Source organism: Capricornis sumatraensis, chromosome 10 (assembly GCF_032405125.1).
Source record: "Capricornis sumatraensis isolate serow.1 chromosome 10, serow.2, whole genome shotgun sequence".
NCBI classification, from domain to species: Eukaryota; Metazoa; Chordata; class Mammalia; order Artiodactyla; family Bovidae; genus Capricornis; species Capricornis sumatraensis.
The window spans coordinates 28,503,567-28,575,655 of record NC_091078.1 but is presented as its reverse complement, the minus strand read 5'-3'; the positions used below and the strand labels follow the sequence as shown (position 1 = coordinate 28,575,655).

General features: G+C 41.4%; 1 protein-coding gene across 1 annotated transcript; it reads right to left on the bottom strand.

The window, feature by feature from the left end:
* Positions 1-24,666: 24,666 nt before the first annotated feature.
* RHOBTB1 (Rho related BTB domain containing 1) lies at positions 24,667-65,548 on the bottom strand. The gene is made up of 9 exons (XM_068982048.1): positions 65,357-65,548; positions 64,713-64,816; positions 47,460-47,645; positions 41,293-42,272; positions 38,994-39,112; positions 32,954-33,104; positions 30,086-30,174; positions 27,306-27,411; positions 24,667-26,797 (listed from the first exon to the last, which is right to left on the bottom strand). The coding sequence occupies exons 1-9, from the start codon at positions 65,546-65,548 to the stop codon at positions 26,628-26,630; spliced, it is 2,097 nt and encodes a 698-aa protein (XP_068838149.1). The 3' UTR covers positions 24,667-26,627.
* Positions 65,549-72,089: the final 6,541 nt, after the last annotated feature.

Here is a 72,089-nt window from a genome sequence, read left to right as displayed (position 1 = left end):
ATATTGCCACCATAAACACAGAGGTGGTGGAAGATACACAAGCAACAGTGATTTTTATCTTGGAGGGGACTCATTACTCAGTACTCTCTGAGATTACCCTCCACATTAAGGGCTCTCTGGAGAATCTTACTCTTTATGACTAAGAATCTCATTTCCTACTCTGTGCATCCCTTTATTGCAGGTATTACTACACTCTGATCATTTACTTTTCTGCCTGCCTCTTTACAAGATTGTGAGTTCCTCGGTAATTCATCTTTATATTCTTACCATTTGGCAGAGTATTTGGCATTGAGTAGGTGCTCAACAAATATTTAGTAAATAAATGAAAGGTTTAACTCATTTTTTATTAAACTATATGGGAAAATTATCAAAAATTAAAATTAGCAAAAAAACAAACCAAAAGAAGTATTACTAGTCAACATTAGAGAAGAGAATAGATACATTTTGATCAGGCCCACATGACCAGACTTCATGATGTAGACAAGTATGTTTTCAAAGAAAGCTTACTGACATAAGATAGTACATACTTAAGTTAAAAAGCAGTGTATAAAACTCTGTGGTATCACCATTTTATAAAGGATATTCTATATCTTGGTGCATATGTAGGTAAGGATATAAAATATAAATATGTGTATATATTAGACATAGAGGACTAAGGAAGGAAACAGACTCACATATCTGATCATCTCTGCTTCGTGAACTAGTTTTTATTTTCTTTGATAAAAGTGTCTGCATTTATATTACAAATTTTCTGCATGTATTCTTATGTTCTGGGAGAAATTGATGGGCTGGATTAAAAAAATAAAACACAAACTAAGAAGCCTTCATGGAGAGTTGTGAAGGCTGTTCTCACAGGGAATAAAAAGAGGGACATGATCATTCATCACTCCAAGAATAAGTTCAAAATTTATCCTCAGGCCTCCAGGGTCTTAAACAAACCCTCTGCTGCTTCCTTTCTAAAACTGACTCCTTGGGATAACCCCACCTGCCCCGGGGTGACCTGGGTCAGCCTGGCTGATCAGTGCCATGTGAGACGTAGCAGCTGCTTGCTGTTTTCTTTTTGCAATCCAAGGTGCCACAAGGGCAAGAACTCCACACAGGGCTGTCCCCAAGTGATGGCCTTCCCTTTGTCCCACCTTTGCTGCTTCCCTTTGTCCCACTGAAGCTGACTCCTTCTCCAGGTGCACCTGCAGCCTCAGGGGCCAGAGAAGGAAACAAAGCGTAGCCATCTTCCTGTGCAGAGCAGCTCGACTGGCCAGAGATTGAAATCTTCAACAAATAAGTTATTTAGAAAGAAAAAAAAATTATTGCAAGGATTCTTAAATGAGGACTATGGACACATTCTGGGACTGACCTGAAGAAGGGGTAGGGCTAGAGAACTGGCCCTGATAGAGGAAGATGAGGAATGGACTAGGAGCTTCTGAAAGGAGAAGTAACCAAGGTGAGCCAGAGACAAGGCTAAATTTATCCTCGGCATCTGGGTCAGGCTGACCTGTTGAGGAGAGGGAAGTTGAGATCTGGGCTGAGTGTGAACCATGAGAACTGGAAGTGACTTGGCCAGTTCAGCTCTGGCTTTCACAGGGAAACAAATCTGCCCTGCCCTGACCCCCACCCCACACCCTGCCACCCCGCCACCCCCCGGGGTTTTGGTTAAAGTGCAACTTCTGATCCAGTCAGTCTGGGTGGGGCCCGAGGGTCTGCAGGTCTAACAAGCTCCCAGGTAGTACCTATGCTGCTGGTCCGTGGACCCCACTTTGAGAAGTGAGGGCTTGGAAGGCAGAGGGGACAAACAAGGACCTCTGAGGGGCCCGGAGGGGGTGCACTTGACCTCACGGACTGAGCTCAGTCACTGACTGAGACTTCTGAGGGACAGGGGACATTGTTTGATTAAGCGAGAGGCTGTCTTGCCATGGTCAGTAGTATTTGGGAAGCTGTGTAGTAGAAAGGAGCTTAGTCTTTTGAATCTCATTGACATTGATGTGAATCTCAGGGAGCTTGGTGTTTACCTTGTGAGGAATGGGGAGGCTCTGAGGGTTTATTTCTCTACTGGTCCACTCCTTCCTTGACTTCCTGGCTAAGTGCCTCCTTTGTGCTTGAGGCATGGCCAGGTCTTCAGTGGAAATGGATGGCTGGCATCACCCTGTCCAGGCTGAGGGATGTTTCCTGCCCAGAATCACTGGCCCAGAAAGGGAGAAAGGCTTGAAAGGCCAGACTTCTAGCTGTGGTCAGAGGCTGGACCCTCCCAGCCTCTTCTCATAATGAAGTTGGCTTCCAGGTAACAGTATCCATGCTTTATACCCTCCATACTCAAAGTCCAGCCCATGGCCCAGCGGGATCTGCATTACCTTGTTATAAACACAGAATGACTCCATCTCAGACCTTCTAAATCAGAGTCTGCATTTTAGCTAACTTCCTGGGTGATGTGTGTGCCCACCAAAGCTTGAGAAGCATGGTCAGCCTTACTTGATTCTTCCCCAGCACCTTTCTGTCCAGGGAAAGAAACTGAATGCGTTAAACACATGCTTGCATAGCCTTACTGCAGAGCCATACTGTGGACTAAGCAGCATTCTGAACACATTTCAAATAATTAGCTCTTCTGAGAACCCACCAGTCACACCATTGTACTCTTCTCTCACTTGGATAACCATATCAGGGCGACCCTGTAGTGTCCCATAGGGTGGCAGTTGCCCCATCCTGTTTGGCCCCCACACTGAGGTAGCCAGCAAAGGGATGACTGGAGCCTCTCTGGGCCTCAGCATACAGCAGTGTGAGAGAGGGGAGATTGTGTGTGTGTGTGTGTGTGTGTGTGTGTGTGTGTGTGTGTGCGCGTGTGTGTGTGCATGTGCGTGTGAGTGCTCTACCAGAACTAGTCTTTTCTGAGCATCATAGTAAACTTTCTGGATTCTGCCAGTGACTGCAGTCCAGACATGGGGTTGGTAGACTGGTTTCCACCCTCTCTCCAACCACTTGACAACCTCTAGCGGGAGGGAAAGATGCTGTTTGAAATCTCAGATCATACTGATGGGGTGGTTCTGTGGAAGGGGAGAACGTGAGATGCTGCTTCCAGCTGCTCACTCTCAAAAGTGGGGACTTTTGGCTGCATAGAGCAGTGGTTTAAAATTGGACTCTGAAGAAAGACTGAGTTTAGATCTGCATCCTGTCACTTACCAGTGGTGTGGGCCTTGGATATATTACTTAACATATTTGTGCCTCAGCTTCCCATCTGTAAAATGGGGATATAAAGTACCTACCTTATAGACATGTGGTGAGAATTAAATGGATTAATACACATCATGTACTTAGAAGCACTCGATTAACGTTACCTATTGTTGGGGTGGTTCTGTTTAAAGTCAGACTTTGAGCTGAGGCCAGGACCGAGCTGAGGCCAGGACCAATCTGGAGGATTCCAGGGATGCTCCAAAATTTGAGAAGGGGATTGACAGTTCTTCCAGGGTGGGGAGGATTAGGGGCTGTATTCCTTTTTCATTGCTACTGTAACAGATTACCACAATTTAGTGGTAATACCACTAAACTGGTAAATGCCACTAGTGTTTTACAATTAAAAAAAAACAAAATTTAGCATGTTAGAATTCTGGAGGTCAGAAGGCTGAAATGAATTTCATCAGGCTAAAATCAAAGTATTCTTACAGCAAAGTGCCCTCAGGAGGCTCTAGGAGAGAATTCATCTCTTTGCCTTTTCCCTTTTTCTTTGGCTCGTGACCCCTTCCTCAAGCCTCAGAGCCAGCAGCCTTGCATTTGCCATTCTCCCTCACATCATTCCTTTGCTCTGGTTTTAACCTCTCCATTGTCTCTCACTTCCCTGCCTTCTGCTTTCATCTATCAGGACCCTGGTGATTACACTGGGCTCACCTAGATAATCCAGGATCACACCCTCTTCATCTCACAATCCTTAACTTAATCACATCTGTAAAATCTCTTTTACCATGTAAGAGAGTGTCCATAGGTCCTGGGGATTGGCGCAAGGATATTTTTCGAGACAGAAGTATTATTTTGCCCACAACAAGGACCAAAAATATTCAGCTGCAGTTTGCTAAGTATATGAAGAAAACCTGTGTCAGTACTGAGGTGAGGTTGGTAAGAACCTCTTGATAATCAGAAGGCCCTCTCATTATTGGGCATTTATGTATGCCAAGCCCTGTTATAGGTGTTTCTGTGGTTTTTTAGCATTTAATTTGCATACTCACCCAATTTATAGATGAGGAAACAGGTTGAGAGAGAGGGGTCCCTGCTCTGATGGCTGGGCTGATGTCTTAGTGCAAAGCCCATCCTCTTCCCACTGTGCCATGATTTTATTCAGAGTAAATAAAGCCCAGTGAGGCATGCTCTTTCAGCAGGTTTAATGTCCTCCCTGGAATCCATTTTTACAAATGCTACTTAAATATTTCTACTGCTGGGAGATGGCCAGGGTGGAGTTTGGCAGTAGCCTTTGGAGTCTCTTTACCCAGGGTGGGGGAGGACTGGGGGAGCCCCTTAAGGAAGAGGCCCCCATTGGTGATGGGCCCCTCTTGGGCATCATCTCAAAACCCCAGAATTTCTAAGTCAGTTTGGCCCAGAAACCTAATGCCCTGCCCTGCCTGGCCTAGCTGGATGCTTCGTCCAGGGTAGGATCCTTTCACATAAATAAATGAGAAGATATTATGCATAGGGTGCAAACCACTCCACAAAATCAATTCTGCACCTCTGGCAGCAAAGCTTTTGGCACTAGGACTACTGGAAGAGTTCATAAATAATGCAGGTTGTACTAAATGGCAGGAGGGAGAAACATGGTTTGGTGAAAGTACTGTTTTGTTGGAGACAAAACATTCAAGAGTCCATACAAAGCTGGGCAAAGCCCCTCCCTGATGGGATAATGGGCGAGGGGAAGAGCCCCAGGAGTGACTGGGATGAAGGCACTCTTGTACTGACAGAGAGTGTGCTGCTTCCATAGGAACTGGGGAGCATCCCTGAATGATTTCTACTGGAAGAAGCTCTGGGAGATCCCAGGGACCAAATGGGCTCAAAGGGGAAATGATAGAGAAGCAAACTTCAGCTTCTTGAGAGAAAGAGCTTTCCAGCAACTAGAGCTGCCCAAAGAGGGAATGGGCCAATGCAGACAGCAGTGAGCTCCCTGTGTTCAGAATTATTTAAGGAGAGGCCACACATAGATCTGTTAGGAAACCTGGAGAAGGAGTTTCTACTGTAAACCCTTGCTTGTGGGTTTAAAGAAGGTGTCATTAGCCTCTAAGACCATATTTGAAAGGTCTCCTCCACTTATAGAAGTCTCTAGGTTATTACTGGGAGTTCCCAAATATTTCACATATGTTCAAATCAGTCCTTTGATGATTTTTTGAATTGTCTTGCTTTTTAAAACAATTAACCTTCAATTAAAATAAATAAATAAAATAAAAACAGTTATTTGTTTTGCTGGGTGGGTCTTAGTTGCAGTATTTGGGATCTTTAGTTGGAGCCTGTAAACTCTTAGTTATGTGGGATCTAGTTCCCTGTCCAGGGATGCAACCCAGAACTTCTGCATTGGGAGCATGGAGTCTTAGCCACGGGACAACCAGGGACGTCCCTGTTCTGCTTGTTGCTATCACCTGCCTGTGAGTTCCTTGAGGAAGGCCCCTTACACCCATCACAGCTCCACTCTACCTATGCAGTTGATTGCCAGATGCTTTATGTACCAAATGCACTATAGTCCCAAAGGAGAAGAAGGTAAATGTTTAGTCATAGGTTCTCCAGAAGAAAAAAAAAAGAAAAGAATATTTCTGAGGGACTTCCCTGATAGCTCAGTTGGTAAAGAATCCGCCTGCAATGCAGGAGATCCTGGTTTGATTCCTGGATTGGGAAGATCTGCTGGAGAAGGGATAGGCTACCCACTCCAGTATTCTTGAGCTTCCCTTGTGGCTCTACCTGAAATGCGGGAGACCTGGGTAAATGTTTAGTCACACGTTCTCCAGAAGAAAAAAATAGAATGTTTCTGATTTATAGTATTTTCCTTTCTGTGATATAAATACTTTCATGGATTGGAAGCTACCAGCTTGTTACCAACTGGCTAGCGGAATTCCTGAGAAGTTAACAGGTGCAGGTCAACACACTGTGAAACACACTTTCACCACACTGTGAAAGGAAGTTTCCATTTGTTTGTCTTTGTCATTCAGAACCCCTGCTTCTTGTGGCCAGAATGCACTGTGAGAGAAGTCACTAGGCTTCTGCAAGAGGCACCCTTTCCATAGGGGATCAGATCAAAGTTCTGGGGCAGGCTGGAAGATGGTGTGACTTCCTTACTTCCTCCTCATTTCCATGTCACAATATTTTCCTGGCTCTCAGCACAATTGGAACACAAACTCACCATTTCAGGAGAGACCTTCCCACGTGTGCTAATAGTTCACCTCGTCGATCATCATCCTTCAATCTCAGTTTAAATTTAGCTGCTTCTGCAAAATAGCCAATCATCAGAATTTAATGGAGAGTCTTAAAAAATGTAGAATCCTGTGCTGCTCCTTACTCCAGAGATTCAGATTTAGTAGATAGGTTATGGAGCCTGGAAATCTGTGATTTTCTAAAGTTCCCTGGATGATTCTCATAAGATAAGTACATAAGTCACCAGGCACCATTGCCTTGGGAAGGAGGTTAGTTAGAGCAGAACATTTACTAGCCCTTTCAGAAGAGTAAGAGCCATAAATATGCTTCTGAATCATGATTTAAGTTGAAGTATAGATGATTTACAATGCTGTGTTAGTTTCTGCTGTACAGCAGAGATTCAATTATACATGTGTATATTATTTTTCATATTCTTTTCCATTATGGTTTATTACAGATATTAAATATAGGTCCTTGTGCTATACAGTAGGACCTTGTTATTTACCTGTTTTATATGCAACAGTGTGTATCTGCTAGTCCTAAACTCCTAGTTTGTCCCTTCCTCCCCCACCTCTTTCTCCTTTGGTAACCGTAAGTTTGTTTTCTATGTCTGTGAATCTGTAAGTCAGTTCATTTGTATCATTTTCCTAGACTTCAAATATAAGTGATCCCATGATATTTGTCCTTCTCTGTCTGACTTACTTCACTTAGTATGATAATTCTTAGTTTCATCCATGTTGCTTCAAATGGTATTATTTCATTCTTTTTTTTGTCCGAGTAATATTTCGTTGTATATATGTACCAGATGATTTTTATCTATTCATCTGCTGATGGACACTTAGATTGCTTCCATGTCCTGGCTATAGTAAACAGTGCTGCTGCGAACATAGGAATGATTATACCTTTTCAAATTATAATTTTCTCCAGATATATGCCCAAGAGCAGGATTGCTGGATCATATGGCAACTCTATTTTTCGTTTTCTGAGGCAGCTTCTTGCTGTTTTTCATAGTGACTGCATCAGTATACATTCCCACCAACAGTGTAGGAGGGTTCCCTTTTCTCCACACCCTCTTTAGCATTTGTTATTTGTAGACTTTTTAATGACAGCCATTCTAACTGGTATGAGATGGTACCTCATCATAGTTTCGATTTGCATTTCTCTAATAATTAGAGCTATTGAGCATCTTTTAATGTGCCTATTGGCCATCCATATGAACCATGTGTTTCCAGTGACCGTCACCCAGTGCCACTTGGCTGTGGTTTGACTATTCCTCAGGTTCTGCTAACCCTGCCCTCCTACCTCATCCTCTCTCCCCAGGTCTTCCTCTGCACCTGCAGGCCTGCTGCAAAGCTTGTATATTGGGATTCTCCAGAGAGCAGAGGAACTTTCTTCCCAGCCTGGCCAAAGAGAGAATGATCTCAGAAACGGGCAAAGAAAAGAAAGCAAAGTAGTGGGAAGAGACTGGGGTAAAGGGGAGCCTGAAACATTTCAGAGTCCGAACCCAAAGTGACAACCCCAGGCTACAGAGCCTGCTATGAGCAAGGAGGATTAGAATAGCAGGGCTGTTTAAAGGCAGAAGGCTTAGGCTTAGGGCTTCAGGTGGTGATAACTCATGAATAGAACCTGGGTAAAACTCTTTAATCATTTGTCTCTTCAGAAAAACCTCAGCCCTTCTGCCTCTGATCTGGACCTTCTCTAAACTCCAGCATGTTCTGTCCTCTACACACGAGAGTTGATGACCTAGGATTGCCTCTTAGGTTCACAGTGATGCCTCCTTAAAGACAGTGATTGGTTTATATGACCTCACAGGTCTCCTTCCATCCTCCTAATTGCCAAATATTCTGCCAAGAAACTTGAGGGTAGAGAAGAGGCTTTTTTATGTCATCCTTATTTCTCCTAACAAAGGGGTTACTGGAGAAATACCGTGTCAGCTGGCCTCCTGCCTCTCCAGAGCACAAAGAGGCAACCACAGAGCACATGTCTGCCAGACTTGGGGCTCATCTGTTGCCTATACCACCTATACCTGCAGATAACAGCTCTGGTGAACTTTGGATGACTTCAGGATCCCATTACAGGTTAAACTTTAGCCAGCTAGTGAGGTGGAAAGGAGATGCACATTGCATTCAAAGGACCCTGAAACCTAACACCAGGTTCTGTGCGCATAGTGATAAGAGGGCTTTGCAGGTGTGAGAGACAATTTGCAGAGGTGGCCTCCAGTGGAAAACAGGAGGGTTATGAGCAGTAGGAGGGAGTCAGGGTGGACAGCATATGGAAATACCGAGTGGACCGAAGGACCTGGAGCGCTCAGGACCTTACACTAACTCGCTGTGGCCTGGGCTATCACACTCACATTCTCTGGCTCTCAGATCTCCATGGATAGAATTTTGATTTTATATAGTTGAATCTATCGTTGTTTCTTTTATTTCCTAAAGATTTGAATCAGACTCAAAAATGTCATCTCACTCTCAGGAAATCCACCCACAGTTTTGTATTAGTTCTCTCTAGTTACATTTGCTTTATTTTTATACTGAGATGTCTAAAGTTAAAAATGATGTAGAGGTTTGGACAGTTTTTATTTTTTCTTTGCAAGTGCCTATCCAGGTGTCTCAACACCATGTATTAAAAATTCCAGTCCTGTGAAGTACAGCTTTAATCATAGGATAAATATACTCTGCATGTGCTTATTTCTAGACTTTCTATTCTATTCTATTCTTATGTCTGTTCTTGTGCTGGCATTAGCTGTGATCATCATAAAGTCCCCTTAGACATTTTCATATAAATGGGGCTATCCATCTCCTATTTTTTTCTCCTTGTTTTTAGAGCTTTCATTGAGTTTTAGTTGTTTGGGCTGCTATAAGAAAAATACCATAGACTGGGTGACTTATAAACAACAAAAATTTGTTTTTCACAGTTCTATAGGCTGGAAAGTCTAAAATTAAGGCATCAGCAGATTCTGTGTCTGGTGAGAGTCCACTCCCTGGTTCATAGGTGGGTGTTTCTCTGTGTCCTCACAGAAGGAGGGAGGGAACTCACTGAATTTCCTTTTACAAGGGCACTAATATCACTCATGAGGGTTCCACCCTTATGACCTTATATTCCAAATGCCCTGCTTCTTAGTACCCTCACACTAGGGGCTGGGTTTTAACATATGAATTTAGGGGTGGGACATAAACATTCAATCTATAGCACATGGCTATTATTATCTGTCTCTAAGAACTTTAAAATAAATTTACCTAGCTCTAGTAAATAAGTTGGCATACCTGGTGGTTCAGATGGTAAAGAATTTGTGTGCAATGTGGCAAGACCTGACTTTGATCCTTGGGTTGGGAAGATCCCTTGGAGAAGGAAATGGCTACCCACTCCAGGATTCTTGGGGTATCCTTGGTGGCTCAGATGGTAAAGAATCTGCCTGTAATACAGAAGACCTGGGTTTGATTCCCGGGTTGGGAAGATCCCTTGGAGAAGGGAATGACTACCCACTCCAGTATTCTTGCCGGGAGAAATCCATGAACAGAGGAGCCTGGCAGGCTACAGTCCATGGGGTCGCAAAGAGTCAGACATGAACAAGTGAAGGGTGCAGATGATGTACTGAAGTGAGTTAAAATTCCTGCTCTGGTACTAAATGTGGAAACTTGGTGAATTATCCCAGCTCTCTGGTCTGTTTTCCCATTTGTAAAGCAAATAGAAAAGAGTACTACAGAGTGCGATAAATGGTTGTGAGGACAACTGTTGCTCTTACCCAGTCGGGGGTGGGGGTGGGAAAGATAGCTGTGTGCTTGGGGATTATTTAGTCGTGTCTTCCTGTCTGCAGGTTCTAACCAGTGTAGAAATAAGCAGCCAGAAGGCAATAATTGTTAGCTATATGGCATCAAGTATGCAATAATCCTGAATTTCAGGGTTTCTTGGTGAAGTTGGAATGGAGACTAATCCAGGGCTTCCTGCTGCTTCTCAAGCCCAAGGCTTTGTCCCTGTTTGTTAGGAGCGCTGGCTTCAGGGAGGTTGGGAGCTGCTGAAACATCCATTGTTGGCAGAGAAGGAAGGCTCTTGAGGGAATGGTGGTCCCCACGCTGTCCCTTGAAATTCTGGCCCAGATGTTCTGTCGGGCCAGCGAATGGAGTCTTGGCCCTTCCTGCACTTCCTCTAGGCCAGGGAGAGAGAGACAGAGCCGTCCTGTTGGCCATTGCTCTGTAAGGGAGGAGCCACAGGGGTACAGAGAGGCTCTGGGACTTTTGCTCCAGGATGTCCCCAGGGTGGAGAGGGCTGTGAAAACTGCTGAAACAAAAATGGTTCTGCCTCGGGTGATGAAGAGCTTGGGCTCAAAGTATTTGCAAGTCTGGTTGTTGGGTGGCTCCAGGAAAGCTGTTGGATGAATACCCTTCCCAATGCCTTTTTCTGTGTCCATCCACCTTGAATGATGTGAGTATCAGTTCCTGTTGAAGTTTGTAAAAGCCGAGGGCAGAACAGCTGGAGCCTATAGTGCCAGATGCCCAAGAATACATAATGAGTTAGTGACTTTGGTAGAAGAAAACAGGATGTCTGTTTCTGGAAAGGTTACCCTAGGAGATGGGGGAATTTTTCTTCCCCAACACTCCTGGTCTCCATGATGGTTATTATTATTATTATTTTAAATTTTGCTCTGCTTTGTGTTATACAGGATCCTAGTTTCCCTACCAGGGACCGAACCCGTGCCCTGTGGAAGCACAGAATCTTAACCACTGGACCACCCATGATGTGTGCGATTACAGAACTTCCAGGGTGAATTCTTTTCAACCATAAGCTGAGATGTTTGCTTCTAGTTATTGAACAAGCTCATTGGGCCTCCTTGGAGATGATTATACAATAGATAGAAGCTCAAAGAGGTTTATGTGGTGGGACTTCAGAGGAGCAAGAGGGCTGCTTCTTGATGCTTTATGGTCCTTTGGGGCAGGTCCTTGAATTGAGGAGTGAGTCAGATAATCGGGGAAAGAGCATCTGATGGCTGAGGGAATAGCGTGTACAAAGGCCACAGGACAAGAACACAGCCTAGTAAAGTCTCTTCGAGAAGACCTATTTGAAAACTAATAAGAACCTTCTGTCCATCACAGGCAACTCTGCTCAATACACTGTAATGACCTATATGGGAAAAGAATGCAAAGAGTAGATACATGGATATGTCAAACTAACAAAACACTGTAAGTAAACTATACTCCAATAAAAATTAATTTAAAAAAGAAGGCATGTTATGCTGAAACCCAATAGGCAAGGGGAGGAGAGGCAGGAAGGGAGTCAGGACACCTCAGATGGACGGTGCTTCTCAACCCCCATGCACATTAGAATTCCCAGGATGCCTTTAAATCAAGACATTCTGGCACCATTGTTTTGGTAGTTTGAATTGACTTTTACTTACTTACTTTTTAGATTTTTTGCTGTGGACTGTTTTTGAAGTCTTTATTGAATTTGTTACAATATTGCTTCTGTTTCTTATGTTTTGGTTCTTTGGCTGCAAGCCATGTGGGACCCTAGCTTCCTGACCAGAGATGGAACTGTGCTGCCTGCATTGGAAGGCGAGGTCTTAACCAATGGACTACCAGGGAAGTCCCTGAATCGACTTTTAGACTCTTTGGTTCCTCCACCGATAAGAATATCATTGTTGCTGTTATTGTTTATAAAGGAATATTTGTTTTTTGAACTTTTACTGAACCAAAGATCATAGCTCAAGAAGTTCAGGCCCTCTCAAAGAGGTTGTGTGAGGATAATGAGAAGACATGCCCTTCAAAGAGGTTGTTTCTTTCCTGGGAGATCCAATAGGAAAATAGCTGGGCCTCCTTTTGGTCAATAATTTTAGGACAGTTGAAGCTGCTGAAATACAGTAGCTGCTCCTCTTGGGGAGGTAACCATCTTTTTTTCTTTTCCTTACATTTTATTGAAGTATAGTTGATTTACAAGGTTGTGTTCATTTCTCTTGTACAGCAAAATGACTCAGACATACACACACACACACACACACACGTGCACACACACGTGCACACACACACCTTGTTGTTTAGCCACAAAATCATGTCTAACTCTTTTGTGACCCCATGGGTTATAGCCTTCCAGGCTCCTCTGTCCTTGGGATTTCCCAGGCAAGAATATAGAAGTGGGTTGTCATTTATATATGAATGTGTGTATATATATATATATATGTATTCTTTTTCATATTCTTTTCCATTATGGTTTGTCACAGAATATTGAATATAGTTCCCTGCCCTATACTGTAGGACCTTATTATTTATACAACTTATATATCTAGTTTGCAACTGCTAATCCCAGGCAGTCCTTCCCTCCCCTACCAACCCTTCTCTTTGGCAACCTCAAATCTGTTCTCTATATTTGTGGTCTGTTTTTGTTTCATAGATGTGTTGATTTGTATTATATTTTAGATTTCACATACAAGTGATAGCATATGGTATTTGTCTTTCTGATTTACTTTGCTTAGTATGATAATCTCTAGTTGCATCCATGTTGCTGCAAATGGCATTATTTCATTTTTTATTATGGCTGAGTAATATTCCATTATATATGTATAATGGAATTTTGCACCAATATATATATAATGAATATGTCACATTTTCTTTCTCTATTCATCTGTCGACAGACATTTAGGTTGTTTCCATGTCTTGGCTGTTGTGAATAGTGCTGCTATGAACATAGCGGTACAAGTATCTGTTTAAATAGTTTTGTCTGAATATATGCCCAAGAGTGGGATTACTGAATCATATGGCAACTCTATGTTGGGGGAGGTAACCATTTCAATGACCAAAAGTTTGGGTGAGGCACGTGGAATTCGTGTGGGTTATGTGAATGTGAGTTAGTGTAGGAACTGGGCAAGGAAGTTCAGAGAATGATCCAGACAGTAGTTTTTCAAGCAAAAGAAGATGTGAAATAATAAAGCAAGCAGTGGCAGAGCTTTTCTTCCTTGCTCTTAGCCCTGACTCTACCCAAGGCTGTCCTTTTCTCCCTCTGGATATAGAGTATCCTTCATGTCTCTCAATCTCCTTTTTCTCTCTCCTCCAATCAAAAGCTAGCTCTGGAAAACCAGTGAACTCTCAGTTATCATGGCAGAAGACAGAACAGTACTTCACATTCCTCATGTTCTTACAGGTTTCCTTGAACACTTCTTCCATTGAGTGGTAACATCTGTGTCCTCTCCTCTTGAACTTGCATGGATCTTTTTGGCTGCCTCAAACAACAGAGCATAGTAGAAGTGATACCATGTGAGTCCTGACTCTAGATGAAAAATACACCGTGTAGGGGGGCTTCCCTGGTGGTCCAGTGGTTGAGACCCCCAGTATAAGGGATGTGGGTTCCATGCCTGCTCAGAGAGCTAAGATCCTGCACGCCGTGAGAAATGGACAAAAAATAAGAATAATAATAATAAAAAACCCAAACCAAAAAACCAATATATATATATACCATGTCCCTCTGCTTTTTTCCTTGGGGACACTCAGTCTTAGAATCCAGCTGCTATTCTATAAGAAAGCTTAAATAGGTCTGTGCAGAGAGACCAGATGGAGAGACGCTATAGAGGTGCAGTCAACAGCTGGCTGAGGTGTCCTCTAAGAACCAGGATTAACCACCAAATACGTGAGAGTAGACACTTTTAGGTGATTTCAACCCCAAGCCATTTAGTAGCCCCTAACCTCCAATTCTTGGTTACAGCCCAAACATTGGGAAATACAGATAAGCATACTGTCTGGTAGCTTCTCTGAATTTCTGATTCATTTAATTTGGCTCTCTACTCCAATAATACCTCCCTGGAGAGGACTTCCCTCACTACCTTTGTCTGAAATGGTATTTTTTGATTATTTTCTATCCTCTTCCTTTTTCCTTCATAGCAATTATCTGATAAAAATATATATGGTTGCTTTTCTATGCCTCCCATATTGGAATGTAAACTCCATAATGATAGGGACATTGGTTCTTGGAAAACAGAGTGCACATATTAGATATCTGTGCAATAATTATTTGTGAAATGAATAAAACTTGACAATTATACCACTAGTTCATTCTTTCAGAATCATGCCAGACATGATATGTTAAGGTATCCCAGCACTTTTTGCCCTAGAGCCTATATTATGCTATGGAGTAACTCACAACATAATCATGCCTTAATAAGTAAAATTCTGGCATGTTCATTCTTACTGTTGTTATTATTTGGGTGTGTCCAACCAGATACTAGGTGCTCCCCTGGGTCATAGATTAATACTCTCATACTATTTTTGGCACATGGTAGAACAAAAAGTCTTTGATTGTGATAAGCTTTAGATCGATGTTTTGGCAAGGTAGCTGTTGTTCAGTCACTCAGTCATGTCCCACTCTTTGTGATACCATGGACTGCAGCACGCCAGGCATCCCTGTCTTTCACCATCTCCTGGAGCTTGCTCAAACCCATGTCCTTTGAGTCAGTCATGCCATCCAACCACCTCATGCTCTGTCATCCCCTTCTTCTCCTGCCTTCAATCTTTCCCAGTATCAGGGTCTTTTCCAGTGAGTCAACTCTTTGCATCAGGTGGCCAAAGTATTGGAGATTCAGCCTCAGTATCAGTCCTTCCAATGAATATTCAGGACTGATTTCCTTTAGGATTGACTTATTTGATCTCCCTTCAGGCCCAGGGACTCTCAAGAATCTTCTCCAACACCACAGTTCAAAAGCATCAGTTCTTCAGTGCCCAGCCTTCTTTATGGTCCGACTCTCACATCCATACATGACTGCTGCAAAAAGCATATTTTTGACTAAATGGACTTTGTTGGCAAAGTAATGCCTCTGCCTATTAATAAGCTGTCTAGATTGGTCATAGCTTTTCTTCCAAGGAGCAAGCATCTTTTAATTTCATGGCTGCAGTCACCATCTGCAATGATTTTGGAGCCCAAGAAAATAAAGTTTCTCACTGTTTCCCCATCTATTTGCCTTGAAGTGATGAGACTGGATATCATGATCTTAGTTTTTTGAATGCTGAGTTTTAAGCCAACTTTTTCACTCTCCTCTTTCTCTTTCATCAAGAAGCTCTTTAGTTCTTCTTCACTTTCTGCCATAATGGTGATATCATCTGCATATCTGAGGTTATTGATATTTCTCCTGGCAATCTTGATTCCAGCTTGTGCTTCATCCAGCCCAGCGTTTCACATGAGGGAGCCTGGCAGGCTACTGTCCATAGGGTTGCAAAGAGTTGGGTAAGACTGAGTGACTAAGCACAGCACAGTACTCTGTGTATAAGTTAAATAAGCAGGGTGACAACATACACCTTTGATGTAATCCTTTCCCAATTTTGACCTAGTCTGTTGTTCGATGTCCAATTCTAACTGTTGCTTCTTGACCTGTGTACAGTTTTGTCAGGAGGCAGCTAAGGTGGTCTGGTAGTTTTATCTCTTTAAGAATTTCCCACAGTTTGTTGTGATCCATGCAATCAAAGGCTTTAGCATACTCAATGAGGCAAAAGTCGATGTTTTTCTGGAATTCTCTTGCTTTTTCTATGATCCAACAGATGTTGGAAATTTGATCTCTGGTTCCTCTGCTTTTTCTAAATCCAGCTTGTACATATGGAAGTTCTTGGCATACATACTGTTGAAGCTTAACTTGGAGAATTTTGTGCATGATCTTGCTAGCATGTAAAATGAGTGCAATTGTGTGGTAGTTTGAAAATTCTTTGGCATTTTCCTTCTTTGGGATTATAATGAAAACTGACCTTTTCCAGTCCTGTGGCCACTGTTGAGTTTTCTAAATATGCTGGCATGCTGAATGCAGCACTTTCACAGCATTATCTTTTAGGATTTGAAATAGCTCAGCTGGAATTCCATCGCCTCCACTAGCTTTGTTCATAGTGATGCTTCCTTAGGCCTACTTGACTTTGCACTCTAGGATGTCTGTCTCTAGGTGAGTGATCACGCTCTCATGAGTGTTATCTGGTCATTGAAATCTTTTTTGTATAGTTTTGTATATTTTTGTCACCTCTTCTTAATATCTTCTGCTTCTGTTAGGTCCATACCATTTCTGTTCTTTATTGTGCCCATCTTTGCATGAAATGTTCCCTTGGTAGCTCTAATTTTCTTGAAGAGATCTTTAGTCTTTCCCATTCTATTGTTTCCCTCAATTTCTTTGCATTGTTCACTTAGGAATGCTTTATTAACTCTCCTTGCTATTCTTTGGAACTCTGCATTCAGATGAGCATATCTTTCCTTTTCTCCTTTGCCTTTGAGTTCTCTTCTTTTCTCAGCTATTTGTAAGGCCTCCTCAGACAATCATTTTGCCTTTTTGCATTTCTCTTTCTTGAGGGTGGTCTTGATTCCCACCTCCTATACAATGTTAATAACCTCCATTCATAGTTCTTCAGGCACTCTGTCTATTAGATATAATCCTTTTAATCTATTTGTCACTTCCACTGTATAATCATAAGGGATTTGATTTAGGTCATACCTGAATGGTCTAGCGGTTTTCCCTACTTTCTTCAATTTAAGTCTGAATTTTGCAATAAGGAGTTCATGATCTGCTCCCAGTGTTATTTTCACTGACTGTAGAGGTTCTCCATCTTTGACTGTGAAGAATATAATCAATCTCATTTAGGTATTGACAGTCTGGTGATATCATGTGTAGAGTCGTCTCTTGTGTTGTTGTGTTGCTATGACCAGTGCTTTCTCTTGGCAAAACATGTTAGCCTCGGCCCTGCTTCATTTTGTACTCCAAGCCCAAACTTGCCTGTTGCTCCAGGGTTCTCTTGACTTCCTACTTTTGCATTCCAGTTCCCTCCGATGAAAAGGATATCTTTTGGGGGTGTTAGTTCCAGAAGTTTTTGTAGATCTTCATAAAACTGTTCAACTTCAGCTTCTTTGGCATTAGTGGCTGGGGCATAGACTTGGATTACTGTGATGTTGAATGGTTTGCCTTGGAAGCAAACTGAGATCATTCTGTCATTTTTGAGACTACACCCAAGTAGCATTCTGTACTTTTTTTTGTTGTACAAGAGTCAGCTCTTTTGTTGAATATGAGGGCTACTCCATTTCTTCTAAGGGATTCTTGCTCACAGTGGTAGGTATAATGGTCATCTGAATTAAATTGACCCATTTCCATTCATTTTAGCTCATTGATTCCTAAAATATCAATGTTCACTTTTGCTATCTCCTGTTTAACCACTTCCAATTTACATTCATTCATGGACCTAGCATTCCAGATTCCTGTGCAATATTGTTCTTTACAGCATTGGTCTTTACTTTCACCACCAGACACATCCATAACTGGGTGTTGTTTCTGCTTTGGTTCAGCCATTTCATTCCATCTGGAGCTATGTCTCTGCTCTTCTCCTGTAGCATATTGGGCACCTACTGACCTGAGAGTTCATCCTTCAGTGTCCTATCTTTTTACCTTTTCGTACTGTTCATGGGGTTCTCAAGACAAGAACACTGAAGTGCTTTGCCATTTCCTTCTCCAGTGGTCCACGTTTTGTCAGAACTCTCCACCATGACCAATCCATCTTGGTTGGCCCTACATAGCATGGCTCATAATTTCACTGAGTCAGAAAAGGCAGTCAAGGTGGGGGAGTAGAAGGACATGTGCTCATCTTTTCTTGCCAGTGTCCAGGAGTCTCCGGCGGAGGTGTGTGTGGACAGTGGACTTCCAATGGGTCAGGGACACTGACTCCAATAGTCCTAGGAGGCGTGGTATGCTGGCAAGGTAGAAGGAGGACTAAGTCAACATATAATCACAAGGCTTTCCAAGATAAGGTGTGGATGGTTTGCACCATATCAGTTGAGGACATTAAGAACAGAAATGGTATGGACCTAACAGAAGCACAAGATATTAAGAAGAGGTGGCAAGAATACACAGAAGAACTATACAAAAAAGATCTCAGTGACCCAGATAACCATGATGGTGTGATCACTCACCTAGAGCCAGACATCCTGGAATGCGAAATCAAGTGGGCCTTAGGAAGCATCATTACAAAGCTAGTGGAGGCGATAAAATTCCAGTTGAGCTATTTCAAATCCTAAAAGATGATGCTGTGAAAGTGCTGCACTCAATATGCCAGCAAATTTGGAAAACTCAGCAGTGGCCAGTTTTCATTCCAATCCCAAAGAAAGCCAATGCCAAAGAATATTCAAACTACTGCACAATTGCACTCATCTCACATGCTAGCAAAATAATGCTCAAAATTCTCCAAGCCAGGTTTCAACAGTATGTGAACTGTGAACTTCCAGATGTTCAAGCTGGATGTAGAAAAGGCAGAGGAACCAGAGATGAAATTGCCAACATCCACTGGATCATCAAAAAAGCACGAGAGTTCCAGAAAAACATCTACTTCTGTTTTATTGACTATGCCAAAGCCTTTGACTGTGTGGATCACAAAGAACTATAGAAAATTCTTCAAGACATGGGAATACCAGAACACCATTTTTCTAGCTTCTCCTGAGAAATCTGCATGCAGGTCAAGAAGCAACAGTTAGAACTGGACATGGAACAACAGACTGGTACCAAATTGGGAAAGGAGTATGTCAAGCTTGTATATTGTCACCCTGATTATTTAACTTATATACATCATGCGGAATGCCAGGCTGGATGAAGTACAAGTTGAAATCAAGATTGCTGGGAGAAATATCAATAACCTCAGATATGCAAATGACACCATCCTTCTGGCAGAAAGCAAAGAAGAACTAAAGAGCCTCTTGATGAAAGTGAAAAAGGAGAGTGAAAAAGTTGGCTTAAAACTCATTATTTGGACTGATGGCATCTGGTCCCATCACTTCATGGCAAATACAGGGAAATAATGGAAACAGTGAGAGACTTTATTTTCAGGGGCTCCAAAATCACTGCAGATGATGACCGCAGCCATGATATTAAAAGACGCTTGCTCTTGGAAGAAGTCATGACCAACTTAGACAGCACATTAAAAAGCAGAGACATTACTTTGCCAACAAAGGTCCATCTAGTCAAAACTACAGTTTTTCCAGTAGTCATGTATGGATGTGAGAGTTGGACTATAAAGAAAGCAGAGTTCCGACGAATTGATGCTTTTGAACTGTAGTTTTGGAGAAGACTCTTGAGAGTCCCTTGGACTGCAAGGAGATCCAACCGGTCCATCCTAAAGGAAATCAGTCCTAAATGATTCATTGCAAGGACTAATGTTGAAGCTGAAACTCCAACACTTTGGCCACCTGATGCGAAGAACTGACTCATTTAAAAGACCCTGATGCTGGGAAAGATTGAAGGCAGGAGGAAAAGGGGATGACAGAGGATGAGATGGTTGGATGGCATCACCGACTCAATGCAAATGAGTTTGAGTAAACTCTGGGAGCTGGTGATGGACAGAGAGGCCTGGCATGCTGCAGTCCATGGGGTACAAGGAGTCAGACATGACTGAGTGACTGAACTGAACTCAACTGAGCTGACCTGTGGAGGAATAGGAAAGCCAACTCTGAGTTGTTTTTTATACTGCAGGGTGTACCAGGCTGAGAGTGGGATGTCTGAATCCGGGCCTTTGCTTGACTTCTTAGATTTCTGCTTCCTACTCTCTCCAGTGTTGGTCTAACCTAAAGGCATTTCCTAAATAAGTCACTCACCTGTAAATCTCCATCTCAGTGTCAGCTTTTGGGGAACCCATTACCTTCCCCCAAAGAGAAGAATGTTGTGAGAATTGAATGAAGCAAATGCATGTAAAGCACTTATTGTTTGGTTACAATATATACTAAGATATGTCAAATAGTATTATGGCTCTCACATCAGTGTTTTGGTCTCTGATAGATTGCTGCCGAGCTTAGAACATCAATTCATTGGTTTGAGCACAGTGAGGAAACACTGAAATAAGACTGAAAGAGTATGTGAGAGTGTATCTTAGCATCCCAAGGTCCCACCACCTGGGCTTCCTGTGCAAATGTAGGCTAAATGGGACAAGGGTAATCAGCAGTACAGAATTTGCTGAGGAGAGAGTCCACCTTATTATGTTGTAAAAGATTAGTAAGGCTAAGGGCTGGAGATTTCAAATGCTTGACCATTTACTATGACTATCTACTTTAAAAGAATTCTTTCCAAGGTATAAATTGAATGATACCTTAGTAGTGGTGGTCATGAGGTTCCAGCGTCCCAGTGCGGGTGAGAGTAGTGGTCTGAATACTCTTCAGCTTATGAATTAGGCAGTGTTGCTCAGTGATTCACCACCCAGAGTGAAAAACTAAGTTTTATATTCATGTTCATATGATTCTATAGAATTCAAGAGTCACAAAGAATCTGAAAGTCTCAGAGACCCTTTGAACAATCTGTAGCATTTGTACTGGTAAGTTACTTTTTCTTTAGATTCCATATGTGAAATAAAATTAGAAGGCAACCATCTATGCAAATCCACAAGCTCTCTAGGAATTTATTTACTTACTTTTTTTTTTTTTTTTGGAGCAGAGAAAAGTTTATTGCCAGGCCAAGCAAGTAGAATGGGTGGCTTGTGCTTGAAACCCCCAAACTCTCCAGACATACAGAGGTTTTAGAGGAAAGCCTTTTTTAATTTCTAGGTATATATTTTTTAATTCCAGGGGCTTTTGAGAAGTTATCTTGTCCTTTTGCCTTTCAAGAGGGTCAGATGACACAAAATGCCATGGCCAGATGGGATTGACTAACTCATTCTGACATCTGACAACTTTCACCATCAGGAAAACCTCAGGTGGCTTCTCAGGTGGTTTGGGAGGTAAGCTCACTTTTTCTTTCAAAAGACAGCCAGTCTCTGGGCTGCAACAGAGCCTTCCTGATTCTTTATGATTCTTGAATTCTGCAGAATCATATCAACTTAGTGCTGGAGCAGGGAAGGACTCTTTATCTTTGACTCCAATGTCCTACACATGTCCCTCACCTCAGAAGACCTTGATTCTGTATATCTGGAGCCAAATTGGGAATCTGGTTTTGGGTATTGACCTCAGGGCACATGCAAAGAGGTCCACGGTAGTGGCTGGGCATGGAATTTGCTGTGGTGCCATTGTCAGTGGAATGGGAGAGTGAAATGTGACGGATGCTGGACAAACCTGAGCAGCCATGAGGCTGCTGCACACATCTCCACATGGCGAGGCTTCCAAAACAGCATGGAGTCTGCGAAGCAGACAGAATGGAATTTATGAGGCAACATCATTCGTGTAACAACCACACCCATGAAACAGCACTCTGTATAAGGACATCTGCACTTTCAAAGACGTATATCAAACATATTATGGGAGTGGATATTACGGAAGAAATGAAAGAAATTATGGAAAATAAAGAAGAGACTGCTGAAGATGATAATGCCAAGGGCTGAAGAACACTGAGGCGTCTGGTTAAGTAGACTCCTCCTTAACTCCTTCTTAACCTTTCCAAGCTTCAGGAAAAATTTAAAAAATGATTGAGAGCAATAAATAGGAAAAAGCTTGATGTGAATCAGAGGCTCAGTCAAGTTTCACCTTAGGGTGAAAAGTGAAAGTTAGTCCAATTCTTTGCCATCCCATGGGCTGTAGCCTGCCTCGCTCCTCTGTCCATGGAGTTTTCTAGGCAAGAGTACTGGCTACTGCTGCTGCTAAGTCGCTTCAGTTGTATCCAACTCTGTGCGACCCCATAGATGGCAGCCCACCAGGCTCTACTGTCCCTGGGATTCTCCAGGCAAGAACACTGGAGTGGGTTGCCGTTTCTTCTCCAGGTGATCTTCCTGACCTAGGGATTGAACCCAGGTCTCTTGCATTGCAGGCAGATTCTTTACCAACTGAGCCATTAGGGAAGCCACCTTAGGGTGGTCTAGCCCTTATTCCATGGAGAGAAGGGTAGAATGGTGGGGACAGTGTCTTGGAAAGAGCTACACTCTTCCCTATCCCCCTACCACCTGCTTTTTCTCTTGCCATGACTCTTATTTTCTAATCCTTTCATCACCGTTATGGAGCACTAAGCAGCAAAATTGGCATTTGGTTTAAGAGAAATGCAGGAAAAGACATCTTTGTTCCATTTTGTAACTTGCAAAGTTGTCCTTTCTCTTGGATTTCTTGCCTGGGTATTTGATATGCTGAGTACTAAGTGAAAACTACGTGCCAGGCACTGTGCCAAGTGCTTTACCTAAATCATCTCATTTAATCTGCACCAAGAACTCAATGAAATCCATTTCCACTGTTTTAGACAACTACAGCTTAGAGATGTTGTGCATCTCTTCACACAACAGTTGATCTTAACATTCCATAGGTATTATCCCTCCAACTGGGACTATTATGAATCATTGAATCAAAAGGATGTTTATTTTTATCAGATTGGGAGGGAACAAAAAAAAATGCCCAAACTTTGGTTTGCATCCATGCAGAGGGATATGAATCAGGTTCTTTCTCATTGATTGCCTGTAAGTAACATCTAAGCATTCTTGTCTTTGGGTCTGAGAAATGTATTCAGACTCAAAGAATTTACCTCCGCTTTCCATGGAGCCACATTTATGAATCACCCATTTCATCTACATTCTACTGGAAATACATGTCACTAAGATGTTCTGTTCCTGGAGCAACAGGAGTGAGTTGCTGGCAAGTCGCTTCTTGTCTCCTAATGTTGTTTCTAACACTTTCATGTCTGTGCATGTGCAACTTATGATTGATTTGTTTCTACCCAAGAGTTATCTGCTCCCAAATTATTTCCATATTTTGTAAACTATAGTCTGTAGAAGTCTAACTGATGAGGCACCTGCACATGAACCCAGTGAAAAATCTTGCATCTAAACGGCTTAAGTAAAAATATCCAACTTAAAGGCCCTAGCAGCACAGGGTGAGATTTAATGCAGCTAAAAGTTTAGAGAAACATGACAGGTCAGCAGGGTTGACAAACCAATGCATTTCCATTGTGCATACATCATCTACCTCCTAACTGGAAATTCAGTAGAGCAAAGTGTATATCTGAAAATAAATTAAATCATGAGATATTGAATAATTTCATAAATTAGCACTTTGGAAGAAAGAGGTACATTCGAAGCTCATAATGCTTAATTCAGCTTCCAGGGATCTGATCAGTTCCTTCCTCCTCTCAATTTTTAAAAATTATCTTTAGCCTTTTTTTCCTTTATGTTACTTCTTGATTACTTATACACAAACAACACAGATACATTCTCCCTGGCTAACTTTTTAACTCTACATCTTTCATGTAATAGTTACATTCTTCTAGAAAAGAGGAATTATTGCTACTTGCCCCCTAACATCCAATTAAAGACACACCATATGTATTTCTCTAAGAAAAAGCCTGATAAATCAGCTTGCAGAAAAGGATTCATTTCAGAAATACTGCACTTTTCCAAATTACTTTCAGAAATACTACACTTTCCCAAATACTGTACATTTCCAAATTCAGAATTCACTTTGTTCTTTTCCCTCTGACTAGTAGAATTTATTCTGCTTAGCCAATGTCACAGTGATGAAAAACTGAGCTTTGACAACTGATATGCCATACAATGGAAGCAAATGGGAAAAAAATCTTAGGAGCATAGAATTCTTGCTTGTGAATGTCTACAATGAAAATACTTGAGTTAGTGCTAAACCAGTAAAATCTGTGGTTCCTAGAATGCTGATACAGGTTTGCTGAAATCCTTAATGGTTTGCCAGAAACTTAGACCAAGACTTTCAAGAGGAAAGACCTCACTGGCATGTATTAGATAAAAGGTGCCTGGTCTGGACCACCCACCTTTAAGGGTGTGCAAATGTATTGGAAACTGTCTTCTTCATGCAGTTATGTCTTATAGTTGTTAACTCCTTTCCATAGAGTCATGGGGCATTTGCTACTCAGAAAATCCCCCTTGAGACCTCATTGGAGACCCTTCTTCCTTCTGAGCTTGGGCAAATATACTACATAGAAGTTTGGAGATTAATTATAAATTTTTCTAAAGGCTTTCTCAGATCTGCTTTCGAAGAAGACTGTTCTTCATGAGCCCTTCAATGCAAACTTTGACTTAATTGCTGGTAGAATTGCCTCAAATCAGATTAAAACAAGTCCATTAGGCTGGAGACATTTTTGTTTTTTTTTTTTCCAAAACTGTACCATGTCTAATGACATAACCATATTAGCCAAAATCAAAGAGCCAGACCCCTCATTTACATCATGGTATTACAATCTGCTGGCAATACTAAAGACAAAGATGACAGTCATTCAGGCTGCTTTGTTCTTGAAGCACACATATCCCATGACCCAGCACCCTTAAAGCTTTGATAGTTCTTTTAAAAAGCAATGAAAATTACACACACAATAATGACAGTAGTCCTTAAAGAAAAACAACAACAACAAAAAAAACTGGGGGCATTTTATAGCTAAACAATTTTATTGGCTTTTTGTGAAATAAAAAACAAAACAAAAAACAAACCACCATGGTTAAAGGCCATAATCAGCGTCAACCAAATGAACCAGCCACTTGGTTACAGTAGCTGATAACACTAGTGGATATTATTGCTTATACCCCAGGTTCATTTATATGTCCATTACATTTTGGCAAGATTACAGTCACATGGGAGCTTTGGTTGTATAAGTTCAACTCTGACTATTCATCGAAAACGCAACTTCTACCATTCTATGATGGGATATATGCTGATTCTTCCTCTCATTCTGTCTCCTTTCTCCTTCCATTCATGACTTACAACCTATTGACCCAAAATTAAGGTAGATGCATTTACAATCATCCCAACCTTTCCTACTCTACTGCCCAGTCCTTTGTCATGAGAGAGTGATAACATTTCTGGGCCCCTCCCAATTTTGCTAACTGGTATGTATCCACTGCCAGCAATAAGTGCTTATCTGTAATCTGGATAGATTTTCAAATATATTTGGTTGTTAACATTGGAGTTTGGACTCAGCTGTCTCTTTTCTAACTTCTGAAAGCTAGGGAAAAAAAAAAAATCAACAGCTTTTAGTATCAGTAAATTGACCTCCGAATTGAATAAGCCCGAGCCTCCACCACACAACATCCCAAAACAGGTATGGAACTGTGGCCTTAAAATGCTCTGAGTGCTGTAACATTTTAATTTACAGAGAAGCAGTGATTGATGGCCTCTCAAAAGCCCCCCTGCTCAATACTTTCTATTTTAACACTGAAAACTCAGAATGAAAAAGGGTCAGAACTAACTCACAATAGCACCATTTCCTAGACTTTTGGAGTAAAATTCCCGTCTGCGTTGGAGAATGCAGTGACCTTAGACGACCCAGCCTCCGGCTTTGTGCCTTCACAGGCCCTCCCACTGAATTTCAGCAGGGGTGGGTGGTCTGCCTTGGTCTACTTCTGCAGCAACGTGAATTTTCCCTGGGAAGAGTTAAAAACATGGGTCTTACAAAGTGAAGTTGGCCGCAGGTGAGAGACCTGAGGAAGCCTGTTTCTGGTGGGGAAATGTCTGCAGATGAGGGGGACAGAGTCCGGGGACCCTTACCCTTGCCCATCTCAATTCAAGTCAGTGGCAAAACTGCATGCAGAAACATGGCAAGTCCAGGAACACTGAGAGACGGGCATCTTCACACAGCAATCCACACACCAGCGCTCTTGGCATCTTTCATGTTCAGGTCCACCAGAGAGTTTGCCCTGGATAATGCTGGGATTTAATAAGCCCTTCTAATGATTATAAAGATTATCCTCTTAAATCTAGACATTTTAAACAACAGAAGATTTGATATCACTATATTTTACATGGCACATATAACCATATAATTACTAGCACTCACACAGCAAATATTGTAAATACACATTCTTGGAGTTGACTTGGTAATTATACCAATGTTATTCAGCAGAACAAAGATGAAACACTCCCTAACTTGTACTTTGGGGAATTCATTCCAACCCTTTACTTCACGACAAAAGGATATCCCTCTAATTAAGTAATAATGCTTGTGGGCAAAGAGAATCGCAGGGCGACTTCATGGTTAATGTGTGTCCTGTAAAATAAAGTAATACACAGTATTTTCATTTACAAGAGACCGTATAAAAATATTTTCCAATTTGGAATTCGAAACATGAAAGCTGGATTTTTTTTTCCTTTGTATAAAAAGAAATGAGATAACAGACTAAAGTTTATTAAGCCTTCTAACAAAAAATATACATATAAGTTTAAGGAATGCAGTGAGCGTCAGCTTCCCTTTTTGTCCAGGCTCATTGATGGTGAGCTTGTGCTTTGATCCCAACAAAGATAAATGCACAAAAGTGGAGGAAGATCAGTGCCTGAAACCTGAACTACATGTTATCTCTAAAAATAAGACTCATTTTACAGTAGTGCTTTTAAGAGTGGTGTGTCAGATTTCTGATTTTTTTTCCTCTTCTGCCTCAGGCGACCGCTGGAGATGAATTCCAGAAGCACCACTTTCTTCTCGAGTGATGTTTATTTAGTGCAATGTCTTCCTTCTCTCTTTCCCTTTTCACACGCTGGTAGTGGTCTTCTTCCTTCAGGTACCACACGGGAGGCCAGCGGTGCCTCTCAAAGTATTCCTGGTTGTCTGGGGAAGAAAAGGTGCAGATGATGACACCTGCTAGGTTCTGTGCTTAGGCTTGCCTGAGATGATTATCATGTGCCTCCTCTCAACTAACCAGTGAGCAGGGACGCTGAGCAGGGACAGTGGCAGATTATGACAAGAAAGTTTTGAGAGGTGGAATCACTTGTTTAAAATTACACAGCTGGACACAGAGAGCCTGAATCCAGGTCCCTTTGCCTTCCCGGACAAGGGTGAACCAACAATCTCTGCTTGCTCCGCAGCAGGGCACCCTGAACAACCCCTTTCCCACCCATCTCCACACAAATCCCCCCAGCCGTGAAGTTCTCCAGAGAGAATATCCAACATACAATTCCTTGGGTCACGCACGTCACACGAATCTGTGACTGCCATACGGCCACAAGGAATTCTCCGTGAGCCGGGGGCTGTCCATGCTCCTTCTCAAGGGCAATGAAGGGAAACTCTTCAGTCACAGGCGATGAGAACTGGACAGATGGGGACCACACAGCCTCACCTGCAGATTTCGATTTGATTTCCTTGCGGAACTTGGAACACACACTGTTGTAGTTGGTACAGATGTGGTGCAAACACCAGGCGGCCAACTGGTGGGCATTGTGAAACTGCAGGGAAGTGACCAAAAGGGGGTCAGACCTCTACTTTCTCAAGTGGGACTACAAGAAATAAGAAGTCATGGTAGGGGTCAAAGAAATAAAAGGCCCGGACGACTAATTCAGAAACCTGTTGTTTTGACTAGTGTTTTGACTTTGGCCACAGTTTCCACACCAGCCACATGCAAGTGTTTGACATCCTCCTCTCACCTCTGGGATATGTGCACTAAAAATAATCACTGTATCAGGAGTTTAAAGTCTGCCTTGCCTCTCTCCCCCTCCCCTCACACCTGCCCTCTAATGATAAGTGGTCATGGCCTCTGGAAGGCACCAGCCTGTAGCAGAAAGCTGCGATGTCATCTCTGTTTAAGGAAGCCTCGGCAACAGAATCCTCCGTGTCACATGTCAGAGCTCAGCTGGCTGGGGCCAGTGATCTGAAAGAGGAGACTACGGCATGTGTGACTGTCCTATACCTGTCCTTTTGGTTACATAAGAAGAGCACGCAATGTGGGCAGGGAAGGAGGGAGCCAGACGCTCCATGCACTCTCTCCTTTCTGAGAAGATGCACAGGACCATGGCAGCTGAGGTAGCTGTGTCTGCAAAAGACCTGATGCACAAAAATCCATAGTTAACTCCCCATCTTGTCCCCAAATCTGGAAGGTCTCTCACGTCCCTCAGTATTTCTGTCCAGGCCTCTTTCGGACATCTGTTCTATTGCCTGTTACTGTTGATGCTCCTTCGAGCAGCTGAACCCCTGAAACCACAGCATGCTTCCTCTGAGGCCCCTGTCAACACCCTGAACAGAGGCCAAGAGAAAAGCCAACGTCCCTGGAAACTAATTCAAGAAACTCTCTGCAGATCACAAGCCCAGCAGTACAGACAATTTTAGCCAGTGCTTCCAACTTCTCTTGATAGTTGATTTCTCCCTGAAAGTCAGATTAGAGCAGTGCTGTATTGGAGTTGGCTTGTACCTGCTTGAAAGCGTCACTGAGTACAGCTCCTTGCTACTCTGAGCTCAGTGAATTTGAGTTGTTACAGGTTGGGCAGGTGGGGTATTTACACCATGGAGACCAGAAAAGCAACAGATCACGGTCTCTGCTATCCCCAAGTTGACAGTTAAATACTTCCCAGTGCATCCCTGGGTTAGAGTCTACTGAATGAGCTAAGATACTGGAGGCTCCATCCTAAATGCCTCCTCCAAGGCTTTTCAGAGCTTAGCAGGAATGATTTTATTTCCTTCCTGGGTTATGTGTGGGTCAGGGGAGGGGACAGGGTGGGAACAGAAAGTAAAAAGATAGACACAACTGCTATATTACCTCCATCGGGCTGGCCTATAGGAGATTCTGGGTCATTTGATTGTTTTCCAGGAGGAATACCTACTGGAGGGGTACAAGTTGTAAGTTCTCCCCTAGTTCTGTTTCAAAACACCCCCAAATTCCAAATGTGGAGTCAGTGTTGATGGGGGCTTGTTGACTTCACTGTAGTTGACGTCTGCTCTCAGTTTTAACTTGTAACCTCTATGAGGTTGTTTTTCACACTGGATTTTAATAATGTGTGCTTGTGTCTGTTCCTCTCAGTGGCCTATGATGGCCCCAAGGGCAGAGAATCTACATGTCCTCTTATCTAAGGTGGTGCCTGGTAGAAGGAGAGGAAATAACAAATCCTTGTTGGATGTTGAGTCAGAAAGAGCAGGTTGCTGTGAAGTCCTGATCCACATTTTCCCCTCTTGAAGGTCTCTCAGGGCCACAGTCAGAGTGGCCTGAGGAACATGTGATGTAGGCCTGCCTCCTTCTCTTCCTCGGTTGACAAATGCCGATGTGAAGTGCCTGATGTAAGATTTAGTAAACCACTGCCCTAACCAAGACAGGGAACAAAGAAAGCCAAACCCAACAGGTCAGAGAAAAGTCTGAAGAATTTATTCTTAGTTCCTTCAGAGTGTAAACTCGTGGCCTGTAAGTCCAGGTCAGGGATTAGATAACTCCGCCTATGTGCCTTGTATTACGAGAGGATTTGCCCTCTTTGATGCTCTTTCTGAAACATTCTCTCCTAGTTCTTTCTCAAAATAATCAGTAAGGTTGACAGAGGGTGAATTGCCATCCCCATTTCCAACAGATGAGGCAACAGAGGCAGCATTTAACTCTGTGCCTTAAATTATGCACAGAGACAAAGCCAAGACTGATCTCTGACCCGCTCTAGAGGAAGAGGGCAGTGTGTATTGGGATATGGAATCACAACATCAACAGTAACAAGTGCTGATGTAAAAAAAAAAAAAAAGGAAAACCAGGAGAGCTGCAGTGAGATCGGAGGCAACCCGGGACTTCACGGAATTCTAGAAACTGTCCGATCTCAGCCAATGCGTGTCTGAGAATTCAAAAAGGAGACAGAGCCTTCCCCTCCCATGCCCTGAGCTGTTCTCCCACAAGTGAAGCTGCTGCCTCTGGAGGGGCAGGGCACAAAGGGGCTGGTGTGGGGGCAGGGCCCTTGTTGTTTTTTCAAATGAAGCCCAGCAGGGTGAACCGTGCATGAAACTTAAAACTCTCAGATCTTTTCTGCTGCACACAGCAGGGGGCTTCTGTGACTCAGTGGTGACATCTTTATTTGTTCAGATGCAACAGTGGAATGTTTTATCAGCGTTAAATGAACTGGTTGAATACACTGAAAAGGTGAAAGGCAAAGTGCTACAAACCTGGGCCAATTCCAAGTAAGAGAGAACTTCCCCATCAATGCCCACACCACTCATGGCGGCCTTGGTCAGCTCCTGAACGGCGTGCTGTTCTGGGGAGAAGAGGGAGCAGGAGAATGTTAGTGCCTGGAGGCTGCCGTCTGGGGTCACCTCAGAGGGGAGGAGGTAGGCGGACACAGCTCCATGTGCACTGAATCAAGGGCCCTCTCTGATGTGCAGCCTTTCAGTATGGCAAGTCATGGCTCGGGTCAGCGCACTGCAGACTCTGGGGACACCCGTTAGCCTTTCTGAAATAGCCAGAGTCCTCCAGACCACCTCTGTCCAGTATGGTAACTACTGGCCTCCAGGGACTATTTAAACAATTACAATTAAACAAAATAAACAATTCAGGTCCTCAGCCCCACACTAGCCACGTTTAAGTGCTCAGTGGTCACGTGCACTGGCCAACGCCGACACAGGAAGTCTCTATCATTGCAAGTTCTGTTTGAGAGTGCTGCTCTGGGCAGGCTAGGACCTGCCTAGAATCCTCTAGACTCTTGTATCTTCCTGTTTGATGGTGTCCTCACTCATATCACTCCAATTCTCAACACTCTCTGACCGTGGAGAGGCTAACAGTAATGAGTCCAGATGCGGAACTGAAATTGCTAATGTGTATGTGTGTCTCAGCAGCAGCAGACGAGGGACATATTGTTCAACCTCTTAGATTCTAAAGACTGGGGCGATCTTCAGCCACAAGTCACACAGATCTAGATGGGGCTGCCGTCTCTGCTCGGGAGCTGTGTTCTAGGATTCTATGCTGAATTCAGACTCTGGTTCTGCAACTGAGCTGCCTTTTGTCTCTATTAGGCTGCTGCCTGCCTCTGGCCTTGACATGAGTGGGTACAGTCTTAGCCTGGCATTTCCAGCTCCTTGATGCTTTTTTTCATCTCTAGCATCACATTTAATTTTTTAGTATACTGTCCAAGCTATGCGTACCTTCTGCTCTGGTTTTATGTGCTTATTTGTTAGTCTATATGTCTCTTACCTAGTCAACATGGTCTCAAGTTTGGGATGATTTCTTTGACACAACCTTCCTCAGCTGGATTGACAGACAAAGAACTATTTGTAACTAAATCTTCCAGAGGAGTCACTGGGTTTTAAATTTTAGGTAACTCCAAAGTGTTAAATGATAGTTTGGCTTGCAGGGCATTTTCACCCCAGAAACTGATTTTTAAACACTCTGTTCCAAACACTCTATACTTACACTAAACAGCAAATACTATAGAAATGATTAAAGGAATCATCTTAGAAAGATGTATATTAAGTAATCATAACCATTAATAATAACATTTACTAAGAAAAATAAACATACATAGAAGTCTGTAGTTAACACAAGAATGGGTCAGTTTCTTTCCTGGAGAGCAGTCCCATGTTTTCATCACCACCCTTAATATTTAAGCAAAAATGGCCCTCCTTCAAGACTGATCACAAATCCTATTCAACAGATTTGGCTCCAAATTACTTTTGACTATGTAAAACAGTTCAGTTTATCCTCAAAGGACAAATTCTTATAAAAACTGGATAGTCAAATGGCTTGAGATTCTTATGCAAAAAAGAATTGCCTTCTGTAGCCTCCTAGAGTTAGTATTGAAAAAGCAGCAATACTCATATTTGAATCTATGACTTCAGGTTTATTGGTTAAAAACAGTTTAAAGAATGAATAGCAGGAACTCCCCTAGCTGTCCAGTGGTTAGTACTCCATGCTTCCAGTGCAGGGGTTGCGTGTTAGATCCCTGGTCAGGGAACTAAGATTCCACTTGCCGTGCAGTGTGGCAAAAAAAAAAAAAAAAAAAAGAATAGCAATACTATTTCTTGTTATCCAGCTGGTGAAGAAGGAAGGTGAGGAGAAAACTTTGATCTCCAGTTGGCTGAGCATGGTAGAAACTTGGAGTGCAGAGAAATAAATCTTTTTTTTTCTAAGGATACTGTCAGGAAGTCAAGGGCAGGGGTGGCTGGTTGGTTTGTTCATTCCTTCATTTTCATTTAATGCTTCAACAGACTTTAACTGAGAACCTCCTATGCTCAGGCATTTCTCTGTGTACAGAGGATATGCCAGTGAACAAAACAGGCACTATCCTGCTTTCCTGGTTAACAAGAGTCAACTAAATGTAGCACCCTTACTGCTAATCAACAACTCTGGTAAATGAAACAGAAGGTTTAAATTCAAGAAAAGGGTATTTGAAAGCATATATCTTATTTAGATCTGCTTTGGCTTACCAACTGAGCAAATCTAGAAATGATACATAAGGTTCTGTGAAGTTAAATCAAGTCTCCCTTTTTTCTCTTTTTCCCAAAATGATCTTGACAATGTCAGAACATTTTCTAAAATAGCTTTAAGAAAACCACTTACATAATGCTTACTAGGTGCCAGACACTGTTCTCAGGACTCGCTCTCTTTATATATATATATAATCTCTTAACTCATTTAATCTTCATAACAACTCTATGGTAGAATATCATTATCCTCATTTTAAAGAGAGAGAGAAAGCTGAGATACAGAGTAATTAAATCAAGTATGAAGTCATCCAGCCAGTAAATAGTGGAGCCAAGACCTGAACCCAAGTGATCTGGATCTGTAGCCTATGTTCTTAACTACTGCCTTTTATATGTATCAGCAGGACCTATACAAAGTAGGTGCTTGAAAAACAGTCGCTGAATTGAACTGGGGCTGTTTGATACATTTGATCAGTTCATTTCACCCTGTACAAGACAGTCCTATGCTGGGTGATAAAAATTTAATTTTTATTCCCTGGAAGTATTATTTTTTGCTTAAATGTCATTTTGATAAATATGACAGTCAGATACCGCATGGCCCTGAGTCATCAGCCTTACCTGCAAGTGCAACCAAGTGCGGCAGGCAAAATCTGTTTGCCAAGGCAATTAGTTCCAGTGGGTCCAGGTCCAAGTTAGGTGACAACTGCTTAGTATAGAGATAATCCAGTACTGCCTGCATTGACATCTTGTTTATGTTTGGGAGATATACCTGAAATGTTATTTGAAAAGGTAAGTTCTGCTGAAGAAAACAGTGGGAACATTTTCAGGCTATACTGCTTGTAAATATCCCTGCCGTGTGATTCATTATTAGCAAGTCTGGGACACCTGCTCTGAGGCTGTGCGGAGAAGTCACTCACTATTTACAGCTGTAAACATAACAGTTTGATTTGTGGATGACAAAAGAGTGGGGCTGCCTGACAAAGCCTGATTTGGAATTTTTAAATAGCTATTTGGGCTTATAAATCAGACAAATGGGCTGCAAATGTATGATGACATTATAGGCCCTCCTTGCCAAGTACCTTAGAATACTCTATTGTGGGGAAAGAAATCTCCTAGCAACATGACAGGTGTTGGGGGGAGCTGCAGTCCGCACTGTTGCTGAGACACAATAGAGCCCAGCTCTCTAAGATGTCAAAATAAGACGATGAGCAACCATCCTAGCTGCCACAGTGACTGGCGTGATCCCAACGTTCTATCAATAAACACTAGCATGAAATCAACTATACATCAATAAAAAATTTAAAAAGTATGTGTTAGCATGATAGACACACTTTATTTTTCCTGTGGCACAACCACATAGATTTGGAACTACTGGAAGGTTATCAGGTATCAGTAGACGCAGAGAATCTAGAGAGAGCTTGGCTTAGGACATCTTGGGGAATGGCTGGGTATGAGCATTGTTCCCTGGAGGATCCTGCTAGTCTTCCTCCTGAGCACCTGTAGTTATTGCAAATATTCATCCAAGCTAGAGTCTGCTGAGGAGCCAGGGACTGCCTGGGAAATAGAGTTCTGAATGGCTGGGCCTGGATCAACAGGGATATACAGGTTATAGCAGCTGTCCTTCATCTGAGGTTTCTCACTCCACAAGACATGCCCTGGCATCATAGAGAATGGTGCCACGAGTACTTGCTACTGGAATGATGATAAGAATTAGCCTAATAGAAGGCCTCCTATGCACAAGGTACTGTGCTAATAAGCTTTCCACATGCATTATGTTTTGATCCTTATATCCTCCCTAGGAAGGAGAGACTATTGTTTTTGCCATTTTACAGATAAGTGAATGGAGGTTCAGGGAAGTTAAGTCTGGTGTCCAGGGTTGCAGAGCTAGGAAGCTGGGACTGATATTTGAACCCAGGAAATAAGATTCTAAAGTCGTGTTTGGAACTTCTGTGCAGGACTGGAAACCCTTCATGGTAAGGAAGAAAGCTATAATACAGCACTGTATCTCACTAACAGTTTTCAAGAATTAGATTTCTGAGTTCAAAAGGATAAAAAGTTATAGACTTAATTCTGGTATATATAGCATACAAAAATTATATATATGATTGCATTTATGTATGACATGATTATATCTGTATGTTATATATGATTACATCTATATTATATATTTTAATCTCTATATTTGTATGTATAAGTGTGTGTATATATATGTGTATGTGTATATATATGTCTATGTGTGTGTGTGTGTGTATATATATATATATATATATTTGTTTATAAATTGTCTCCACAATCTACAAGGGGCTTGTGGCCACTTCAGTCTTCTAATGGTGTGGTTGCAATTGTTTAGCTATAGCAACCATCTATATAATTGTCCTGGATAGCCACCAACCATCTCAGAGAGGGAATATCCTCTCGGACAGAGCTTTCCCTAGGTGTATGAAAGAGAGAGCCCAGAAAAATTCCTAGAAATATTATGAAAATTACTCTTCCTCTCTCAGATACAGTGAGAACAATTGTGATTCTATTAATAAGCTGTGTGGATTACTACCCATCAATGACTTGACAAGTGTGATAGTTTCAAATTTTTAGCATAACTTCTACAATAATAAATAAAACCTGGCAAGTAGAAACTATATCTGATATCATTTTAAAATACAGAAGCCATTGTATTGTAATTAATTGCTATTCCAGTAAATCTAACACAGTTATATTTGTATGGATAAACATTTATGTATACATGCATTTATCTTACATAGACATGAACTTTTAGCATATGGAAAACATGGCAAATTACATATGGCAAAATTTGATTTCTCTAGAATGGTATTTGGATTAGCACAATTTTTAAATAATTGGAAGTTAATTAAATTGTGAAACTTTAAAATTGGGGGCATTGTGATAATAAAAAATATACATTTTATGAAGTGCTAAGTGCTGTAAAGTGTTAGTGATTATAAATAAAGTCCCAGGGCTTCCTGTGAATACCTGTACTCTCAGGGAGGGGGATGTTTCTGAAAATACTAGCTTGAAGGACAGGGTAAGGGGCTGGGGAAGGCCCAGAGATGTGTTGCTAAAATGCTGTGTGACCTTTAACAAATTATTCACCATCTCTGAACCTTAGTTTCCTCATCTGTGACAGGGGAGAGATTTGGAATAGATGACATCTAAAGCTTTTTCTTCACTAAGATTATGGACTCTGAAGATACTCAGATAACTTAAGCAATTTTTTCTAAGACTGTGTTCTCAGTAATGGCAAAATGGACATCGTAAATAAAAAGAAATTATTTTTGGCATCAGGAGATGATAGATTCCAGGAAGCAGCCCTGCCCCAACACTCCCAATGTCTTCAGAGCATTCTGACATTTGTAAGCATCTATGACCTACTGTTTCCTTCATGTTTAATATAACACTAACACTTTTATTTATAAAAGCAATGGCTCTTTTTGGCAAATAATGTTAGGGATCCTCGGAAGTAACCAACAAATGAAAATAAACAACATTTTAGAACATGCACTTTTTTTTCCCTCGCTGTTGATTTTTTTCCCTGAGATTTCAACATTACTAATAAACTGAGTAGCAACAGAGAGACCATTTTTATAGAATTTTAAAAAATCATATAAATAAAACAAATGGAATTAAAACGGTTGTGCCCTACCTGCTGAATGTAGCTTAAAAAAAAATAAGAATACAATGCTACCATAAACAATGACCCATATTCCAGTTTAGCTGGTTTAAAATTTTAATTGCAAAGATCAGCTCAGACTATTAGGCTTATAATTAGAGATGGTCTCATAGAGAATGAGAAAGTATTCTAGATCCAGAGCATTGCTTACCACAACATGGGCATGCATTTTTAATGAACCACTTGCTGAGTACCTCTGGGGAGAGAAATATGCTTACTGCTACGTTAAAAGTAATGAGAAAAATAGAAGTAAAATACAGTGTCTTAAATATTAAATGACAAAAAAAAGTTAAAAGAACATCAGTGGGCATATTTTATTCCTTTCTGGATATGCATGTGAATTCTATTAATGCAAAAAAAAAAGGTTGAATTTTGTGGGGGACATTAGATTTTCACAAAACAATAAAGAATAAAAAGGTGGCCTAGAAAGCACAGGCCCATGCATATAGAGGCCTGAATTAACCATAGTACATTTACTCAGACTTCACCCAAGTACCTCTTCTTACCTCCATAACCATCTCTACCACACTCTGCTAGTTTAGGAAGGGACTAGGTGGCTTGTTTGTTACCTGAGGACTTTCAGGGGACAAAGACCTTGAACTCCTCATGGAAACAATTTAACAAGAATCCTCCAGGAAAATAGTCATTGACATCACTTGAGCCTTTGTATGTTTTAGGCACCGAATTTGATGCTTTACACACATACTTTCATGACTGACCTGCCCTTTGGAGATGGTTCTCTTGTGGTCCCCATATTAGAGATGAGGACGCAGGTCTAAAGAGGGTCGGTCACTTGCCCAAGCTCAAGCTGAGACTAGAGTTCATAACTATATAACAGAACACTTCCGTGTACCCTGGACATGAGGAGGGGCAGGAAAGACTGGACACATCCACAGCTCACGCCATTCTTCATATACTAGGTGTCTTGGTATAGACTTCTGGTAGCTCGGTTCCATGGCCTTTGTGTTTTGAGCTGGGTTGAAACTACACATCTGTATCAGGCTCAGCTGTAGTTCTTAGTGGTGAGCAACCTAGTCCTTGAGGTGGGGAGGGGGGTGGGCAGGGTGATGCTAAACAGACGCCACCCCAGAGAGAGGCTGTCACACGAACAGACCCGTGTGCCTTCACATTGGCCGCCAAGTTTCTGTTTTGGTCATCTCTCCTGCACATTTTAATCTGGAGACAATTACAATCCATTCTGAGAAGGGATAAAGGGGATTAGCATCAGTGAGGTCAGCTCTGACAGTGTCTCTTTACGCCTCGGCCCTGGACCTCGATCAACTGTTCCCTGCCAGGTGACAAGCAGGTATCCTTGGGCACATACTTCGGCAAGCTGGAAAAAGAGGGGAAGCGAGTCTTGGGGCCCTTTTATCTTGAGAGATTACTGAAGGTGGTGCTGTGCCAGTTGGATGAGGTTTTATTAATTGGCGGCGTCCCCCAATTTTCTTGACAAAGAGGGAAAGAATATCATCAATGCCGCCAGCATCCACATAAGGCTGATGTTATTTTGCATTTAGTGCTTATGAGGTGCTTCACAGGTACTGACACTCACACCTTGCAACCACGTTACGGGTTATGATCACATTTTCCAGACAGGGAGGCTGGAGCTCAGAAAGGTGATCACTGGCCCAAGGCCAAACAGCTTGTATGCAGAGGAGTCAGGGATCTGAGCCCCACAGTCCCTTCACTGGGTAGCCGCTACCAGTTGCTGTGGTCTTAGTAATGATGCTCCCAGACACCTTTGATGGTAGAGGAAAGACTACATTTAGCTGCAGGTGAGGACCTCCTGGTTTACGAAGGCTGGCAGACATCAGAAGAGGTCATCAGGATAATTCTAACATCTTTTCCCCAGACAGCAGACAGTCTTCGGCTGGAGGTTGGTTTAGGAGCAGCTGCAGTCTGTTCTGAAAGCAGGAGGGTGGCCTACTGACAGCCAGCCATCCTGGCTTGTGATTACAGGATTCTGTTTCCCTACTTGGGGATGCAAATGCAGGCTCCTGGGTCACAAAGGGAGTGCTCAGATTTCTAGTGTGAGGGCTCCCCTTTGAAGTTAGTTACTGTTTTCTGTGTTTCTGTTAAAAGTTTGGAGAGATGTTGAGATAAGCAAAAATAAGCCCATTAGGACAATAAGCTTGATGTGGTGTCCCCAAATATATTTTTAAAAGATGGATAAGAAATATTTGCCAAACTCAACAAAAAATGTCTACCTCTAGACACAAGTTAGAAATGCTTGAAGGGAATTTTTCTTTCTTTTCCAACAACTTGTGAAGAGGTGGAGATACAAGGTCTCCAAGCTGCAGCTCTGCTCTAATAATATCCCTTTGTTGGAGATAGGGCCAGCATTTGACAAGTGACCCAGTGGCTTCTACTAGATGTAACAAGCACTCTGAGAGACCCTTTGCTCCATCTCTGTTTCCCTAGAGGTGACAAACCCTAGAGTTGAGGCCCGTTAGGGCAGAGAGCCTCAGGGACTATCACAGATCAAGGGGACCTTGAGCATGACCCAGTACATCTCTCACCTTTAGGATAAGGAGATTGAGGCACAGGAAGGTGGCTTTTTAAGGTCCCTCATCTGTTGTTGGCAGAGTCAAGCCCAGGTTTAAGTGACTGAAGACACTTTTCACTGTCTCCAACTTCTATAAGACAGCGTGCCCCTTCTTTGAGGGGATTTTGATAGTACCTTGCCTGGTGACATTTGTTAGAAAATATATCTGTACATGTTTTCAGGGATGAGGAACCCTGTGAGGATGAAAGGATATGGGGGGACTTGGGGGTTCACACATAGCAAGCGAACAACAGGCTTCTCGTAATTGCAGAATTATGGAAAGAGGGTGACGTGATACTCAGGTATTGCCTAAAAAAGTCTTCCAAGTTGGCAGTTAAAGAAGTCAAAGTCCTCTGGCAACACTTTCTAATACAAATACACATACATATTCATTAAGATGCCTCTTGGGCTTTTTGGAAGGCACCTACCTCACTGTTGGCGCTTTCGACAAATGACCCCCCGAACATAGCAGCCATCCACTTGCAGCTACAGATCAGCAGCGGTTTGTGGGCACTGATGGCTCCATCGTCCAACTTAAACGTCACATCTGCCCAAGGATGGAGGAAGCACAAGCCTGTGAGCCAGCCTTGCCAGGGGTTCCATCCACATCCATCCACCTAGTCTCATCTCTCTTCCATACCCTGAACCACTGATGTGGTGTCCACCCCCACCTCGGGCACCAATTCTCTCCATGTCCTCCAAGGATATAAGGAGTAAGCATTTAAAATTATACACAAAGTCACAACACAAATACTGTGAACCATAAAGTAACATAAAGGAGAGGAATAGTCTTTCCTTATTTAGAAAAGTTTCAACATGGAGAACAGTAGAAAGAAGAATAAAACAGTAACTGGTTTATCACATGCTTAATTTTGTCACGTTTGCCTTAGCTATATAAAACGTGTGTAGACATTTTTTAACAGCGTACTTCAAGAAAAGTTATGACCAACCTAGACAGCATATTAAAAAGCAGAGACATTACTTTGCCAAAGGTCCGTCTAGGCAAAGCTATGGTTTTTCCAGTAGTCACGTATGGACGTGAGAGTTGGACCATAAAGAAAGCTGAGCACTGAAGAACTGAAGCTTTTGAACTGTGGTGTTGGATAAGACTTTTGGGAGTCCCTTGGAGAGCAAGGAGATCCAACCAGTCCATCCTAAAGGAAATCAGTCCTGAATATTCATTGGAAGGACTGATGCTGAAGCTGAAACTCCAATACTTTGGCCACCTGATGCGAAGAACTGACTCACTAGAAAAGACCCTGATGCTGGCAAAGACTGAAGGTGGGAGAAGAAGGGGATGACAGAGGATGAGATGGTTGGATGGTATCACTGAGTCAATGGACATGGGTTTGAGTAAACTCCGGGAGTTGGTGATGGACAGGGAGGCCTGGCATGCTGTGGTTCATGGGGTCACAAAGAGTTGGACACTATTTTGCCAAGAATTTTCTAAAAATAAGATTCTCCTAGATAACCATACCATTATAACTCTTAAGAAAATCAGAAATAATTCCTTAATATCATCCATTATCTAGTTCATGTCCAATTTTTTCTAGCCCCAACTGTATTTTATAGGCTTTTTTTTTGTTTTTAATATAAAGAATCCAGTTTAGGCTCCCACTGTGTGTTTGGTTACTATTCCTAGCTAGTAAGGAAAAGGAGATTTCATCAATTTCACTTTTACTGCAGGTAAATCTTTGTAACATTTCTTTTCATTAACTTTCAAGACTCTCTACCATGATCGTCAATGTTTGGAGTAAATATTATTCAAAGTTTTAAAATTAATTAACAGATTCAGTGACCAGTTATTAAATGCATATGAAAGATGAAAACAAAAACAGAAATATCTATATAATAATGGAAGTCAAGAAGTCAAATTTTTACAATGAAACATACACAGAGAGGACAATTACAGAACAAAAATTAGCACAAGTCCTATGTGGACAGGGAGGCCTGGCATGCTGCGATTCCTGGGGTTGCAGAGTCGGACACCACTGAGCGACTGAACTGAACTGAACTGATGAGATAGGATAAGCGTGGGCCAGTCACCCATCTTAGATACAGGTTATCAGGATGCTTAAGCAATTATGTAAGGGTGCTGTGGGCAACCCTTGGCGCAGTTATCAAAGACAACGAAGGGACAAAAAGCATCCAGACGAGCAGGGCACAGGATGGTGAGAACCCAAAGGAGAAGGGGGAGAAACTGATGAGGCTTTCCAGATGGGACCCTTTCCAGGGGGTCACCAAAATGGCCTCAAGGATTTCAGCGACCCTGGGACCAAAGGCTGCTGTTTTTTTGTCATCGGTGCATGCTAATTGGCGAGTAGAAAATGTCAGGGAAGGAATCCTGAAGGGCAACTATGAGTACTGAGCTGACTGGCTCAGGCTCAGGGGTAGCTTGACCTACCTTCAAGAAGCACTATGACACCATGGGGCTCTAGGAGGCAGCCTGCATTCAAATCCTGGCTCCACCACTGACTGCTGATATAAACCATAGGCCAGTTACCTAATCTCCCTGCCCCTCAGTTTCCCCATCTGCAAAATGGAGATCATCATATTTTACCTTTAAGTGTGATAAGAATGAAATAGGTGACTACGTATAACTTAGGTACATCAGGGGAAAAGTTCTTACACGTGTCAGTGATCGTTATCTCCCCCTCCTCATGTTTGGCTAATGTTTGATAAAACACAACCAAAGGTACTGATGGCTTTGCCATTGGACCTGCTCACCTGAGAACGTCCCCTTGCTGAGACACTCTTTTATCCGATTGGCTTTCCGGACATGAAATGCTTTAGTGATCTCCTGGTTCATGAAGGCTTCCTTGTTCATGATGTTTTCCACCATCATCCGCAAATCAAACATCTCCAGGACCTCTGCGATCTGAGCCAGGCCCACCAGATCTTTTTCCTTTTCATCCAGTTGCCCCGTATAGAGAAACTGGAGCAGGGTCCTGAAAGGGCCTGGCTGGACGGACGCGTCCATCCTGACCACGGTCATGGGGCCCAGCCGCTTCGAGACGGGGTTGACCTGCAGCTCCTTGTGCATGCCGATGAATCCCTTACTCCAGCCTGACAGGGCCTGCGTCTCTGCCACCAGGTCCTCGGCGTCCAGCCCCAGGGTCTCCTGCTGGGACAGGTTCTGGCTCGAGGGGGTCCACTGATCAGCCTGAGGCGTCCTTGGGGTGCCCTCTTCCCTTTCCTCATCTGGATCAAGACTCTGTGCCCACTCCTGGGAATCCCTGCTTTGCTTCTCTCTCTCACAAGCTCCTTCACTCCAGTGGGGGGTTTCTTCACATTCCATTAAAAAAAGATCATAAAACTTGGAAGAGGAGGTAGCGAGGTAAATTCGGTGTGCAAAGATCTGCTCCTGGTCCTGGAGGATGAAGAGGACATCAGCACACAGAGGATTGTCCAGTAAACAGGCAGCTTCGTTCGTCCCTGTGGAGGGACATTCTGGAACTTTGATGACCGGTGGGGGGGCTTTTGGAGGTAGGAACGGTGCCTGAAGTAAAGGCTTCTGGACTTTCTTCAGGTGGGATTTCCAGAACTGCAAGTGCCGTCGCGAAATGAGTGCTGCTCGGATTGCGTTGTCAAACACGTCTTTGATGCCAAACTGGTCAAACACACTTGTTTCATAGTAGGGTATACCTAGTTCCTTTGCAACCTCTCGGCCTTTTTCTGGGGGCAGAATATCCCCTCTCTTTATGGGCCTGAAATAGAATATTTTTAACATTAGAATCAGTCTTATTTCAGGAAAAAATTAGTAATCAGGGACTATCTAAGCACCTAATTGAATTATACATTTTAAATCCTATTCAGACTTTTTACTAGACTCTTGAAAAATCTCCTACCAACTTCAAATCTTTCAAATATAAAGGACTTATCATGGCAGCGGAAAAAATGCTTTCAGTAGTAACAACAATAACTCAAGCATCAGCCATTTCACTAGCTGTTTGTTCCTGGGTAAGTTACTTAACGTTTTTCTCAGTTTTCCCATCTGTAAAATGGAAAGAATAATAGTAAGTACTTGCATCTTAAAGGATGACTGAAAGGTTTAAATGAGATAATTAGCCCAGCATAGTACCTGTTCCACAGTGAGTGCTTGATCAGTGTTATCTGATAACCATCATTATTGCCACAATCAGCATCATTTTCATCATTTTCCCCTTATGCTTACATTTTGCTTTATAACTTAAAAAGGAATCCATGTTCATTTTCTCACTTGGGCCTCCCAGTATCCCTATGGATGCTGTTTTCATTCTGTACCCTGAAGAAACAGGCAGAAAGTTTCAAGGTCCTTTCCACTTGGGAAATGTCTTAAGGTCACATTTTAAAGTCACTGAGAGCACTTTACTAAGCAGTCAGAATCCAGAACTCCCTAGTTCTAGGCTAAATGATCCATGTCCAACAGCTCACCTAAGTCTCCTCTATTAGTTTTGTGAACCTTCTTTCATATCTCACTCTTTTCCCCTCTTCAATCAGGCAATCATCTTTTGCCTGGATTAGTACATTAGCCTCTTAACTCATCTTTCTTCAGAATTTTTCCACATTTTAGCTCACAGCATTCACTGTTACACAAAAATTTCTTATGTACCACAAGTATGACTTAGCTGCAATTCTTTAAATAAAATTTCCTCTGGTTCCATAGAGCCCAGGGAATAAAGTCTAAACCCTTTAGACTAGCACACAAGGCCCATTTACAGTCTCATCAACCCCCAAGAAGCCAAGCTTCTGGAATCAGTATCGGCAGGCAGAATAGTGCTGTAATTACAGTATAACCGTGATCAAGACACAGATGAATTCCAAAACGCAGGCAAGATAGGATCTGTCGTTACACTGTTCACAAACACATACTTGATTCTGAAATGCACTCTTAGGAGATGATCTTCCTAAATAAAATATCTGGTGTACAGGACCAAGGGTGATGTGTGTGTGACAGGGACAGGTCTTAGGAGAAATAAGGTAATACTGGGTAGAATTTGGATTTGAGGATCTAGATGGAAATGAGGGAAAACTGCACGGAGTTGCAGAGGTGGAAGTGAAGCACAGAAAAGAAGGGTTAACTTCAAGCTTTGCTCCTATGGGCTTTTGGTGGATTACTAATTGATGAATCTCTTTAAGACTTAGCTCAGATACTCCTTCATGAAACCTCAGAATTGTCTATGGAAAGGACTGTGCCCTGGAGCTCTGTAACTCTCCTTCAGGGCTCCACACAAGCAGGGTGTGAGGCCTGAGTATCCTAACCTTTGACACAGAAAGTTCTGAGGCCCGGGGCTAGTCTCTCACTTGCCAGGAGGCCTCTTTCCCTCTGCGTGGCTTATAATATGCAGTTCCTAGTCCATGTATTTAAGGATAGAAGGAACATGAAATGTTTTTAGGACATTTATCCAAGAGGTACCTAGAACATCAGAAATTATCTTGACAAAGTACATTTGCTTTTGCTGTAAGAGCATAAAAACTTATGTCCATATAAAATTTTATAATAAGCTTATTAAGGCAAAGTACCGACTACCTGGAAGGAAGGTAGAAATATCAACATTTTGGGAAAACCTATGTTTACCAGCAAAAAACAAAGTTAAGAATAAAACACATATAAATTATTTTTAAAAAGAATATTGAAGGAGTACATGTTTTAAAAAAACTCTTATTCCTCCCAAGATTGGTATCCACATTTTATATAGATGGAAACAAATTCTCCTTCAAGCTGTAATTTAAATGTGTGACACTCTAAAAATAACACCACCAGAGAGCCATTTAAAAAGCAGTATTGCTGTTTTTAACCATAGGTCTATATAATCTTTAAAAACCGGACACGGCCACCTCAGGAATGAAATACTCTAAGATGGAGGAAAATGAGCAGGTTAAAAATACTTGGATATGAGTATTTGCATGAATTTGATGTTTGTGGGGCCAAGAATCATAGACGATGGCTCTGAATTTCACTTCAGTTCAGTTCAGTTTAGTCGCTCAGTCGTGTCCAATTCTTTGCGACCCCATGGACTGCAGCACTTCAGGCTTCCCTCTCTATCACCAACTCCTGGAGCTTACTCAAACTCATGTCCATTGAGTCGGTGATGCCATCCAACCATCTCATCCTCTGTCTTCCCCTTCTCCTCCCACCTTTAATTATTCTCAGCATCAGGGTCTTTTCAAATGAGTCAGCTCTTCGCATCAGGTGACCAGAGTATTGGGGTTTCAGCTTCAGCATCAGCCCTTCCAGTGTAATTCAGGACTGATCTCCTTTAGGATGGACTGGCTGGATCTTCTTGCAGTCCAAGGAACTCCCAAGAGTCTTCTCCAAAACCACAGTTCAAAAGCATCAATTCTTTGGTGTGCAGCTTTCTATATAGTCCAACTCTCACATCCATACATGACTATCCAGACATGAATTTCACCTACCTTTATTATAAATCTTAATTTCCAGAAAGACATTATTATGAGTAACTAACATTTTAACACTTTACCAAGTTCAAAGCGCTTATTTATTTTCTGGCTGTACTTGGCAACATGCAGGATCTTAGATCCCCAACCAGGAATCAAATGAGCCTCTCTTGCATTGGGAGCCGAGTCTTCACCACTGGACTACCAGGGAAGGCCCCAAAGCACTTTTATACACCATATCATAATTAGAGAACTCACTTTAAGCTCTGGCCAACCATTTTACAAAAATGGGTTCCTGAGTAAGAGGTGATGGTGAAATGAACATTGGGGTACATGTGTCTTTTAGAATTGTGGTTTTCCCAGGGTATATGCCCAAGCAGGATTTCTGGGTCAGATGATTTATTCCTACTTTTTAAAGGAATCTCTATACTGTTTTCTGTAATGGCTTTGTCAGTTTACATTCCCACCAACAGTGCAGGTGGGTTCCCTTTTCTTCACATCCTCTCCAGCATTTATTGTTTATAGATTTTTTTTTTTGGATGACCATTCTGACTGGTGTGAGGTAATACCTCACTGTAGTTTTGATCTGCATTTCTCTAATAATGAGCGACGTGGAGCATCCTTTCATGTGTTTATTGGCCACTGGTATGTCTTCTTTCATCTGCATGCAGGTCAGGGAGCAGCAGTTAGGACTGGACAGGGAACAACAGACTGGTCCAAATAGGAAAAGGAGTAAGTCAAGGTTGTATATTGTCACTGTGCTTATTTAACTCATGTGCAGAGTACATCATGAGAAACACTGGGCTGGAAGAAACACAAGCTGGAATCAAGATTGCCGGGAGAAATATCAATAACCTCAGATATGCAAATGACACCACCCTTATGGCAGAAAGTGAAGAGGAGCTAAAAAGCTTCTTGATGAAAGTGAAAGAGGAGAGTGAAAAAGTTGGCTTAAAGCTCCACATTCAGAAAACGAAGATCATGGCATCTGGTCCCATCACTTCATGGGAAATAGGTGGGGAAACAATGGAAACAGTGTCAGACTTTATTTTTTTGGGCTCCAAAATCAGTGCAGATGGTGACTGCAGCCATGAAATTAAAAGATGCTTACTCCTTGGAAGAAAAGTTATGACCAATCTAGACAGTATATTAAAAAGCAGAGACATTACTTTGCCAACAAAGGTCTGTTTAGTCAAAGCTATGGTTTTTCCAGTAGTCATGTATGGTTGTGAGAGTTGGACTATAAAGAAAGCTTAGTGATGAAGAATTGATGCTTTTGAACTGTGGTGCTGGAGAAGACTCTTGAGAGTCCCTTAGAGAGCAAGGAGATCCAACCAGTCCATCCTAAAGGAAATCAGTCCTGAATATTCATTGGAAGGACTGATGCTGAAGCTGAAACTGTAATATTTTGGCCATGCGATGCAAAAAGCTAATTCATTTGAAAAGACTCTGATGTTGGGAAAGATTGAAGGTGGGAGGAGAAGGGGACGACAGGGGATGAGATGGTTGGATGGCGTCACTGAGTCAGTGGCATGAGTTTGGGTAAACTCCGGGAGTTGGTGATAGACAGGGAGGCCTGGCATGCTGCAGTTCATGGGGTTGCAAAGAGTTTGACACGACTGAGAGACTGAAGTGAAGTGATGTGTTCTTTGGAGAAACATCTGTTTATGTCTTTTGCCCATTTTTTGATTGGGTTATTTGTTTTGCTGATATTGAGCTGTATGAACTGCTAATAGATTTTGGAGATTAACCCTTTGTCAGTTGCTTCATTTACAGCCAGGACATGACAACAACCTAGATGTCTATCTCCACATGAATGGATAAAGAAGTCGGTGTATATTTATACAATGGAATATTACTCAGCCATAAAAGGAACATATTTGAGTCAGTTGTAGTGAGGTAGATAACCCTAGAGCCTCTTATACATAGTGAATCAAGTCAGAAAGAGAAAAACAATTATTGTATATTAATGCATACATATATGGAACCTATAAAAATAGTACTGATGAACCTAGTAGAGAACAGACTTTTGGACACAGCCGGAGAAGGTGAAGGCAGGATGCATTGAGAAAGTAGCATTAACATATATACACTATCATGTGTAAAATAGATAACGGGAAGTTGCTAAATAACACAGGAAGCCCAGCCTGGCACTCTGTGATGACCTAGGGGGTGGGATGTGGGAAGGGGAGGGAGGATCAGGAAGGAAGGGATACACACACACACACATATACACACACACACACGATTCATTTGCATTGTTGTATGGCAGAAACCAACACAAAATTGTCAAGCAATTTTCCAGCAATTAAAAAATATGTACAATTTTTAAAAAAAGAGGTAATGGTGAACATGAGAGGGGTCAGGACATATCTCTTCCTCATGATTAACCAGCTAACTTAAAGCATTCAGACTGATGGGATCTTGGAGCCACTAAAGAACAGAACCCAAGGCTACAAAGACATCTGCTACCTCTAAATTTTAATTTAACTGGCACACTGAGTCCCCTGGCTTACCTTGCTAAAGGGCGTCTGGCTCTATTAACAGCTTCAAGATCAGCATAGCGGAGATCTAGCTGGCAGCCAACTAGAACAACAGGTGTGCGAGGGCAAAAGTGCTTGATCTCTTGATACCACATGGTTTTCACATGATTTAGGGAATTGGGATTAGCGATCGAAAAACAGAGGACCACAACATCGGACCTACAAGGAAATCACAAAAGAAGTTGTATTGCTTTTTCACTTTTATTTTCTCTTTTATCATTAGGATTCCTCCCCTTCCCCATCCATCAAATGGCATATCATTTCACAATTTAAAAAAAATACCAGATATTAAAATACATCTTGGAGTCATGCAAACAGCCCATTAAGCCCCCACATTGCAGCCCCCACACAGCCTGAGTTCATGTCCATGTTGCACTGTAGGAGGCCTAGGCATTGAAAAGTTCTGGATGAGGTTATTTCACAGGATAGATGGTTACCCAAACTGGACTCAGTCCTGGAACCACCACATGCTGAACTATTTCTGTTCATCACAAGAAATAGTTTCAAGATAAAAGAAAATAATAAAAACTACCATTTACCAGTGTAAACAGAAAGGTGATGATGACTCAATGAGATAGAGCAAACAGTTTAAACATTGCAGAAAATGTAACAGGTATTTGCTGTGCAGGGTCGGCAAATACACAGAAGGATTTCTGCCCTTCTTCACCCTTAAGCACAAATGTAGAGAGCACAACCACTTAATCTGTTTCTGAAAACAAAAAGTCCTGAATTTGCAGGAATTTCCACTTTTTGCTAGGTATAAGGTAAGACGGTAGTATTTAACAAAACACTAGCCAGAGTTAGATGGATGGCTAATAAGATGAGAAAATGTTGGAAGCAGCTTTATCAAATGTTATGTATGACATATAGCAGGTATACGGAAAAAGGAAAATTGTTTTGTAGTCAGTTGTGACATAAGAATCTTCCATGTTTTATATAATAACTTACCATTCTAGAAGCCAAAGAACTGTTTTACAAAACAGTTGTTCAATTATGGTGTTTGATAGATAACTGCTAGAAGGCATCTTTAACAAGAATTATATACCATCTTTCTAGGTTAAAATATGCAGAATGATGACATTGAAAACATGGAGGCAGAAAAATATAAAGAATAGAAAAAGTTATACCCAAGGATTCAAGACTGTTTTGCAGTTATATTCAGAAATAAACTTACAACTTTATTAGATGTTAATTTATTGCCTTTATTATTTATGTAATGAGAAGAATGAAGTTGATGAATCAAAACACCTTCTTTTTAAATCATTAATGAGCTTTTCTCCCTACATATCAATGAAGACAAATATATATATCCAGGCAACCATAAAATTTCTAAAAATAATCATTTGCAATGCAGCAAACTGCAGGGTGCTTACATTAAATGTAATTCACAAGTTGAGTCTTTAAATTTATATCCAAGAAAAACTGCACCAGACCCCAAGAAATAGAAAAGTCCTGACATTAAAATATTTACAAATTATAAAGGAGGACCTAGGACTCAAAGCTGATGAAGTGTATTAATCTGCATGTTTAAAATGTCCTTGAAATAAAGATCTTATCAAAGATTCCTGGGCACTGGAAAATATAATGTGTGTAAAAATATGCATAACTATATAAATGAAAGGGAAGCATGTCTTGTCTTTGGGATTCTGATTTAGTTAGTATAATATTCTGTGCACAGTCTTACTTCTAATCAGCATAAATAACGGTATCCAGTAAAGTCAAGAATGCTTTGAATTTTACATTTTTTTAGGAGCAGAATCTTCTATTATTCATAATACTATTTCTATAGGATATCTGATACAGCTCTGCTATAAGCTTCATCCCAATCATAAAATGAAGCCAAGAATTCCAGCACAGTGAGAGTAATATGGCAATATCTGAGGTTCAAAATCATAGAGAAAGAATTGAAGAACTATATCCAGCACGTAAATGTGGAATAGTACATATACCTATGTAATAAAATTGTTCTAATTCGTACCTTCTATTTCCATATTAAGGCACACCGCTATAAAGGAAATCATTCTCAGAGCTTAATTTATATGACAGACATGTAGCAGAATGTCAATTCTGTTATCTAATTTTATGATACAGCATGTGAGGTTTCGAAATCAGAGCTAGCTCGGTTGCCAAGGTTACCGTGCTAACACTCATGCCATTGAACATATACTAGTTGCTATCCAGATGACCTGTAAACAAGTACAGACAGGACCCTGGGGGTTGGAAAAAATGGAATCTCCCGATGATAACAGCACAATGCCATTGCACAATACAGGTCCGGAGGGCCCAATTTCTAACCATGTCACATCAATATCTCAGTGCATGAAATGCTGTTGGAAAGCTGGAAAAATAATTCAACGCTTTGTAAATATTTTGCTTCAAAAGGATGATGGTTAAAGAGAAGAGGTTGTACTGAGAGCAACACTACCTCTGAAGCGAAAATAACTTATTGAGTCAAAATTCTATTTGCATCCTTGAAATGAAGTTATCCTTCTTCTAAAAAAATTTTTTAAATGAACGTTTAGATGCTATGAGAATCTGTCCCCATGATTTTACATTGGAAGCAGACAAAAAATTAAATCATATTTGATCTACCAACCTGCTTAAATGTCTTTAACACTTCTTAATTTAAATACCAATTCAAGTTAAGAAATATGACATACAGATTATACAGAATCTTAGTGTTAAGACCTGCTGTATAAATGCAGTGTCCTAAAACTGATTTTAAGTGAAAGCCTGAAGATCAGTGGATGTAGGGACAGGGCTGTAGAAAGATGCTGTACTGACACATTCCTCCTCCCCCAGCATTCTTTTCTAATTCCTAAATTTCAACACATCAGTATCCTCTATGATATAAACACCTATACAACCAAGTAACTATTTTGAGAATGCCATTTATTCCCTCTAGATTTTGAGCCATTTTTCTATCTAGTTGAAGAAGGCACAAAACCTGCAGCTAAGAATATCTCCAGCTTTAGGCAGAATTCCAAGGAGCTAGAGATATTAAATAACTTTTAATCAAAACATTCATTCCTGGGTAGAGACTATTCAATGTCTGACATGAGTTTGTGTTTAAAAATGCCATTCCTGTGAGAGATAAAAAGGCAAGTTCTAGCATTTCTGCTTCCATGGCTCTGTTACATTTTTTTTTAACTTTGAAGAGTTGTGTTTAAAATAATTGAGTTGAATTTTAAAAAATAATTGGGAGGGGGAGGTGTGATGAGGACATTCGTACTTATTAGGCAGCAGAGTTGGCCTAGAAATGACCTCAGGGTTTCAATTTCAGCCGTAAAAAGAATTTGATAGGATTTAAATGGAGTCTTACAGCTATTTGGAATAGAAAGGATGAGAATTGGAGAATGCTGAGGCAAAAAGAACATAGGAGACAAAACTCAAGCTCCAGAACTTGAATACTGAGAAGAGTAGGAAGAGGTTTGGATTTTTTTTTTTTTTTTTTTGACTGAGCTACGTGGGTCTTATTCTTTCAAAGAAAGTCGAGATCACAAAGGATCTAAGTGTTTGGTCTTGGTTGCTTGCCTATGAATGTTTATTTATTTTTTTTTGGAGAAAACTGATTTATTGTTTTTAAGGGGAATATGTCAGTATAAAAGTTTCACTAGGGTACTGACACATCAAATAATGCCTGTGAAACAATCCGAAGTAAATTCATCAATATGTGTTGAAACAATTCCAGACCTACAGTTTAATGGAGCTGTGGGAGGTAGGGAGGAGGACAGAGAGAGACCTGGTCATCCCCCGAGTGCTTGAGCTGATAAAGCTGTCAATTGTAGCAGTTCTTCTTCTATAAGAATAAGTAATAAAAAACAAAAACAAAACAAAGCAAACACATTATATTTTTGCTACATTTCAAGGAGAACACTGGCCAAAGATAGCATGCGAAAGATTGGCAAAGATTATTTGGATAACATAAGGAATGTATGCAAAATTGGGGCCAATCTTTGTTGGAGGATTAAAGAAAAAAAATCTGAAAAAATGCAACTTACCCACATATCTTGGCCCAAGACAGACTTTTAAAGAATGCACTATATTATTATATTCTTTATTGTATATTTCTATGGGCCTAGAGTGAAATTTTTTACATCAAGTTTTTAAAAAATAGATTGCTATTAAACATAAGGTGGATTTTTCCTTTTAGGGTAATAATGTGTGTGTGTGTGTGTGTGTGTGTGTGTGTGTGTGTATACATATTTTTTTCTCTTTCAAGCTGGACTTTAAACACTAAATGCAACCCATTCTCATGGCCAGTCTTTCTCATCTAGATTCAAATATAGCAAACTTAGTGGAAAAAGATCAGAGAAGCAAACAAATATTTTCTATTAGGAACGAATTGTCCATGTTCTCTACTGTCAAAAAAGTACTTTCTATCTTCTTAGTTTGTCTTCCTTGCTTTGCTGTGGGCCTTGGGTTTTCTTATCTGCTTAAGTGAAAAAAAAAATTGTCCAGGCCAGCATGGGCAATGTAAAGGACAGTAGACTCCATCTAGTCCTCCAGATAGCTGTGAGCAGGACATCCACAGGCTCCCATCCAACTGGCCTCTTCCCAGTGTGCCAGTTCTGGTTGGGTCTCTTGCTAAGACCCTTACACTTGGTGACCAAGAATAAGCTAACAGTTCTGTTTACCTGAATCTTCTTGTAAGTATCTCCTTCTTAACATATACTTTTATATGTTTTCTATGGTAGGATTCCATGTCTTTATGTCACTATTGCCTATTATTATTTCTAAGTAGAGACTCCCATATCCTTTATCGGTAGAGATCATGATCACATTTCAATGGGTTTGTTTGTTAACATACACAAGTCTTCTTCTGGCAGAGACTCAAGTAGATGTCCCTGACCTCCTTCTCCCTCCCCAATAACCGAGGTAGGCTCTTTACAGAAACGTTTTTAAAACCATTCATATCAACAATACACCTTTCATGCATATAGTCTGACAGCGCTGAGCAAACAGACAGATCAAAACATCACAAAACAGCTGGGAGCATGGCAGGAAAAAGGAATGTGTAACACGTGGCTGTGGAAAGTTTTAGTAGGGGAGCAGCCCGGTGTGTATGAGATGTGGCGGGAGTTGTCAGTGATGGTGAACATAACCACCTGGAGATGAATGGCTGTGTAAACTCATACTCATGGAAAATGGAAAGGCCTCTAGGGGAGCGCCTGGCAGGGGATCTGGGGAGAGCAGGGCAGAAACATGCAGCGCCCTGGATGTGAGCAGAGAAATCAAGTCAATACTTTACCAAGAGCAGTGAGGCTTCTTAAGTACAGATGTTATGTGGGGAAAACTGAAAACACCCTGAAATATATTCAGATTTGGGAGTGATTAGCATGCACAACTATTTCTCCCAAGCCCATAATTGTATGTTTAGCAGGAAGCAAATATTTTAAATCAGCCTTCCCCCACCCTCCAAAAATGGGACTAATAAGTGCAGGAAGGCCATACCAACATCCCACCAATGCCACCAAATCCTAAGACAGATAGCACCCGATCTTAAAAATGGTTGGTTCTGCCATTATAGTGCAAAAATTACAGAAGCCAATGACTTGATCATATAAAAGCCTGTGTTATCATCCAATGTAACCAACTATTTTTTTAAACTTGATGTCCCATTTTTCAATCTATGCTTCCTTTAGTGCACAAATATTTTCTATGACTTATGATGGGGTTATGTCCTCATAAATCCATCATAAATTGAAAATATCATAAATCAAAAATGTATTTAATATACCTAACCTACCAAACATCATAGCTTCATTGCTGCTGCTGCTAAGTCGTGTCAGACTCTGTGCGATCCCATAGACAGCAGCCCACCAGGCTCCCCGGTCCCCGGGATTCTCAAGGCAAGAACACTGGAGTGGGTTGCCATTTCCTTCTCCAATGCATGAAAGTGAAGAGTGAAAGTGAAGTCGCTCAGTCGTGTCCGACTCTTTGCGACCCCATGGACCGCAGCCTACCAGGCTCCTCTGTGCATGGGATTTTCCAGGCAAGAGTACTGGAGTTGGGTGCCATCGCCTTCTCCATAGCTTTGTTGAGCCTACCCTAGATGTGCTCAGAACATTTACATTAGCGCACAGTTGGGGAACATCAATGAACAAAAAGGCCGAATACTGTATACTGAATACTGTGCTGAATGTGAAGAATGCTTGTCTGGGTACAGAATGGTTGTAAATGTATCAATTGTTTACCCTGTTGACTGTGTGGCTGACTGGGAGCAGGGCTAGTACTTGGAAATAGCCAACCTGGGGAAAAGATCAGAATTCAAAGTATGTTTTCTACTGAATGTGTATTACTTTTGCACCATCATAAAACAGAAAAATTATAAGTTAGACCATTGTAAGTTAGAGACCGTCTGCATTCTTACACCTCACACAATGATCAGAACAAGCTGAATGCATACGAAGCAGTGTGAAGCACAAGTAAGTGATTAAAAGAAACAGTGTAAGCAAGCTCATTTACCTCCTGGTCAATGAAAGCAGGAAACAGATACAGAAAAGGCTTCCTTAAAGGAGAAGGTGCAATTGCAGGAATAAATTCCTTGCCTACTTCTCCTCATTCTCATTTCTCTCTGGCTTGCTCTGAAGCTGCATGACTGAGGAGCTGCCTTCCTTCACAAAGGTGGACATTTTCTCCTAAGAGCAAGGCTAGCTGCACACCTAATGGCACCTACATGTCAGCCAGACTGCCAGATGGGAGGGCTCTGGGATTAAACTTCTTGACACTTCTGAAACCAAACTGTGTAAACTAGCAAGATCGTCCCACCACTTTTACCCAGGCCTCGCCCCAGGCCTCTGTAAAATGATAAAGGCACAGGACCTGCCAAGTCACTTGTCCAGTATCAATAAGCAATCATTCAATCATTTCTCTCAGAAATATTAACTGATATCCTACTACGTGGCAGGTGCCCTTCCAGACACTGGGGACACAGCGATTAAAGACACAAATCACTGTCCTCAGCATGCTTATCTGTGTCACGCTTATATTCTACCAGAGAACAGAGACAATGAGCAAGAAACACAGGCAGAATGTTTAGTATGCTAGACAGTGACAGTGCTTGCAGGAAAGTGGGCAGGGTACTGGGGACAGAAATATTGGAAAGCAGAAGTTGCTGTTGAAATGAGGTGGCGATGGAGGGCCTTACTGAAAAGGTGATGTCTCAGTAAAGACCTGAAGGAAGTGAAGGAGCTGACATGTTGATATCTTGAGGGAAGAACACTGGAAGAGAAAGCATCTAAGGCAAAGGTCCTGAGGCAGGACATTCCTGTGGTGTTTCCCTCAAGGTGAGGGGGGAAAACAGCAGGAACTGAGCAGAGAGGCAATGCTGTCTGAGATACGGAGGGCCTCATGGGTGTATGGCTGTTACTCTGAGTGAACTGGTAGGTGATTAGGGGTTTTGAGTTGAATGAAAAAAATGTATGTTTTAACAGGATCACCCTACTGCTGTAATAACTCCTAAATAGTGGTGAAGGGTGGGTTGTCAGAAGGCACAAGACAGTAGGAGAGGACAGTTAAAAAAAATAATCATCCAGAGAGAGAGGATGGTGACTTTGTCCTGGGAGCAGTACAGGTGGAAAGAGGTGGGTGCGTTCGTTAAATGTGTGGAAGGTAGAATCACTGGGGTCTGCTGATGGAGCAGGTATGGGACATGAGCAAAAGGAGTTGAGAATGATGCTGGAATTTTTGCTCTGAGCAATTCTTTCTTCCCTGTTCCTGGTACTGGCATCTTTAGTTCAGCATTTTAACCCTGTATTGTAACTCTTTCTGCTGCTGGCTTTCCCCACTGCTCTTAGTTTCATCTTTAGGGATTCTGTTTTGTCTCTTTCACGGTACACAACACAGTGTTTGTAACAAAAGAGGCCCTCAGTGACTGCTTATCAAGTAGAAAAGCCTTGCAGATTCTGAAGGATGTAGATGCAAGTATGTCTGCAGACTCAAAATCTAAAAGAAATTTAGGCCTAAAATAATTCAGTTAGAGGGTATGTTTAACTTTTAATAAAAAAATGATATGTGAGCTATTATATTTCTTTAGACAATTATTGCCGAAAGATAACTGTATAATCTAGAGGAGGAAATGGCATCCCATGCTATGCCAGTATTCTTGCCAGGAAAATCCCATGGACAAAGGAGTCTGGTGGGCTACGGTCTGTAGGGTCACAAAGAGTCAGACACGATCGAGCGTGCAGCAGCTGTATATCATCATCTCTGGTCTATAGCAGAGCTTATCCACTAAATATATATTTTTAAATTATTTGAATTTATCTTAAAAATCTATTTGTCCCACCTAATTGGATACTTTCATAATTCCAGAATAAAAATGGATTAATGATCTCTTCTAGGAGTTAGGATTATATCCAGAAGCAAAAAGGAAATATAAAGAAATGGGCAGGTTATTTTCAGGATTAATTCTGGCTTACTTTCACAGAATTAAGGGTTAAGATAACATCCTCCATTTCATAGGCCATTTTGTTTTTTTAAAAGACACACCAACTCCCCCAATCTCCAAAAGCACTGAAATAAAAAGATAACCAAGGTGATGAATTTAAAAGAGATTTTTGCTAATTTTTTTTATTTTTTGGTAATTCAGTACTTTATCCTTCTAACTGTATTTTCTAGACTGGGGGTAACTGTTCTGGGGAAAGATCAAAGTAGTGGAATAATTTTAGAAATCTGATAAATGGTCAATATTAAAAGTTGCTGATAATGACTGCTGTTAAGATTCACCAAGAAAAATATCTGTGAAAGTGGTTTGTAAACCATAAAGTCCCAATTATTGTCAGACAAATATGGTTTATGGTTTCAAAAGTCACCAAATATATATCCTGTATATTGAATGGCAGGACACTCTTATCCTGTAATAAGAATGGCAGGACATTCTCAACAAGAGATCTTTCCCTTTGGCTTATCAGCTCATTGATATGGAACTGCTGAAAGATGGTAATAGAGTTATCCTCTGAAGATACTGCAGAATTACTCAGCAGTCTCTTTCTTCTTACCACCTATTTTATGTGGGAAAACTGTGCAGGCTGAAATACATTTTTTTCATTGGAAGATTCTGGTATTAGAAACATCACAAACTTTTTGTTTTCTCTTTGTCCATGATGAGCAGGCAACATACTTAGCTGTATTTGACCCAACATGTCGAGCTTGCAGTTATTAAGTAGTAACAGAGAAAAGGTAAAAAGAAGGCAGAACACATGACGTTAATGTGTTGAACAGCGCATACGCTCCTCATCTCTTTACCCAGCTCAGCAGCCTCATTATTCATAAGTCTGTGGGATCTTTTGGGTCCACAAATGTTTTCCTGGGCTCAACCACAAAGGACCATTTTTCCCAGCCATCTGACCAGTGTTTGGGCAGCAGCCAGCATCCTTCCAGGTCCTGGAACACAAGTGACCCCAGTCATCAGTCAAGCCCTGTTCCTATCTCATCTGGCACTGCTGTTTCCCAAGGACATTTTCATCCTGGGCACAGTACTGGGTTGGGCACAGGAATCCCAGCTCCTCTGATATTTTGTCTTCTGGTTACAATAAAAGATGTACCAGCTCAGAGCAGGAAGGACAATGGGGGACAGTCGGTTGGGGTGATACAGATGTATCTTCTGTGTGCCGGGTGATCTGGCATCACTGCAATCCTGTGCTTGAGTGCTTCAGTACAGAATCCATACGTTTCTACTACATTAAAAATTTTAAATTACTTGTATACATTTAGTCTAACATATTTTTCTGTTTTGGATTAGCACAAAGCCGTAATAATCCACCTTCAATTGTTTTACTTAATGCCCTCCTCTATGGGTAAATGGATTAAAAAGGTAAGTATACAGTTATATTTTAAAATAATTCTTATAAAGAGCTTGGAAATGATACCCAGAGGAGAAACAAACTATAGCTGGAAAAACATTAGTGTTAATACATGCAATTCTCTGTTTAAGAATACTCATTCAGAAAAGGCATCCCCCCCCGCCCCGCCCAATTTACAAATTCACAGATCTGGGAAAAAGGGGGAGTTCTGAAGGTGCAGCTGACTATACCCCCTCCTTTTTCACTTGGCCTTACACCATTCTCTGGTTCCAGAAAGAACTGACCATGATAGACAAAATTGTTACTATTTGATGGAGAAATGGAAAACTTTCAGGGAACGTGGTATACTTTATTTGGTTATTACAGGGAACCTGGACAAACGTACCTTCTCAGAAAAAAGCTACAGAATCAAAGTCAAAGACACAGACCTCTTGGTTGGATTATGATCCACACAGTTGACGGTTCTATCCCTGGGAAAAGGGGTCCGGCCTGGTTTGGGGACAACATTAGCTTGGAGGTGCCAGAACTATCTCATTTCCTATATTCAGCTATTAAGAATCTGGTCTTATATTTTTCCCCGCTAAAGTTCATACAAATCATTTATATTTTCAATGAGAACTAAGTTTAAGTTCTATAAATAATCAAAACATATATTGTCAGCCATGAAAATTTCCTCACATACCATAGACTACTTCGATTCCCATAAAAATATTTTATCTAAAAAAAATTACTGAGCTACAATTGAAATACACTAAACTCTGGATGGGGCTTCCCAGGTGGTTGGTGAAAGTGAAAGTGAAGTCGCTCAGTCGTGTCTGACTGTGAGACCCCATGGACTGTAGCCTATCAGGCTCCTCCGTGCATGGGATTTTCCAGGCGAGAGTGCTGGAGTGGATTGCCATTTCCTTCTCCAGGGGATCTTCCCCACCCAGGAATTGAACCCGGGTCTCCCGCATTGCTCGAGAAGGCAATGGCAACCCACTCCAGTACTCTTGCCTGGAGAGTCCCAGGGATGGGGGAGCCTGGTGGGCTGCCCTCTCTGGGGTCGCACAGAGTTGGACACGACTCAAGAGACTTAGCAGCAGCTCCCGCATTGCAGGCAGACGCTTTACCGTCTGAGCCACCAGGGAGTGCTCATGGTAAATAATCCGCCTGCCAGTGCAGCCGTCATAAGAGATGTGTTTGATCCCTGGGTTGGGAAGACCTCCTGGAGGAGGAAATGGCAACCAACTCCAGGATTCCTGCTTGGAGAATCCCATGGACAGTGGAGACTGGTGGGCTACAGTCCATAGGGTCACAAATATTTGGACACAAATGAAGTGACTTAGCACACAGAAGCTTTGTATACTTAAAGTGCTCAATGTGATTAGTTTTGACATAGGTATACACTCCTGAGTCTGTCATCTCAATCAAGAAAATAAACATTTCTGTCACCCCCAAAGTGTCCTTTGGTAATCCATTTTTCCCTCCCTCCTCTGTCCCAGGCAACCAGTGATTCATTTTTTTGTCACTATAGATTACACGCCATTTTCTGGAATTTTACAGCAATGGAATCACACACAATGTGTGCTCTTTCCCCCCTGGTTTCCTTCACTCAAAATTTCTCTCTCTAATCTTCGTAAGAGTCTTCCCATTTGGCTGAGGTAAAGAGCATTACGATATTTCTGTGGCAGTGTTTACCAAAGCGTAGCTTCCTTCTAATCACTCAGGTACTGGCTAAAGCCTGCTGACTCACCTCTCCCCAGATCTCCGACATCAGATAGCCAGCAGCTTCGGCACACTCCAGCATGAGCGCTAGCTGTGCTGAGTGCTCAGTGGTCCATTCGTGCCCGATTTTCTGCGACCCCGTGGACTATAGCCTGCCAGGCTCCTCTGTCCAGGGAATTTTCCAGGCAAGAATGCTGGAGTGGGCAGCCACTTCCTCATCCTGGGGGTCTTCCCAACCCCGGAATAAAACCAGCTTCACTTATGTCTCCTATACTGGCAGGTGGATTCTTTACTACTGCGCCACCTGGGAAGCCTACAGGAACAAGCAGTTTTAGTCTAAACTCTTAGGGAATAACTATTCCCCTCCCTTGGTCCAACTAGCTGCTCTTCTAATGTCTTTCTACCATTTTCTATAACCCAGGCAAGACTTCGTCTAGTCCTTTATTTCACAGCAGGACTAACTCTCTTTGGGAAACAAGCTGCAGTAATTTTCTGAGATCCCTCTAGACCACACATTTAGAAGTGTGGTTTGGATGACTTTTCTATAAAGTATACACACTGGTAACTTTCCTCCCTTTGCTGCTTTGTTATCCATTTATAAAGTCCATCTTCAGGGTCAGGACTTGGGTAAAGAGTGAAGCACTAGCCTCAGGTGAAAAATTTGAGGAGGTACCCCAAACCTCAGTAATCCAGATGACCCATATTTTTCCAAAAATAAAAATTAAGGTTAAAAAAAAAATCCATGATGAACAAAATACAAAAATTTTAAATAAAGTCAGGACCAGTAACATTTGCCATGCTGAGCCTGAGACAGAAAGAGAAGATCAGTTAACAGTGATCTGACCTTTATTATTATTTACATTTTACACCCAAGGTGAGTGCCTTACATGCCTCACCCTTGCTCTGGCCCTGGTCTGCCTCGACTGGATATGTTTCTCCGTCCAACAGGCTGTTTGCCATACTGAAATCATCATTAGAATGTTAGTTCTGGCCCAGCAATTAGAATATGCCACGGACAATGAGAGCTACTTCAAAAATACTTTATCGAGGCACATGAGTTGTTTCTTACTTTTTCCCTTGCCTTTAACCACAAGTACAGACAATCCCAGACAAAGACATAAACACTGGTCACCCACAGTCCTGAATTTTTTTAAAGGGCATCAACCAAGCATTCAAGATGGGATGCATTAATGCTGTATCTCATAACCTGGCCTTCAGTGTGAAACTAGAGCCATCTTATCGCAACAGACAAACAGAAACCATCGCTCTGATTGATGTTATTATTTAAAACACGTACTGTACTTCTCACTGGGCCTAAAAAACACTTGAGAAAAATCAGTGTGTAAGAATAATCTGTATAATAAATGAGTTCCAAATGGACTGAAAATATGCCTGGAAACTCTTTGGTGTAAGGGCAAATACAGTGATTCTGCATGCCTGTGTTCAGCTGTGGGGAGAAAGCATGCCAAATAAAGTACTCAAGGGTCCCACTCACTCTGGGAGAGTGTGCTTGGATGTAGGCTTTTTCCTGGAAATGAAAGGACTCCTGTTTAGCCACTCATTGATGTAATAAAGAGAATTAAGTTATTAGCTACATATTAAAGAACTTAAGAGGAACAACAGAATATTAGTTACAGCTGGGGAGAGATGGTGAACACTAGTCTTCCATGTCCACAGAGAATAATGCAATAATTAGACTGGACTGAGAATAAATATAAAGTTGGTCATCAATCATCATCAGCAGCCACTACAGCCTGGGGGAAAGGGAGGAAACAGGGTTTGGAGCCAGAAAGAACTACCAGGAAAAGTTGAGTACCACTCTTTCCTACCCCTCTGACCTTGGCCCCTTTCTGTGCCTGCTAGCTCAGCTGTGAAATGAGCCTACTTTACAGGGTCACCGCAAGAATGGCATGGCAACAAGATACGCAGAGCACAGACCTGGCTTGTGGGGAGCTCTTATTAAATTGTACCTGCTGTTATCACCACCTCCAGCCCCATAAGCTTTGTGTGTTTAAAGGCTATCTGACCCCAAGACAGAGCAATGGTGAAGGTTTTCAAGGAAAGAGAACAATAATATTGGTAATTATTTATGTGTGTGTGACTATAGAGGGGGCCTAGGCATCCTGTTGAAGGCAAAGCCCACCCTACTTGCCTGCATTTCAGTGCCAGGCACCTAAGTGTGAGTACTTCCTTATAATATTTCTAAGGGAAAACTCTTGAGTGATATCCCTTTAAAAAGAGCCTTCTTTCTTTTCTTGCCAAAAAAGAGCAGCTGATTACAGTCATGGTTATGATGTACAGTTTTGTTCTTGACATTTTAAAAGATCCAGGAAAGAGCTTCCAAAGTTCATCCAAAAGTGGGTAGAAAGTAGGCAGTAGGAAGAAGAAAGGCTACTAGAGAGATGGAGTCATTCGCTCCAGAGAAGGAGGGTTTGAAAGATTTCAAACATGTTAGATAAGGGTCAGGATACTGATGCTACTCTGCTGCCTTTCATGTCCGTCCAATAGAAGGACTCCCATCACTACCTTTTTCTCGGATGGATGATCTCCCTTCCTGGAGAAAAGGGATCGGCCAGATGATTTTTTGAGATCTCTTCTCATTCTAGCCATTGTAAAAATATAAAGAGCAAAAGAATACCCAGTCCATCAGCGTGTGTGTGTGTTGGAGAGAGGGGTGATTTCAGTTTCATTCTGTTTAAAATGAGGTCGATGTAGCTTATCACAATGGAAAGCGTGGGAGCCAGGACTCAGGCAGAGCTGAATTTGAATCTGGTTTTGAAACTCACAATTGGGCAGGTTATGAGAAAAGAATTCAACTCCCTCCTCAACTGTGACCTGGAGATAATCTCTGCCTCCCAGAGTTCCTGGAAGGATTAACTAAACTAGTGCTGGCAAAGCACCTAATATTTTGACTGACACACTGTAGGGCTTTGATGAATTAGAGCTATTAATGTAATTGGCTAAAAAAATTAGTTGACTAGTTACCTTTAAGTCATAATAAGAGCTATGACATTCTGGTTGTAGTTATACCACACTAGGAAAATTGCAAATTCAAGTCAGCAGACTGACACCACCCAGGCCCACTCTGCAAACTAGAACTTGTTTAGGCCAAAGAAGGCTTGATGTGGTAACTCGTTGACCAGCTTGGTGCTAAGGAGCAAAGGAAACTAAAGGCGAGGCCTAAGGCATCTTGGTATGAATCTGCTTTCTCTCACTGTCACCCTAAGAATCAAATGAGTTATTTTTAAAAGGTTCCAAATACATTTCCAAGTCTAAGGAATATATCACATCCCACCGACTTGTAATTCACACTAAGTATAGTAGAAACACCAGTCAAAAAACAGGTCTGCAAACCAAATGGAATGTCAAAAACTGTAATTATGATTTTTCTCCTGCGCAAATGATAGGGAGCTAAAAATGGAAGCTACACAGAAAATAAAACAGCCCTTGCACAGCAACGAAATACAGCGGTCAGAGCCCTGTGCTGAGCAAAAGAGGCTTCTACTATCAGACCTGGCCATAAGACGCAATTTTTTGGTGCTATATCAACGTGGTACAACATATTTAGTGTTTACGCAGAGATTCTGTAATCTGGGACAGAACAGCTCTGCTTTCTGTTCTTGACCAGTGGCAGGGTCTGTGGCAGGAAGCCTAGAGGCTGTGGAGAATAGGAAAAGAGAGAGGAGATACAAGGCACAAACCTGCACATAAAGTGAGGCCCTTGAAGAGCTTAGCCAGAAGCATGGGAGGGTTTCCTGAGTCCCTCCGTGTTGCTCAAAGAATCAGACTTGGCTTGGAAAGCACGTCCTGTTTCCAGCAAAGGGGGCAGTGGATGGGTTACAGTTGATGGAACTAAACACTACAGATAAAGGAGCAGAACAATGCACTGTGTACTGACAGGGTCACGTGGGAGACCAGCTTATTTTTGTTGGGAGTGACCAAGCACAGGCATGACATGTAAAGTGACCCCAGATATATCAGGAAGCTGGATGAGGCCCAGTGTAGATGCTTGTCGATATCAGATCTATGAAGGTCACTGTGCCATTGAGTCAGCCCTAAGCAGGAACCTCACATGGTAATGAAGTAGCCCTTATATTACCAAAAGACCAGTTTTACATGGTGGAGTGAAGTTAAAATTCATCACCTCAAATACATAAATTTCAAGTGGCAATAAGCCACTGAGCTGTCGAGATTGCCTACAGAAGCTAAACCCAGTATCTCAGTAAGTTCATTTTCATTCACCATACCTTTTTAGAAGCTGGGGTACAAACAGTCGTTTGAAATCTATGTATTTTTTCGTACTTTGCTTCCAGTCATCATTTAATTATGCTTCCTTAAAACCACAGGTATTATAAAATCTGATAGCATAGTACTTATAAAGCAGGTTCATTGATTATTATTTTTGTGTGTGTATAATAATGAGATAACAGAAAAAAACCCAAATGGCAACTAAGATCAGAATCAAGAACATCACATAAAGCAAAGAAAAACAAACTAGGAAACTCAAGAAGAAATGTATTATCTATGCTGGATATTAAGTTCAAAAGTTTCTGTTCAAGGGGACATTAAAATCAAACTTTTACTTCTATATACTTCTTTCTCCCCTTGAATAAACTGGCCTAAGCTGCAGATTATTTCAGTGGGTGAATGAGTGAAAGGAGTAGGGCAAACCCTTTTAGCAGTTTATTCAGTATTCCAGACCACTTGGGTAAGTGCCAGTATGAGTTCAGAGGCTTATGAAAGCCACAGGCTTGAAGAAAGAGAGGTCCTTTCAGAAATGCTTATCTCAATACCAAGGAGTAAACTCAGTGTTTGGGGATATCTAACTAATGCAATCCTGTAAGGTAGCATGATGTTTTATGTTAAAAAAGATCTAAATTCTAAACTTGAAAAGACATGCCTTTACTTATGAGTAAGAGGTAAGGAAATCTCTTCCTCATCTGGATTTTGACAGTTCTAACCGATGCACTGAGAGGGACTTTAAGACAGCTGGAGTCCTGGAGATGCCGACGGAGTTATGGTGACAAGGAGAAGTTGCTAAATATTTTACGGTTCTTTGACCTTGTCCCCACTCATATTACTGTCCTTCTAGATTTATCTTTCCTTCAGTGGATTTTTTCCTCCTCTTTATTATTATTTTTTTTAATGAAAAATAGGCATTAATGCTTCAGTTGATTTTGGAAATGTACCTTTGTGAATGATTTCAGAGATATTTTTGTTTCTTTTAAAAAATGACCTTCAAATAAAGATAACAGACTTTTCAGACAGCAAAGCCCAAAGCAAGTAACATCAGACTCTGTAGAATGGTCATCAAAAGACCAAAGAGACCTTCTGAAGAGGGGTGGCCAGCTGCTAAATAAACTTAAAACATTTTAAGAGCAGGCAAATAAAGTATTATTCAGGGAAACAATCAAAGCAGCCCAAGGTTGGCACATACAACAGAATCCTCATCAAGCAGACATTCAATTTAACTAGCACCGGTTGTTTTAAATAAAGTATTTCCTGGGAGGAACCAAGTGGCTATGAAGACTGCTTTTCTTGACATCAGGAAACAATGTCTTTTTTTTTTTTTTTTTCTTTTTTAAGACACAGTGCAGAAACCAACACATTTCAAGGCCATATGATGTGGTTTTTGTTGATTCATGAAGCAGAGATGGGGTGGGGAGAGGAAATTGTATTCAAGTTGGACTGAACTGCACCGGTCTTGGTTTACCTGCCATATGCAAAACGCCTGTCTTTGTGATGATCTCCAAAAGTGTCCCAAAGCCTGAGAGAAACGCTCACTTCATCAACGACATCCCGGGAACGTTCCAAGACCTGCAGGAGAGAGAGGGCACCAATTCGCTGTAGATCAGAAGTTCCCCAGGGGAAGAATGCCTAGCTCATCAGCCCTCAAAGCCCCCGAGATTCACTTGCATTTAGTTTTCTCCTTCCAGCTAACAGGACTTAGTTAAGTCCTACTTTTCTTCCTGGAACCATGTGCCCTAAAAACCCTCACTCAGGATACCAGAGCCATACACCAAATCAGCTTTCTCCTTTTGTTTTCTCTTGCTGCATGAAAAAGGGGAGTTCTGTCTTGAACCCTTAAGTTAAGTTCTTCCTCTGCTTTTTAAAAATCTGGGTATATTCCATAGCCTACAACAAGCCATAATGGAAAAGAATATAAAAAATGTCAACATATATATATATATAACTGAATCTCTTTGCTCTATAGCAAGAAGTAACACAACACTGTAAATCAACTAGACTTCAATTTAAAAAAATCAAATAAATAAACATATCTCCCAAATGAATCAAAATCAGACTGGCGACAGCACTGACGTGTCCTTAGGACTCTAAAGAAACCCCATCTCTCACCTCCTGGCAGACTCGGTACTGGTCAATGGCCCACACGGTGGGGACGTGGGTAGCCAGCAGCTGGTACTGTGTCAGCGTTGTATTACATGCTCTGGCGCAGATCAAGCGTGTCTTCCCCACGGCATTGTCTCCCACAACCACGCACTTGATGGTTTCCACGTTGGGTCTTTCGTAGTCCATGTCAGCGTCCATTTATAAAACTCTGGAAGAAGACAGGGGATACCACATTTGAGACATCAGGGTTCTCCAGAGCAATCAAAGATGGGAAGGAGTCAGGCAGTTTTCCCTTGGCCCAGGCGCTCTTATGGAGGTGCCCGAGCCTAAGCCAGAAGTTTGGAAGTTCCTACGAAGCCGAACTGAAACTCAACTTTTCTTTTTATATCTCACACAAGTACAAAAACACCAGATTGTTATTTTGACCCCAAACGGTTTATCCCGGTTAACGTGTTATTTTCTCCTTGGTTTTCTCTAAACACAATCTGACTACTGGAGCTCCATCCAGGCGAGTCAGGGCTGCTGGCATATAATCTAAATTCACTAGCTACTCATGTTGACCCCCTAAAGAACTGGGCACCTGCAGGTTTAACCTTACACATTCTGGCAAAACCAGCCTTTGCAATAATGTCCATTACAATCTTCCAAAGATCCAAGATCTCTTTTCGACAGTAAATAGCAAAATTCTATAAAGCAATTATCCTTCAATAAAAAATAAATTAATTTAAAAAAATCCTATAGGTTCTAAACTATCCTGGTGACTCAGAGGAGGATCCAAAGTGCAAGCAGAAAAGACTATCTGACTTTAAAGAAGAGTGAACTGTGTGAATTCTGATATCTTGTTGAAATTGTATTTATATTCATTCAGGAATTTTTATTAATCAAATTCATTAAAAATATCTTCTTAAGAGAAGCACTATAAAGCAGAATTAAAAAAAAAAATTCTTTCTTCCTGAGAAGAATCTGGAGCATATGGTAGAGAATGATTTTATTAAGATGAGGAGCTACCTTGGAGACAGCTTCCCAGGTGGTGCTAGTGGTAAAGAACCCTCCTTCCCAATGCAGGAGATGCAAGAGACGTGGATCCGATCCTTGGGATAGGAGGAGAGTGTGGCAACCTGCTCCAGTATTCTTGCCTGGAGATTCCCATGGACAGAGGAGTCTGGTGGGCTCCAGTCCATACTGTCTCAAAGAGTCAGACACAAATGAAGTGACTTAGCATGCACACTATTTTGTAATATTTCCGAAACCATCAAAAAAGGTTTAAAGAGGGTTGCTGGGTGAGGAGTGAAGAGGCAGAGGTAAAGCTGTTGGCAGCCCTGCTTCCCCCAAACAGGAGCCCCCACAAACTGCAGCGTGGACTGCTTCCCTGCACCAGCTGGACGGGTGGCCAACCATGCAAGATGTTAATGTACTGTGATTGCTCTTTTGAGTAAGTCTGTTGTTAAACTGAGAAAACTAGTTAGATGGTAATTTTTAAAAATGAGTTGATAATGGTCTTAACAGCCATGGTTATAAAAATGCTCAATCAGAGCAAGATCTTCTATGAGCCACCTCACAGAGTAACGGAAATAAAAACAAAAGTAAACAAGTGGGACCTGATTAAACGTAAAAGCTTTTGCACAGCAAAGGAAACTATAAGCAAGATGAAAGGACAACCCTCAGAATGGGAGAAAATAATAGCAAATGAAACAACTGACAAAGGATTAATTTCCAAAATATGCAAGCAGCTCATACCATTCTGCCAGAAGAACAGAAAGACCTAACCAGACAATCAAAAAGACCTAACCAGACATTTCTCCAAAGAAGACATACAGATGGCTAACAAACACATGAAAAGATGTTCAACATCACTCATTATTAGAGAAATGTAAATCAAAATACAATGAGATATCACCTCACACCGGTCAGAATGGCCATCATCAAAAAGTCTACAAACAATAGAGGGTGTGGAGAAAAGGGAACACTCTTGCACTGTTGGTGTGGATGTAAACTGATATAGGCTCTACGGAAGATGGATGGAGATTCCTTAAAAAACTAGGAATAAAACCACCATATGACCCAGCAATCCCACTCCTAGGCATATACCCTGAGGAAACCAAAATTGAAAGAGACACATGTATCCCATTGTTCACTGCAGCACTATTTACAAGAGCTAGAAGATGGAAGCAACCTAGATGTCCATCGACAGATGAATGGATAAAGAAGTTGTGGTACATACACACAACGGAATATTACTCAGCCATAAAAAGGAATGCATTTGAATCAGTTCTAATGAGGTGAATGAACCTAGAACCTGTTATACAGAGTGAAGTGAGTTAGAAAGAGAAAGATAAATATCATATTCTAATGCATATTTATGGAATCTAGAAAAATGGTACTGAAGAGTTTATTTACCGGCAACAATGGACTAACAAACATAGAAAATAGAATTATGGACATGCGGAGAGGGGAGGAGAGGGTGAGATGTATGGAAAGAATAACATGGAAACATATTACCATATGTAAAATAGGAATTTACTGTATCGCTCAGGAAACTCAAACAGGGGCTCTGTATCAATCTAGAGGGGTGGCATGGGGCAGGAGATGGGAGGGAGGTTCAAAAGGGAGGGGATATATGTACACCTATGGCTGATTCATGTTGAGGTTTGATAGAAAACAACAAAATTCTGTAAAGCAATTATCCTTCAATAAAAAATAAATTTAAAAAAATGTTCAGAGTGGGGCCTGATACATAACTGGGACTCAGTACATGTTTAATTCATTTGATGTAAGAAAAATGATAATTTAGATAATATGAGATAAAGGTATAGAAGGAGAGGACAAAGGATAATTTGGATAATATTAGATAAACGGTATAGAAGGAACAGTGTTAAGGAGAACTGTGCTTTTGCACAGTTAGGACCATCTGAACATGGATAACAGCATCACAGGAGGTGTTAAACCCGAGGATGGAGAACTATTTGGCAGGAACAGAATGGAGTGATTCAAGGAAAAGATGTGTGGTGAGGTTAAGGTCTGAGCCTACACTGTGAAGAGACTTAAAATAGATACCTGTCCCCCAGCAGGAAAATGCTGATTTTTTGAAGGTCTTGGGTGGGAAATGAAAGTCTTTAAACATCTCCAATTCTGATGATTATCCAGGTGTGATGACTGCAAAAATCAATCTTTTTAAAATTCAGCCTTAAAATTCTGTGGTTTTATCAGTATAACATGGCAAAAGCCTGACTTGCCATGTTTCCAGTGATTCTTAAATACTGGCCCTAAAACATCTGGCAATGTCTGGAGGCATTTTTAGTTATCCCAATGGGGTGGAGGGAGGTGCTATTGGCTTCAGGTAGGCAGAGGCCAGAGATGCTGCTAAACATACTACAACGCACAGGACGGCCCCTGCAACAAAGAATTATTCAGCCCCAAATACTACAGTGGGGGAGCCGGGAAATCCTGCTTTGGGTGCATGGGAGGTTGAGTCCTTGTCTCCCCTCTTTCTGGCCATTTTATGTGATTTTAGGCAAGTTATCTGCACCATCTGTGCCTCAGCTTCCTCATCCGTTAAGCGGGAATTACAGAACCCTGATTTCCTAATGTCATGAGCATTAGGTGAACTGAGGTTCTCAGCCACTGGTGTAATACCTGACACACTGATGCTTCCCAAATTATAATCATGATGCTGAAATGGACACTTACAGATGACAACAAAACTGAGTCAGGTGGAAGACCAGAATTAGATGCAAAAATCATGAACTTAAGACCTATGAAAAGGATACACTTTAGTAGAGCAATTAAAGATAATTTATTGAAAACTTAAGAACCTAAATACAAAATGGAACACAGCTGACCTGATAAAAAGAAGGCAGTAAAAGTTCTGGGTGGGGAAGGGGAGAAGAGGAGGTCACAGGTAGCTAAAGGATAATTGAGTTGGAAAGCTAGGTTAAAGATCTTTTCATGCAGCATTTCTAGATTCTAGAATAAAAATGGTAGCACTTCATAACAGTCTTTGACAAGCTTCTAGTGGTATTACCATGGGATAGCCTGTGTCAGAAAAAAACAGGTTCCATTTGGAGACTCACAACTCTGAAACCTAAGATCTATCATTTTGAATGTCCTACATGACATTCAAACTTTACTTTTTTGAGTGAATTTTACTCTTTTAGACAGATAAAATGGGCTCAGATGGTAAAGAATCTGCCTGCAATGCAGGAGACCTGGGTTTGATCCTTGAGTAAGGAAAATTCTCTGGAGAAGGGAGTGGCAACAGTATCCTTGCCTGGAAAATTCCATGCACAAGAGGAGCCTGGTGGGCCATAGTCCATGGGGAGTCTCAAAGATTTGGACATGATTGAGCGACCAACACTTTCACTTTCTTTAGGTAGATAAAAGTCAAATAAAGCCAAACCATTAAATTTGGAAGAATGTTTAGATTTAGTAAAAATTTGGACACGACACAAAAAGTCTAAAACTGGTTTTCTTGTTGGCTTGTAAACTTCCTTTGATAGCAACCCCAAAGAGGAGTCCCCCAAATAACTTGAATCATGGCAGCTCTGGTGGAATAGCTGCACAGCTTTTACAGAAGATGACTTTGAGGGGGGCAGAAGCCCTCCTAGCTTTATATTAAGGCCATGGTTACAAAAATATCATTACTTATTTATAGACACATCTCATGCACGGTCCTAAAAAGAATGTCGGGGTCAAAGGTGATAATAACATCCGTTGGTCCTCTAATCTCTAACAGTCTGCACAAAATCAAAGTGACTGCCAAAGGTGCTGAACTCTGCGCCAAGGGGACAACATGTAAGGAAAGTGAAAGGCAGGCGGCATTAAATGCTCTCAGCCCAGATCACGCACTCTACATGGGGCATTTCCAGGAAGAGAGTGCTGGATTTCCAAAATCTGAGGTTTCAAATCTTTCCTCTTGGGTAGGAATTTATTTAGCAGCAATCTAAAAAGTACTTGAGTATGAAATCACAGTCAAAGATGTAAACTCATGCTATTTTTGTAAACCAATTATTCATCTGTTACACATAAACAAATATTACAATTATAAAAATATGCGATTGTATCATTCTTTGCTTGTTAGGGGCTCAAATTTATCCATATCCAGCACTCTTATGGTTGAATGAGCTCTAAGGACCATGTGGATAATGACTATCTGGTTTCTGATTTTTATTTACCTGGGAAGAGAGTAATAAATAGTCATTTAACATTGTTAATACATCTCACCACCATAAATTCAGCTGGTCTCTTCTGTCTTTAGATCTGTATCTGAGGAGGCTAGGAAGGTATCAAAAGGAAAAGAACAGCTGGGAAGAATTGAGACTGCTACCATGGCAGCTCTGTAAAAAAGGGAAAGTTAAAGTTGCTCAGTAGTGTCCAATTCTTCGTGACCCCACGGACTGTAGGCAGATTCTTTACCATCTGAGCCACCAGGGAAGCCCAAGAATACTGGAGCGGGTAGCCTATCCCTTCTCCGGCGGATCTTCCCAACCCAGGAATGAAATCAATTTCAAGTAGGTTTTGAGTGAGATAAAACCTACTCGAAACTGATTTCATACTTTCACCGACTCTTCAGGGCATGAAGGCTGATGGTTAAAACACTATCTGAAAAATCTACTTATACACTTTTTTGAAGTAAAAAGTTTATTTCAAGAGGGAGGGGACATATGTATACCTATGGCTGATTCATGTTTCTGTTTGGCAGAAAACAACAAAATTATGTAAAGCAATTACCCTTCAATTAAAAAAGTTTATTTTAAAACAAGTAAGTGATAAAATAAATGCGAGAGGAGAAATAACATGCTACCACAGAAATACAAAAAAACATAAGAGACTACTACAAACAATTGTAAGCCAACAAACTGGAGAACCTAGAAGAAATGGACAAGTTTATAGAAACATACAGCCCACCAAAACTGAATCAAGAAGATACAGAAAATCTGAACTGACCAAAAGTGAAATAGAATCTGTAATTAAAAAAAAATTCCTTGCAAACAGAAGTCCAGGACTGGATGGCTTCACTAGGGAATTCTACCAAACATATAGAGGAGAGCTTACACCAAAGCATCTCAAACTCTTCCAAAACACTAAAGGCGAGGGAACACTCCCAAAGTCATTCTGTGAAGCCACAATCACCAAAGACACTACCAAAAAATGACAGGCCAATGTCCTTGATGGATACAGATGCAAAAATCCTCAACAAAATATTAGCAAATTGAATACAAAAGCACAAAAAAAGGATCTTACAACGTGACCAAGCTGGATTCATCCTAGGGTCACAAGGATGGTTCAGCGTATGTAAAATCAATGTGTTATGTCACATCAACAATAGAAGAGACAAAAGTCAAAAGATCACCTCAATAGATGCAGAAAAAGCAACCAATTCAATATCCACTAGCAATAAAAACTCTCAGAAAAGTGGGTATATCTCAGCATAACAAAAGCTATTTATGACAAACTCACAGCCAACATAATACTCAATGGTGAAGAACTGAAAGCCTTCCCACTAAAAGTTGGAACAAGAGAAGGATGCCAACTCTCACCACTTTTAGTTAACACGGTATTAGAAGTCCTAGCTATAGTAATCAGACAACAGCAACAAAAAGAAAGAAAGAAAGAAAGAAGTGTCCATAGTGGAAGGGAAGAGGTAAAATTGTCATTATATGTAGATAACATGCCATTCCATACGAAAATCTAAAAGATTCCACACAAAAACTACTAAACTAATAAATTCAGCAAAGTAGCA

Excerpts from the sequence above, each read along its gene's own strand:
- RHOBTB1 (XM_068982048.1), bottom strand. The coding sequence starts at position 65,548 with ATGGACGCTGACATGGACTACGAAAGACCCAACGTGGAAACCATCAAG. Across the intron at positions 39,113-41,292 it reads CAGCAAGGGGACGTTCTCAG|ATGTGACGTTTAAGTTGGAC; the intron begins GTGAGCAGGTCC and ends ATCCTTGGGCAG. Across the intron at positions 26,798-27,305 it reads AATCAAATCGAAATCTGCAG|ACAACCAGGAATACTTTGAG; the intron begins GTGAGGCTGTGT and ends TTTCTTCCCCAG.